The sequence below is a fragment of the Suncus etruscus genome, chromosome 17, assembly GCF_024139225.1.
Source record: "Suncus etruscus isolate mSunEtr1 chromosome 17, mSunEtr1.pri.cur, whole genome shotgun sequence".
Lineage (NCBI taxonomy): Eukaryota > Metazoa > Chordata > Mammalia > Eulipotyphla > Soricidae > Suncus > Suncus etruscus.
This window is the reverse complement of record NC_064864.1, coordinates 67,774,869-67,835,816: the sequence shown is the minus strand read 5'-3', so window position 1 is coordinate 67,835,816 and position 60,948 is coordinate 67,774,869. Positions and strand designations below refer to the sequence as shown.

The 60,948-nt window shown below is 51.9% G+C and overlaps 1 protein-coding gene and 2 long non-coding RNA genes across 3 annotated transcripts; all 3 read right to left on the bottom strand.

Annotated features, from left to right (window-relative positions):
* Positions 1 to 640: 640 nt before the first annotated feature.
* LOC126033475 (deleted in malignant brain tumors 1 protein-like) lies at positions 641 to 43,161 on the bottom strand. The gene is given in 37 exon segments (XM_049790448.1): positions 641 to 953; positions 1,846 to 2,237; positions 2,552 to 2,736; positions 3,170 to 3,381; positions 4,477 to 4,627; positions 4,841 to 4,873; positions 5,844 to 5,867; positions 6,174 to 6,206; positions 6,575 to 6,898; positions 9,540 to 9,863; positions 11,010 to 11,026; positions 12,066 to 12,490; positions 12,956 to 12,969; positions 14,494 to 14,532; positions 14,864 to 15,187; positions 15,693 to 15,725; positions 16,492 to 16,524; positions 16,842 to 17,165; positions 17,480 to 17,512; positions 17,668 to 17,700; positions 19,622 to 19,654; positions 19,973 to 20,296; positions 20,618 to 20,650; positions 20,806 to 20,838; positions 22,499 to 22,822; positions 23,144 to 23,176; positions 23,332 to 23,364; positions 25,023 to 25,346; positions 25,660 to 25,692; positions 25,848 to 25,880; positions 27,993 to 28,025; positions 28,359 to 28,617; positions 31,121 to 31,185; positions 35,500 to 35,880; positions 39,337 to 39,661; positions 42,008 to 42,054; positions 42,828 to 43,161. Coding segments are annotated over 37 exon segments (5,874 nt in total). The 5' UTR covers positions 43,123 to 43,161.
* On the bottom strand, positions 23,339 to 25,153 carry LOC125994973 (uncharacterized). The gene is made up of 3 exons (XR_007490698.1): positions 25,023 to 25,153; positions 24,676 to 24,708; positions 23,339 to 23,364 (listed from the first exon to the last, which is right to left on the bottom strand). It is a non-coding gene; the product is annotated as an uncharacterized LOC125994973 (long non-coding RNA).
* Positions 43,162 to 57,605: 14,444 nt separating the features above from the next.
* Positions 57,606 to 59,074, bottom strand: LOC125994975 (uncharacterized). Its single transcript, XR_007490699.1, has 3 exons — positions 59,041 to 59,074; positions 58,637 to 58,684; positions 57,606 to 57,638 (listed from the first exon to the last, which is right to left on the bottom strand). It is a non-coding gene; the product is annotated as an uncharacterized LOC125994975 (long non-coding RNA).
* Between the last annotated feature and the right edge of the window lie 1,874 nt (positions 59,075 to 60,948).

The window sequence follows — 60,948 nt, the reverse complement described above, 5'->3', positions numbered from 1 at the left end:
CCTTCTCATTGTTCCTGCCATCACCCCGCTTGTCTGGGCTTTTTGAGGGAAGCTGGGATTGGTGAGCCTCAGAAATAGAACAAAGCATTGTGCTGTGGAAAAAGTTCTTTATTCAGTGACCTAATAATGAGACAAGGTGAGGGTGGAGATTCAGGGTTCAGCAGGGACGTGCACCCACAGAAGCTTCGTGAACCCCAAAGAGCTGCTGCCTCTCCGTTCATATGCCCTAATCTCCAAACTAACTCTGGGGGTCTTGGTTCACCTTGGCCCTCCTGCCCTGTGCTGGGAACAAGAACAACAAGTGGGGGTTCAACAAGGGGGCTAGGGGGCTCCTTCCCTCCTCTATCACTGAGGCACCCTCAGTACTGAAAATTTCCCCCAAGTCACAACTGGTGATCTGTGCATGGCTCAGTTTTTCGGCAGGGGAGGCAGAAACTCTGTGGAAAGTTCTAGGTGGGGGGGCAGGGGGGCATTCTTGCATGACCGGGAGGAGAGAGGCCAGGTAGAGGATCAGAATGAGGAACCTGGAAAGATAAGTGGGGGGAGACACACGTTAAGGTGGTAGCATCCGGAAGGGAGAGGCAGAGGAGAGGTACAGCCAGGTGTAGAGCAGAAAAACTGAGTCACCGTTGAGTAAAGCTCAGCCTGGCCTACGCTTGAGATCCGGCAGCTGCCACCTACCCAGAGGTCTCCTGTGGGAGAAGGGTGGCTGCAGCTGGATGGGTCCCAGGACCACGTCCACCTTGTGCAGGTGGGGGCTCAGGTCACGTTTGATGCGCTTCAGGCAGCCCTTGTAGCAACGGGAATTGTAGTCGCGGGCCTGGCACACAACCACCTTGCACTTCAGGAACACGGACCGGAAGCGCTTGAGGAAGTGGAAGGAGCTGAACTGGAAGCGGGCGATGTAGGGTGCAGGCTGGGCCAGGGTATGGTAGGTCTCGTCCCTCCCGCACCTATGGGGAGGGCAGGGAAAGTTCTAGAATTGCCAGGCCAGGGGCAGGGTATGGGGCCTGTGTCTCCTCTCAGGTCAGGGAGATTCCTGAGTCTTGGCCCCAATGCAGGCTCAGGGACCCTAAAGCCCATTCACAGAGCTCCCCTCAGCAATGGGAGGCCACAGCTGCTGAGATCCCAAGTCAGGCTCTGGCAGGAGGCAGTGGGCACCCTAGAGAGCTGACAGAAAGTGTGGCTGAACCGAGTGCTTGTAATGCAGCCTGGGCAGACTGAGCTTGGCCAGAAACACAGACTCTCAAATGGCTCAGAACTTCCAGGACCTGTCCTGGTCCCTGCGGCCTTTGGGGTGGCTTTCTTTGAGGATTTCTCAGGCTCCTCTCATCTTCTTCTTTAGGACTGATGAAGTGGACATTGGGGGGACTGTGTGGAGAGCAGGGGCTATACCCCAATGTGAGTTATGTCCACATTCTGGAACCACTTTTCTCCACCAGCTTTTAGGCCATACCCAGCAGTGTTCAGGGCTACTCCTAGCTCTGTACTCAGGAATCATTCCTGGTGATGTTTGAGAGAGATCTAATGGATGCTGGAGATCGAGCATGGGTCGGCCATGTTCAAATCAAGTACCCTCCTCACTGAACTATCTCCCATATCTCCTGTACTGACCCCAGCATCTCAGCTTTGACTGGTTCCTACAGAGACACTTGCTATCTCCCGCATCCTGGCCACCCCTGAGCTAGCTTGGAAGTCAGTGATCAGGGCTCCAGACCCCCCCACCCCATATTCATTCCAGCAGACCCATAAAGGTGCCCCCACAGGGAAGCCCAGGACTTCTACTGACCAAGTGGGCTCTGAGGCTAAGATTTCTGGATGCCTGTTGTCAGTGTGTGCCCTTACCCATTTCGAATCAGGTCGTATGTCACAGAGGTGAAGTCGTGGGCAGTGGGTGATGCCACACAGGTGTCCACAAACAGGGCCAGGTTGGAATCATTGTGCAGGAGATGGGCCTGCACGAACATAGTCTGGCCCAGTTCCACGTAGTAGGGACTGCTGGTGATGGGGTACAGGAAAGAGGAGGAGTTGAAGAAAGAGATATGTACGGCAAAGGTGTGATATTGAATGTCCTGGACCTCCACTGTGTCATTGGTGATGAACATGATGTCATCCAGCCACTTGTCTTGCAGCATCTTGCATGTGACATGGATGTTCAGGTCCTTCTTGCGTGTGATGACACCATGGGACCCAGATGCTTTGAGGGTGTTGGAGTATGTGATGGTGTCATTGTCCACCTGGAGGGTGTCAGGCATGATCTATGGTCATCCCCAGTACCAGGACTGCAGGAAAGGCTGCATTGAGGTGCCCAACAGGAAGAGGAGGAGAATGGGGAGGAGGACGAAAATGGAAGAGGAGGAGGAGGGAGATCTGAATCTGACCCACCAGCACCTCCCAAGCAAGCACAACTGAGTAGGTGAGATCCAGAAATGATTCCCCCCTGCCCAAACAAGGCAGCCACAGTGAAAGAGAGCAGAGTAGGGGAATCACAGGCAGTAGAAGGGCCAGGGGCACAGGTGAGTTTTGGGGAAGGGGGGTGGAGGGCGCTTACCTTCTTGATGGTGCCACAGCCCGTGTAGGGGATGGTGAAGACCACATGGCTGGATGTGACACGGGCCCGACACTGTGCCTGGGAGTTCCAGCCGGGAATGACCAGGTCCCAGGGGGAGTAACTGAGGGACTCCAGGAACTTCCTGCTCACGTTGGCCTGCATGTGGCTGGGCAGGCAGAACAGGTCTGCGGGGAATGGGTTCCATCACTTGGGCTAGGGGACTTCAGGTGGGGAGGGTCGGGTGGAGCCTCTCTGTCCCCAGAGGAGAGGAGTGAGGATAGTGGGACTGTGAATATAAGGGGCAAGGGGAGCCCATTTCTCTGGAAAGAGGACCAGTAAATGGGGAGGAGGCGGTGCTTCAAACTGGGGTGCATGGGAGCAGGGTGCTGCCTAGCCCTGCCGCCAGCCTTTGCTGGAGAAGCCAGTGTGACCACCATCTACCTTTGGGGGTGCAGCCAGACCTCCCTCCGGCCATGATTCTGGTGCTCACCGGAGCCCTAGCCCTCCCTCACCCCTCAAGTCTGCTCAGTGTCTCCCTCTTGAGGGTCCCCTGTCAGCCATCCATGCCTGAGTGTGCCTTGGGGAGGTCCCGGGGAAAGTCCCCCTGCCCACACATACTGGTGCTCTGGTTGGTGGGGCTGGAGTAGTAGTCAGCTAGGAAGCCCCTGCGGGTGACGCTGCTGTCGCTGACGAAGCGGATAGACATGAAGTTGGCCGAGGACACATAGGAGACACCTTTGTTCCCCTCGCAGACACGGCCAAGCATCGGGGAGCTATGGTAGGGACCATCATAGACTTCCAAATAGTCAAGGTTGCAGCTACCTTCCAGCCTGCAAGGGTTGGGGAGGGCAGTGAGAGAGAGGGACAGAGAGACAGAGAAAGTATGAGAGAGAGGGAGAGAGAGTGGGAGAAGCAGAGAGGGAGATAGATAGAGGGAGAAAGAGACAGAGAGGGAGAGAGTGAGAGTGAGTGAGAATGAGAGAGGAAGAGAGAGGGAGAGGGAGACAGAGTGAGAGAATGAGAGGGGGTCAGAGAGAGGAGGTACTCTGAGCTCCCCAATAGAGGGGGTGCTCTGGGCCCCAAAACCGGGTGCCATGAGCCCCCAGCAATGTGCTCCATCCCCACAAGCCTAGGGGGCAGAAACATAGGCCATACACTTAAGGGAACCCGACAGCTTTGCCTAAACTGGGGCACCCTGCTTCCTGGAAGGGATCTCTATCCTGCTTTCCGGAGTCTTGCCTATGAAGGCTGTGTCCCTCGCACCCCCTCGGGTTTTTCTTTCCCTCTTGAAAAGGAGGACCATGCCTGCCTTGGGCACTTTCTTCCCTTCAGGCAGCAAGACCCAGTTTCTTGCAGAGCAAAATGCCCACTGAATCAAGGGACCGAGAGAAATAAATGGACAGCCAACCCTGGGAGTCTGACATGTGGGTTCACTGCTGACAAGAGGGAACAGTTCAGCCAACCCTGGTGGGGAGAGGAGTCTGAGCACACAGGCACACAGGCCAGCAGTAGCAGTTGGGTGAGGATGTGGGGTCAAGGAAAGCTCACAACTGCAGAGAGGATGTGGGGGGGCATATGTGGAAGCAACCTCAATGAACCAGGATGGAGAGGTTCATGCCTACACACAGAGCTCGTGCTTTCCATGCACAAGGCCAAGTTTAATCCCTGCCTGACACAGCAGCCAAACCTGGCAGAAGCATCAATACAGTGAGGAGGTGTTGACCTTTTTGTGACTTACTCGGGTTCAATTCCCAGCATCCCATAGGGTCCCCTGAGCCTGCCAGGAGAGATCCCTGAACACGAGCCAGGAGTAATCCCTGAGCACCACCAGCTTGGCCCCCAAACCAAAAACCCAACCAACAGAACAAATCCCAGGGCCCAAGATGTCCTGGTTCTGCTCCCTGCCAGGGTCTCCCCAAGCTCACTGGACATCTCTGAAGACAATGGTGATGCGGTCGTTGTTGGCCACCTCAATGTCCCACACACAGTTGGCATTGTTTGGGTAGTTGCTGGGGTAGGATGGACTGGAGAACTGCCCTGAGGACTGGGTCAAGAAGCCTCCACAGGGGTGACTGCCTGCGGGGGAACAAAGGGTGTCACTGAAGACCCCTGAAGAGACCAGCAGAATCCCCTGGGAGACACTCCCACAGCACAGCAGCAGCAAGTGGTTCCAATCTGGGATGGTGTACACCAATGGGGAGGGTCACCCTCTTCCTTCCCCCCCCCCCCCCCGTCCTGAAGATGCAGGTGGCCCATGGGTGGGGGGGACTCAGCTCGCTCAGGACTCACCATTGGAGATGGTGGTGGTACCACTGACAGGAGCTGTGGTGAGAGAAAAGGCAGTAATGGAGCCTCAATCCTTAGCACCCTGGGCTCAGAGAATGGGTGCCACCTCTGGATCCCAGGGGCAACCAGCAGGACCCAGCCCTGACTCTTGGGGTGCTACTGGGAAGAAATCACAGAGAAGATTCTCACAAGGGTTGAGGAAGTCATTGAGGTCAGGGAAGAAGCAGGAATGAATGTTCTACAACGGGAGCACACAGCCAGGAGCTCCAGGCTGGAGAACACTAGCATATTTGGGGAGGCTCTGTGGAGGCTGAGCAGGAAGGAAGGTAGAGCTTAGGGGTCTCAGAGATGTTCCTGAGACATGGGGACCCTGAGCAGTGGGATGGGCTTTGTCTAGGACCAGCTCCAAGAACATTGGGCAAAAAAGTGAGCGGTTCTGATCTTCAGGGGCCCCAGAGAGAAGGTTCTGGAAGAGAATGCAAAACAGGACTTAAAAGCCTAGGAAAGGTCATTCTTGCAGCAAGGACTGGCCAGGCTACTAAAGAGCAAAGAGGGACCATGAATCTAGGGCTCAAAGTAAGCCCCCATCTTTCTCCTGGGGCAACTCAGCACAGAAACAAATTTTAGGACACAGGTTGGTTAGCGCAGAGGGTGGCGACTATCAAGAGGAACTCGTGGGCACTTAGCGGATGTGGTCATTGTGTCATTGCCTGGAAGGGGACCAGAAAAGGCTGAGTCATAAGAGAAGCTGGAGGGGCCCAGAGAGCAGTCATGGGGCACAGTGCTACCCCCAATACATGGCCCATCTCTGAAGAGTCACTGCTGTATGAATGAGGCCCCAACTGAGCTCAAAACTCCAACTCATAACTCCATCAGGGCCCAAATTCCCTGCTCCTGGTTATACTTGAGGCTGTGTTAGTGTAGCTTCACATGTGTTCCCTACTCTCAGGGTAGCCAGGACTGACAGACAAATCTGGGTTTGAGGCCAAGCAAGAAGCAAACTTACCTGTGGTTGTCGTGTGCCATTGATCTGGAGAGAAAGGGACTGTGTTAGGATGTCTGGGTGTCTTTACCCACATCATAGTTGACCTGCCCTTCCATGCTCCCATGATTTTAGAGACAGACTCAGAGGCTGGAGGCCCTTCACCCACTGAGCCATGGGGAGTCACCTGAGACACAGGGCAGTTAGGGCCCCATGGTGTGGGGCCTTATTTTTAGTTAATGTGCAGGGGTAGACTGGCTGAGCTGACACCCCTGGGACTAGTAGCCCTTCACTTGGGCTCAAGGACTCTGAGGCTCAGAAGGTCCCAGGACAGTGGGTGTATATGAGACTCACCAGTGGTGTTGAAGGGAGGTATGGTTTGTGCTTCTGTGGAGACAGGAAAGTGGGATTCAGTTAGTGCCATAGGGGGCAGTGGTACATGGAAGACCAAGTACAGTGATCTAGAGTCCTGCCCCATCCAGGATAAAAGGGGCCAGCAGTGAACCAGGAGAGCCAAGAGAGGGCAAAGCTCAGAAGAGGGTCTCCTTTGTAAAGGGGCCTAGGGCACCTGGGAAGCTACCTCAAACGCAAAAGTCCCTTAGACGCTTTTTGCTCTTGAAACCCAGAGTCCACACAAGCCCCAGTGGCTTATGTGGTTTATGTGGGGGCCCCCAGGAACCAGCCCAGGGTTGGAGCAAGGTTATGGGAACCAGGACAGAGAAGGCAGAGTCCTTGGGGAGTCCCTTTCACTGCACCTGAGCAGATGACGCTGGCGTCCTCTCCATGGTTGCAGTTGTGGTTGTTCCAGCCATTGTGTGGGCAGTACCACAGGGCAGACTCATGCCCAGAGCAGCGCACATCATCCAGCAAGATGGGACCCGAGCCCCGGCCAAAGCGTGCATTTCCGGGGGCTGCTATGGCCCAGCCACAGCCCAGCTGCCTGCACACCACGTTGGCATCATTGGTGTCCCAACCGTCATCACACACGGTGCCCCAGGTGCCACGGTACAGCACCTCCACACGGCCCTGGCATCGCTGCCCTCCATTTGCCAATTTCAGCTCCAACCACCACTCGGTACCTATGGGAACAAAACATTCTTCTCCCACATCTGTCTGATTTTTACCCAGTTGGCCCATTCACCTGGAATTTGGGAACTGTATTTGGGACCTAAGCTCTGAAGGTCTGACCTGCCCCCTTCAAGGACTGGTAAGACCCAGCAAGAAACAAAAGTGCAAACAATGCCAGCCACACAGGGGTGTTCTCATGTGATCCTGTGCTCAGGAAACATAGCAGAAGCTATGGGGGGGGGGAGATTCGATGTAGGAATTGGTACCACATGCTGGAATGAACCATTTTGGCCTCAGTGGAAAGGAAACCTTGGATGAGGGCATCAAAAAGTACCGTGTAGGAGCTTTCCTGGCCCTCCAAAATGGCAGTGAGTCATGCATACCCCAATGGTCCAAATAGGACCCAAATAGGTCTCCAAATAGGGAGACCACTAGACTCAGGATCCAACTCCAATCCACACTTGCGCATAGCTTCTAGTCCATGAACACAACACATAGAAAATATCATACTGCAAAGGATATAATGAAGAAATAACACTGAACACCACAATGCTTAGAAATTGAACATGGTAGCTCTGCGGAACCAACAAGTATCAGTCATCTATAGAGCCTCTCAATAAAGATTTTAGAGAAGTTATCTGGAGGATGTTCAAAAACTCAAAGAAACTATATAATGAGCAAACAAACTACAGAGTGATTATGTAGGTTTGTGCTAAACAGAGGAACACACACATACACACACACACACACACACACACACAGACAATGACAAATGGCCTATCCTATCGAAGGACTATTTGAAGTGTCTCCATGAAGAGTTGGAATTACCAAGGGAATTGATGGATTGTGACTATAAGATGACACTCAGCCATTAACCCATAATAAATGAGTTCTCCCAATTTCCTCTTTCCTTTTTACCTAGCCCATTAATATGTAAAAATTCACCTGGACCTTACTCCACCCTCCCCCATCGGGTTGAATTTTGTACTGAAACCAAAGAAAAGGCAGTTTTGGTTTGGTGCACTCAGAGACACCACAAGGGAGAACTCACTGATTCCATGGTTCTTTCCTGACTGGTTTGTTTTATTAATTCTTTGCCTCTCCTTCTTCAGACTCATCTGCCTAGAGCCGGAAGTACGGTGCATGTGGTGATTTTACAATGTGGGGATATATTTAATTATTAGAGGGTCCAGGCTTCGGGTTTCTGTTTGGGCACCAGTTGTAAAATAAATCCCCACAGTTTGTAAGATCACCCAAAAAGCTATGTTTCCACCTCCAGGTGGACGGGTCTGAAGAAGCAGGGTAGCAGCAAAGAATTAATAAACCAAGCCATAGAAAGTGTCATGGAGTCAGTCTGTGTCTCATTTGCCAAACCAAATTTCCTTTCCTTTATTCTCAGTACAAAATGCAACTGTGTGGGAGAGGGTGGAGTAAGATTCAGGTGGACTTTTACAAATCACAAGGCTAGGTGAAAAGGAAAGAGGAAATTGGGGAACTACCTTTCTTTTGGGTTAATAGCTAAGTGTCATCTTACATGTGATGAGTACATTAGGGGTGGGTAGGTGGGGGCATGGAAAGTTCAGAAATAGATATTATGGATATTTGGAACATTCTTGGACATACAAAAAAGTCACAGGACTGGACAATGGCAAATGCCCCAGGTGGAAGAGGTGAAGGATAGAGGAATCATAAAGGGCTATTCCTAATTCATCATCAGGATCCTGGTAACCCCAGGAGCTGCAGAGAAGATGAGATGACGTCCCAGTATCCTGGAATGAAGGACTAGGGAAATAGGAAACTGGGCATCCCTGATTTCAGTGTGGCAAGTACTCTGAGAGGCACAGATGCAGAGTGAGGACCTGGCTCCAGACATAGAGAGGTCTGGCTCTGTGTAAAGGGCAGAGATGGGGGACAGTAGGGGAGCAAGTGTAAAGAGAAGTGAGTATGGGACCACAGAGGAGACAACACTGACCTGGAGCTATTGCTGAGGTCGTGAAAATCCAATCTGGAAAGAAAGGGCAGGTTAGGTTCAGAATGTTCCCTCTTAGTGTCCAAGGGAACCCAGAATCCCTGTCAGTGTTCAGAGGAACAAGCACAGCCTGAAGCCTCAGAGCCCAGAGCCTCAGAGCCAAGGACAAGGTGCCCAGAGGCAGGTTGCAGAGGTCAACACCTGGTAGATGCAACCTGGACCCAACCCCTAGGTTCAGTCCCAGGGTCGTGAGGAAAGGGGCCAACAGAAGGAGCTGGTCTCCCTGGAGTTCAGAGAGGAGGCACAACTGACACTCACCTGGTGTGGGGGAGGGAGAAGTCGACTGTGCAGCTGCAATGACAAAAAAAAGTGGGTTTCCTCTCAGGGTGTGGTTGGGGACAGACAATAGAATCCAGGAGTGCCTGAGTCCTGCCCCCTCCAGGGAAGAAACACTACATGGGTGCTGACAACAATACTCAGAGGCATGGGAATGGAAAAGTCCCACAAGTTGAAAGGGGCTTAAGAATTTGCCATCCTAAATGTCCCTGAAGGTTTCAGCTCTTGGGGCCACAGGGCAACATGCTGAGCCTGAACCTCAACACTAGAAAAAGCCCAGGACTGGTGCAGGGTGGAGAATACCATGATAGAGAGGAACCAAGACCTGGGAGTCCCAGGGTCCACACCTGAGCAGATGACGCCAGCATCCTCCCCGTGGTTGCAGTTGTGGCTGTTCCAGCCTCTGTGTGGGCAGGACCATAGGACAGACTCATGCCCGGAGCACTGCACGTCGTCCAGCAGGATGGGGCCTGAGCCCTGGCCAAAGCGTGCACTCCCAGGGGCTGCTATTGCCCAACCACAGCCCAGCTGCCTGCACACCACGTTGGCATCATTGGTGTCCCAACTGTCATCACACACGGTGCCCCAGGTGCCATGGTACAGCACCTCCACGCGACCCTGGCATCGCTGACCTCCATTCTCGAGCCTCAGTGCCAGCCCTGAGTCTGAGTCTGCACATAAAGAGACACACATTTAGGTTCCTGGGCCAGCTTATTTCCTGCCTAGGGCTGAGTCCAATGCTGTTCCCAGAGACAAGGCGCCACAGAGCCTGCCCAATGGTCAGAGGAATGACCCTGAGCCTGGCCCTCCAAATCACGTGGCAGTAATTGGAGTCTTGGACACAGGAGCACTGGTCCCATGTCTTGGGGTCATGGTGAGGCCATGTCCAGGGACACAGTTGACACCTGTCCTGTCCAGGGGCCTTGAGGAGCTTCAAGAGAAGGACCTTCTGCACCTCCAGCCTGGGCCACAAGAGCACGTTGCTGAAACTCACCTGTGGGGCTGGGAGGTAAAAATGTGGAGCCCTCTGCAGAGACAGAAGAGTTAGAGACATTAGAGAGTTAGGGGCTAAGGACTTGGCTTAGGGTCTCAGGGGAATTGTCAGGCCTGTCCCCACCATGAAGGAAGGGCATGTTGATTGGTTGGAAGGAGAAGAATCAGGGAGACCCTCTAGGTGGCCCAGACTCACCATTGTATGCAGGTGTTGAAGTTTCCCACCAACCTAGGACACAGAGAGAAAAGAGTTTGAGTGAGGAGCCTGGACAGGCTGGAGAAAGTACAGGAGGGATCTCATAATACTGGTTGTTGGGGTCAGTCAAAGAGGGACAGGGCAGAGGTTGGGGAGGGCCACTTAGCTAACTAGCACTATAAATCTTCATGGACACTTAGGTGAGTATGTAGGGACCTCAGGGAAAAATTAGGTTGCAAGTTGACTCAGGTGTGCAAGAGTAAGACAGGTATGCAGGTGTGAGTCTGGAGCTTAGGGGTGAGTTTAGTGTGCATCTGAAAGTTGAATGTGTAGGGGTGAGGAAGCTGCGCAGGGTGAGTTTTCTGGGCAGTGGAGAGAGTCTGTGCATATATGAGGGAGATGAAACCAGTGGCCAGTCAGGCAAGTGTGCAGAGTGAAACATGTGTCCAGTGGTCAGACAGGTGTGAAGGGTCTGAGTGGTATGGAGGGGTGAGGAGTTTGCAGAATGGACTTGTGGGTGCAATGGTGAGGTGGTATATGGGCCTTTCGTGCAGGCGTGAGATTGATATGCAGGTGTGATTCGGGCAGAGAAAGTTGACTCATATGCAGGGTCCAGGTTTTGGAGTACTGAGGCTGGTTGTAGGGCTGCGAGTTGTGTACAGGGGTGAGGCAGGTTTGCAGGATGGAGTCATGGGTATAATGATGAAGTGGTATACAGGGAAGAAACTTGCATGGAGGCTGGTGTCAGGGGTGAGTTGGACAGAGAGGGTTCAGAACATTGCAGGATCAAGTTGACTGACATGTAGGTGTGAGGTGGGTATACATAGGATGCCCAGGAGTGCAGGGCTGAGGTGGGCATTCAGGGGTTAGGGTTAGTTGTCTATGCAGCAGATATAAGGGTGGGGCAAATAGGCATGGCTGGGTGGTTGCATTGCAGTTTGGAGTGTATGTGCAGGGGGGAGTGTAGGGGCGTGTTGGGGAGTGTAGTCTGTGTGGGCCACAGGGAACAACACTGACCCGAAGTAATTGTCAAGGTCATGGATGCCCAAAATGAAAAGGGGCAGTCAGAGTCAGTAGACTCCTTGTCTGTACTCACAGACACCCAGACCCCTGTTAGTGTGAAAGGGAACCTGGACTCCCTAGCGGTGCCCAAATAAACCATCAAGTCAAAGCATCAGAGCCCTGGGGATGGTATTCAGAAGTGGCAGCAGAGAACGGCACCCCAAATCTCCTCTTCCTGCCACACAGGGTCATAAAAAAATGTGAACATGCATCCTGTCTTGGGCTGATTCTCCTGATTCTGGCTGCTATTTTCAAATCCAGGGTCAAGAAAAAAGGGGTCCTAGGAGGAGCCATTTCCTTTGCAGCTCAGGGTGGGGGTGCTCTTGACCCTTACCTGTGGTTGGGTAGGGAGAAACCGACTGTGCAGCTGGAATGACAAAAAAAAGTGGGTTTCCTGTTAGGGTGTGGTTGGGGAGAGACCATGGAACCCAGAAGAGCCTCAGTCCTGTCCTCTCCAGAAAAGAGACACTTCATGGTTGCTGATAATGAGACTCAGAGAAACAATAATGGAGGGTGTCCCCACATATTAAGAAATAGCTTCAGACTTTGAACCCTAATGTTCCTGAGGTGTCTGCTCTTGGGCACCACAGGGTAGGGTAACATGCTGTCTGAACCTCAACACTAGAACCAACCCAGGATTAAAGCAGGGTTGAGGGGATCAGGGCAGAGAGGGGCCAAGACCAGGGGATCCCCAGAGTCCGCACCTGAGCAGATGACACCAGCATCCTCCCCATGGTTGCAGTTGTGGCTGTTCCAGCCTCTGTGTGGGCAGAACCATAAGGCAGACTCATGCCCAGAGCACTGCACGTCGTCCAGCAGGATGGGGCCTGAGCCCTGGCCGAAACGTGCACTTCCAGGGGCCGCTATTGCCCAGCCACAGCCCAGCTGCCTGCACACCACGTTGGCATCATTGGTGTCCCAACTGTCATCACACACGGTGCCCCAGGAGCCACGGTACAGCACCTCCACACGGCCCTGGCATCGCTGCCCTCCATTCGCGAGCCTCAGCGCCAGCCCCGAGTCTGAGCCTGCACATAAGGACACACACTCAGGTTCCTGGGCCAGCTTATTTCCTGCCTAGGGCTGAATCCAGTGCTGTTCCCAGAGACCAGATGCCCCAGAGTCTGCCTAAGCGCTCAGAGGAATGACCCTGAGCCTGGGCCTCCTGATCACGTGGCAGCAGGTGGAGTCATGGACACAGAAGCACTGGTCCTGTGTCCTGGGACCATGGTGAGGCCATGCCCAGGGACACTATTGCCACTGTCCTGTCCTGGGGCCTGGTGGAGACTCCAGAGGAAGGACGGGCTGCACATCCCACTAGGGCCATTTGAGGGTGCTACTGAGACTCAGCTGTGGGGCTGATAGGTAAAGGGGTGGAGCCTTCTGCAGAGAGACAGAGGGGAGCCCATCAGTGAGGGACCGTGGACATTGCTCAGGGCCTCAGAAGGATTGTCAGTCCTGCCCCCACCACGAAGGGCTTGTGGGTTATTTGGAGGAGAAGATTCAGTGGACCCTCGAGGTGGCCCCTACTCACTGTTGTATGTGGGTGTTGAAGTTTCCTCCCAACCTGAGGACAAAGAGAGAAGAGGGTTTGAGTGAGGGCCCTGTGCAGGCAGGGTCAGGTACAAGGCAGATGTGACAGAGTGGGTCCTGGAGGAGAGGCAGGGCTGAGGGAGGAGAGAGCCACTGAGCTGAGGAAACTGAACCCTCATGGGCATAGGGTGCGGAGAAAATACCTGGTGTGGTTTCAGGTCTGGCTGTCTCTGTAATGCCTAGGAAAAGGGGCAGGATGAGAGACAAGAAGGGGTCGGGGACTCTTTCGACCCTCACACCTCTCATCTCTGGCTGATGTTGTGCACAAACCCTTGTGCAAGTCACTTGTGTACACGACCCATGCATGTCAGAACCTTTGAAAATTGTCCTTGAGTGTCAGCTGTTCTGTGACCAGTTCTGATATCTCATTTGGGATATTTCTTTCTGGGCTATCACATGATGCCTCCCTGCTATGTGTGTGCCTCTCCCGGAGAAGTGCCTTTGATCCCTATGAACCAGGAAACAAAGACAGGGTCGAGTCTGCTGTGCAGTAGGAAGGTTGGTACTCAGGGGAACGTTTATGTGCAGGGTGGGAAGGGTGTTTAAGGGCAAGTCTTGTTTTCAGGGTAAATGGTATACAGGGGTGAGATTGGTATGCGGAGTAAGATTGGAATTCAGTTGGGCACAGACGGTTGTGGCATGTGCAGTGTCAAGATTATTGTAGTACTGGGATTGGTGTTAAGGGCTGCGAGTGGTGTGCAGGGTGACGTAGGTTTGCAGGGTGGAGTCGTGGATGCAATGGTGAGGTGGTATACATGAAGAACACTAGCATGCAGAGGTGAGGCTGGTGTTCAGGGGTGAGTTGAGCAGAGAAGGTTCAGGAGTGTGCAGTGGTCATGGTGACTGTGAAAGGCTGATATGGGCCAGCATGTGTGAGGTGAGTATACATGGGATGGTCAGGTGCGCAGGGCTGAGGTGGGCATTCAGGGGTGAGTTGTCTGTGCAGCAGGCATAATGGTGAGGCAAGTAGGCATGGCTGGAGGGTTGCATTGCAGAGTTCGGTGTGTAGGCCCATGGAGGCATGTATGGGTGTGTGGGGAGTGTAGTCGGTGTGGGGCCACAGGGAGCAACACTGACCAGGAGTAATTGTCAAGGTGGTGGATGCCCCAAATGAAAAGCTGACTCCTTGTCAATGCTCACAGGCACCCAGAACCCCTGGTAGTGAAAAAGGCAACCTGGAATCCTTGGCGGTGCCTAGGTGAAGCTGCAAGCCAAAGCATCAGATCCCTGGCATGGTAACTCAGAGGGGGTTCAGCACCCCAAATCTCCTGTACCTGCCCCATTGGGTCATGGAAAAAACATAATGATATGTCTCCTGTCCTGGGCTGATTCTCACACATGCTGTGGCCGTGGAGAAACAGCCTAGTCTTGGCTGTTGTTTTCAAATCCCGGGTCAAGGAAAAAGGCTCCCAAAAGGAGCTGCTCTCCCTGCAGCTCAGGGAGGGAGGGTGCTTGACACTCACCTGGGGCTGGGGAGGGAGAAGCCATCTGTACAGCTGGAATGACAAAAAATGTGAGTTTCCTGTTAGGGTGTGGTTGGGGAGAGACAATGGGACCCACAGTGTCCGAGTCCTGCCTCCTCTAGGGAAGTGACACTTCCTGGGTGCTGACAATGAGACTCAGTGGGACAAGAATGGGGAGAGTCCCCACATACTAAGAAAGGGCTCCAGAATTTGAAAGCCTAAGTGTCCCTGAGGCGTCAGATCTTGAGGCCCACAGGGCAAAAAGCTGAGTCTGAAGCTCAACACTAGAATCAACCCAGGACTGGAACAGGGTTGAGTGTCCAGGATAGAGAGGGTCTAAGAGAGGGGAGCCCCAGGGCCTCACCTGAGCAGATGACACCAGCGTCCTCCCCATGATTGCAGTTGTGGCTGTTCCAGCCACTGTGTGGGCAGAACCATAGGGCAGACTCATGCCCGGAGCACCGCACATCGTCCAGCACGATGGGGCCTGAGCCCTGACCGAAGCGTGCATTCCCAGGGGCTGCCGTTGCCCAACCACAGCCCAGCTGCCTGCACACCACGTTGGCATCATTGATGTCCCAACTGTCATCACACACAGTGCCCCAGGAGCCACGGTACAGCACCTCCACACGGCCCTGGCATCGCTGCCCTCCATTCTCGAGCCTCAGTGCCAGCCCCGAGTCTGAGCCTGCACAGAAGGGGACACACACTCAGGCTCCTGGGCCAGCTTGTTTCCTACTAGAGCTGAGTCCATTTATGTTCCCGGAGACCAAGGTGCTCCAGAGACTGCTCAGATGCTCATAGGAAGAACCCTGAGCTGGACTCTTTTGCTCAAGTGGAAGCAGGCAGAGTCTTGGGACACAGAGCACTGGGCCCATGTCCTGGGGCCATGGTGATGCCATGCCCTGGGACATTGTTGCTATCTGCCCTGTCCAGAGGCTGGAGGAGCTTCCAGAGGAAGGAGCTGCTGCACATCTGCATGGGGCATGTTAAGGCTATGCTGAAACTCACCTGTGGGCCTGGTAGGTGAAAGGGTAAAGCCGTCTGCAAAGACAGAGTGGGACCCATTAGAAAATTAGGGGTTAGGGACTTGGCTTAGGGTCTCAGGGGAATTGTAACTTCAGCCCCACCATAACCATGGATTATTCAGAGTGAGAAGAATCAGGGAGACCCTCAAGGTGGCCCAGACTCACCACCGTATGTGGGTGTTGAAGTTTTCCACCAACCTGGGACACAGAGAGAAGAAGGGGGTTTGAGTGAGGAGCTTGGGCAGGCTGGGGAAAGTACAGGAGGGTCGTTGGGGGTCAGTCAAAGAGGGGCATGGCAGAGGCTGGGGAGGGCCACTTAGCTAACTGGCACTATAAATCCTCACGGACACCTGGCAGCAAGAAATACCTGATGTAGTTGTATTAGTCTGTGTATTGCTTAGAAATAGGGGCAGGCTGAGAGAGAGAAAGAGGCCAGGGAGGGTTGTGAGGGAGCTGCGAGACCCTCACATCTCTCATCTTAGGCTGATGCTGTGTGCACTTGGTCCATGAGTGTCAGTTATCTTATCCATAAAGCCCAGGTGTGTCATCAGCCTCTTTGCACACAGTCCTTGAATGTTAGCTATTCTGTGACCAGTCCTAAAGTCTCCCATGTGTCTGGAATGTTCTCTCTCTGGGAATCCCTTTGAATCCACTTTTCTGTTTGTCCCTCCCAAGAAAAACATACAATTAATCCCCTGACACCTGGGTACACAGAGAGGGATGAGGCTGGTGTGCAGGGATAATGCTTGCATGCAAGGTGAGGAGGGTATTTAAGGGTGTGCATTGCTTGCAGTTAGATTGAGTGTGCAAGGGTGAGGCATGTTTGCTAGACTGATTCTCAATAGCTGTGCCCGTGGATGAACAACCTGGTCCCTGCTGCTCTTTTTAAAGCTGGGGTAAAAGAGAAAAGGTCCCAGGAGAGCTGCATCCCCTGAAGCTAGGAGAAGGTGCGCTTGACACTCACCTGGGGTTGGTGTGGGAGAAGCCGACTGTACAGCTAGAATGACAAAAAAGTAGGTTTCCTGTTAGGGTGTGGTTGGGGAGAGACAAAGGACCCAGAGTGCCAGAGTCCTGCCTCTTCCTCTTCCTTGTGCTGTCAATGAGACTCAGGGGACAAAACTGGGGAGAGTCCCTACATATTAGAAAGGGCTCCAGAAGTTGAAAGCCTAAATGTCCCAGAAGCTTCAGTTCTTGGGGCCCATAGGAAAAATTTCTGAAACAGAACTTTGAAAGTAGAACCAACCCAGAACTTTAGCTTGGTTTAAGGGACCAGAAGAAAGAGGGGCAGAGTCCCAGGGAGTCCCAAGGGCACACCTGAGCAGATGACACCAGCATCCTCCCCGTGATTGCAGTTGTGGCTGTTCCAGCCACTGTGTGGGCAGGACCACAGGGCAGACTCATGCCCGGAGCACTTCACGTCGTCCAGCAGGATGGGGCCTGAGCCCTGGCCGAAGCGTGCACTCCCAGGGGCCGCTATTGCCCAGCCACAGCCCAGCTGCCTGCACACCACGTTGGCATCATCGGTGTCCCAACTGTCATCACACACGGTGCCCCAGGAGCCACGGTACAGCACCTCCACACGGCCCTGGCATCGCTGCCCTCCATTCGCGAGCCTCAGTGCCAGTCCCGAGTCTGAGCCTGCACATAAGGGGACACACACTCAGGTTTCCTGGCCAGCTTCTTTTCTACTAGGGCTGAGTCCAATGCTGTTCCCAGAGACCAGGTGCTCAGAGCCTGCCCAGGTGCTCACGGGAACAACGCTGAGCTGAACCTTCTGCTCAAGTAGAAGAAGGAGGAGTCATGGGACACAGAGCACTGGGCCCATGTCCTGGGGTCATCATGAGGTCATGCCGGGGACACTGTTGCCCTGTCCAGGGGCCTTGAGAAGCATTAAGAGGAAGGACCCGAAGCACCTCCTGCCTGGGCCAAATGAAGGCTTTGCTGAAACTCACCTGTGGGGCTGTTAGGTAAAGATGTGAAGTCTCCTGCAAAGACAGAGGGGGCCTCATTAGAAAATTATGGGTTAGGGTCTTGGCTTAGGGTCTCAGGGGAGTTGTCACTCCAGCCCCCATTATGAAGGGCTAGTGGGTTATTTGGAGGGAGAAGAATCAGGGAGACCCTCGAGGTGGCCCAGACTCACCATTGTATGCAGGTGTTGAAGTTTCCCACCAACCTGGGACACAGAGAGAAGAAGAGGGTTTGAGTGAGGAGCCTGGGCAGGCTGGGAAAGTATAGGAGGGGTCTCGTAATGCTGGTCATTGGAGTCAGTCAAAGAGGGACAGGACAGAGGTTGGAGAGGGCCACTTAGCTAATTGGCACTATCAATCCTCATGGACACTTGGGCAGCAAGAAATGCCTGATGTAGTTGTAGTGTCAATTGCTGGAATGCTTAAAAATAGGAGCAGGGGAGAGACAGAAAGTGGTCGGGAGGTCAGTGAGGGGGCTGCGAGACCGTCACACCTCTCATCTTTGACTGATACAGTGCGCACTTGGTCCATGAGTGTCAGTTATCCTATCTATAAAGCCCATGTGTGTCATCAGCCTCTTTGCACAGGGTCCTTGAATGTCAGCTATTCTGTGACCAGTTGAGGTCTCCCATGTGTCGGGATATTCCCTCCCTAGGAAACCCTTTGATAGCCCACTTTTCTCTGTTTGTCCCTCTTAAGAAAAACATATAATTGATCCCCTGACACCTGGGCACACAGAGAGGGAGGAGGCTTGTGTGCAGGGGTAATAAATGCATGCAAGGTGATTGGGGTGTTAATAGATATGCATAGTTTGCAGGGTGATTGAGTGTGCAGAGGTGAGGCAGGTGTGCTAGTGTGAGACTGGTTGTGTAAAGTGGGTCATGTGTGCAGGGGCGAGGCAGGTTTGCAAAGCTTAGGTGAGTATGTAGGGACCTCAGGGAAAAATTTTGTTGCAAGTTGATTCAGGTGTGCAAGAGTGAGACAGGTATGCAGGTGTGAGTCTGGAGTTTAGGGGTGAGTTTAGTGTGAATCTGAATGTTGAATGTGTAGGGGTGAGGAAGCTGCGCAGGGTGAGTTTTCTGGGCAGTGGAGAGAGTCTGTGCATATATGAGGGAGATGAAACCGGTGGCCAGTCAGGCAAGTGTGCAGAGTGAGACATGTGTCTAGTGGTCAGACAGGTGTGAAGGGTCTGAGTGGTATGGAGGGGTGAGGAGTTTGCAGAATGGACTTGTGGGTGCAATGGTGAGTTGGTATATGGGGAAGAGCCTTGCGTGCAGGCGTGAGATTGATATGCAGGGGTGATTTGGGCAGAGAAAGTTGAGGCATGTGCAGGGTCAAGGTTATTGAAGTATTGAGGCTGATGTGTAGGGCTGTGAGTTGTGTGCACGGTGATACTGATTTGCATGATGGAGTCATGGATGTAATGGTGAAGTGACATACCTGGATAAATCTTGCTGCAGAGGTGAGACTGGTGTGCAGGAGTGAGTTGGGTAGAGTGGGTGGAGGCTTGTGAAGGAAGAGATGACTGTGGCGTGCAGGTGTGAGGTGGGTATACATAAAGTTTAGGTGTGCAGGGCTGAGGTAGGCATTCAGGGGTGAGTTGTCTGTGCAGCAGGCATGAGAGTGAGGCACATATGTATAGCTGGGTTGGGTTGCATTGCAGAGTATGACTTGTAGGCACAAGTGGGCATTTGGGGAACTCGGGGAGCCTGGGGAGCAACACTTCCCTAGCATAATTGTCTAGGTGGCAGATACCCAAAATAAAAAGAAGGGGGCAGGTCAGAGTCAGCCTAATCCTCATAGTGCTCACAGGCACCCAGACTCTCTGTTAGCACAAATGGCAACTAGACTCCCTGTTAGTACCCAAGTGAACCAGTAAGCTCAGTACCCAGGGAGTGCTACTCAGAGAGGGGGCAGAGGTCAGCACCCTAAATTTCATCTTCCTGCCCCACCGGGTCATGAGAAAACCATGAAGACTCATCTCTTGTTGGAGACTGATTCTCAATAGCTGTGCCTGTGGATGAACAACCTGGTCCCTGCTGCTCTTTTTAAAGCTGGGGTAAAAGAAAAAAGGTCCCAGGAGAGTTGCAGCCCCTGAAGCTAGGAGAAGGTGCTCTTGACACTCACCTGGGGTTGGTGTGGGAGAAGCCGACTGTACAGCTAGAATGACAAAAAAGTACGTTTCCTGTTAGGGTGTGGTTGGGGAGAGACAAGGGACCCAGAGTGCCAGAGTCCTGCCTCTTCCTCTTCCTGGTGCTGTCAGTGAGACTCAGGGGACAAAACTGGGGAGAGTCCCTACTTATTAAGAAAGGGCTCCAGAAGTTGAAAGCCTAAATGACCCAGAAGCTTCAGTTCTTGGGGCCCATAGAAAAAATTTCTGAAACAGAACTTTGAAAGTAGAACCAACCCAGAACTTTAGCTTGGTTTAAGGGACCAGAAGAAAGAGGGGCAGAGTCCCAGGGAGTCCCAAGGGCACACCTGAGCAGATGACACCAGCATCCTCCCCGTGATTGCAGTTGTGGCTGTTCCAGCCACTGTGTGGGCAGGACCATAGGGCAGACTCATGCCCTGAGCACTTCACGTCATCTAGCAGGATGGGGCCTGAGCCCTGGCCGAAGCGTGCACTCCCAGGGGCTGCCGTTGCCCAACCACAGCCCAGCTGCCTGCACACCACGTTGGCATCATTGATGTCCCAACTGTCATCACACACGGTGCCCCAGGAGCCACGGTACAGCACCTCCACACGGCCCTGGCATCGCTGCCCTCCATTCGCGAGCCTCAGCGCCAGCCTCGAGTCTGAGCCTGCACAGAAGGGGACACACACTCAGGTTTCTGGGCCAGCTTCTTACCTACTAGGGCTGAGTCCAAAGCTGTTCCCAGAGACCAGGTGCTCAGAGCCTGCCCAGGTGCTCACGGGAACAACGCTGAGCTGAACCTTCTGCTCAAGTAGAAGAAGGCGGAGTCATGGGACACAGAGCACTGGGCCCATGTCCTGGGGTCATGATGAGGTCGCGCCGGGGACATTGTTGCTACCTGCCCTGTCCAGGGGCCTTGAGAAGCATCAAAAGGAAGGACCCGATGCACCTCCTACCTGGGTCAAATGAAGGCTTTGCTGAAACTCACCTGTGGGGATGTTAGGTAAAGATGTGAAGTCTCCTGCAAAGACAGAGGGGGACTCATTAGAAAATTATGGGTTAGGGACTTGGCTTAGGGTCTCAGGGGATTTGTCACTCCTGCCCCCATTATGAAGGGCCAGTGGGTTATTTGGAGGGAGAAGAATCAGGGAGACCCTGGTGGTGGCCCAGACTCACCATTGTATGCAGGTGTTGAAGTTTTCCACCAACCTGGGACACAGAGAGAAGAGGGTTTGAGTGAGGAGCCTGGGCAGGCTGGGAAAGTATAGGAGGGGTCTCATAATGCTGGTCATTGGAGTCAGTCAAAGAGGGACAGGACAGAGGTTGGAGAGGGCCAAGCTTAGGTGAGTATGTAGGGACCTCAGGGAAAAATTAGGTTGCAAGTTGACTCAGGTGTGCAAAAGTGAGACAGGTATGCAGGTGTGAGTCTGGAGTTTAGGAGTGAGTTTAGTGTGCATCTGAATGTTGAATGTGTAGGGGTGAGTTTTCTGGGCAGTGGAGAGAGCCTGTGCATATATGAGGGAGATGAGACCGGTGGCCAGTCAGGCAAGTGTGCAGGTTGAAGTGGTGAGGCAGGTGTGTAGGGATATAAGTAGAGTAGGGGGTGAGTGGGTTTGCAGAAGGGATTTGCAAGTGCAATGGTCAGGTGGAATGCAGGGAAGAACCTTGCCTGCAGGGCTGAGATGGGTGTGCAGGGGTGAATTGGGCAGAGAAAGTTGAGGCATGTTCAGGGTTGAGCTTATTGTAGTATTGAGGTTTAGGGCTGCGAGTTGTGTGCTCAGGGATACTGATTTGCATGATGGAGTCATGGATGTAATGGTGAAGTGACATACCTGGATAAAACTTGCTGCAGAGGTGAGACTGGTGTGCAGGGGTGAGTTGGGTAGAGAGGGTGGAGGCTTGTGAAGGAAGAGATGACTGTGGCGTGCAGGTGTGAGGTGGGTATACATAAAAAGTTTAGGTGTGCAGGGCTGAGGTGGGCATTCAGGGGTGAGTTGTCTGTGCAGCAGGCATGAGGGTGAGGCACATATATATAGCTGCTTGGGTTGCATTACTGAATATGGCTTGTAGGCACAGGTAGAGTATGTAAGGGGTGTTTGTGGGGGGAGGGGAAGACACAACTGTGCCCTGCAGTAATTGTGGGAGATACTCAAAATGAAAAGAAAGGGGCAAGTCAGAGTCAGCCTAATCCTTGTAGTGCTCACAGGCACCCAGACTGTTAGCACAAATGGCAACCTAGACTCCCTGTTAGTACCCAAGTGAACCAGTAAGCTCAGTACCCAGGGATTGCTACTCAGAGAGGGGGCAGAGGTCAGCACCCTAAATTTCATCTTCCTGCCCCACCGGGTCATGGGAAAACCATGAAGACTCATCTCTTGTTGGAGACTGATTCTCAATAGCTGTGCCTGTGGATGAACAACCTGGTCCCTGCTGCTCTTTTTAAAGCTGGGGTAAAAGAAAAAAGGTCCCAGGAGAGCTGCAGCCCCTGAAGCTAGGAGAAGGTGCGCTTGACACTCACCTGGGGTTGGTGTGGGAAAAGCCGACTGTGCAGCTAGAATGACAAAAAAGTACGTTTCCTGTTAGGGTGTGGTTGGGGAGAGACAAGGGACCCAGAGTGCCAGAGTCCTGCCTCTTCCTCTTCCTGGTGCTGTCAGTGAGACTCAGGGGACAAACCTGGGGAGAGTCCCTACATATTAAGAAAGGGCTCCAGAAGTTGAAAGCCTAAATGTCCCAGAAGCTTCAGTTCTTGGGGCCCATAGGAAAAATTTCTGAAACACAACTTTGAAACTAGAACCAACCCAGAACTTTAGCTTGGTTTCAGGGACCAGGAGAAAGAGGGGCAGAGTCCCAGGGAGTCCCAAGGGCACACCTGAGCAGATGACACCAGCATCCTCCCAGTGGTTGCACTTGAGGCTGTTCCAGCCACTGTGTGGGCAGGACCATAGGGCAGACTCATGCCCGGAGCACTGCACATCGTCCAGCACGATGGGGCCTGAGCCCTCGCCAAACCGTGCACTCCCAGGGGCTGCCGTAGCCCAGCCACAGCCCAGCTGCCTGCACACCACGTTGGCATCATTGATGTCCCAACTGTCATCACACACGGTGCCCCAGGAGCCACGGTACAGCACCTCCACACGGCCCTGGCATCGCTGCCCTCCATTCGCGAGCCTCAGCGCCAGCCTCGAGTCTGAGCCTGCACAGAAGGGGACACACACTCAGGTTTCTGGGCCAGCTTCTTTCCTACTAGGGCTGAGTCCAAAGCTGTTCCCAGAGACCAGTTGCTCAGAGCCTGCCCAGGTGCTCACGGGAACAACGCTGAGCTGAACCTTCTGCTCAAGTAGAAGAAGGCAGAGTCATGGGACACAGAGCACTGGGCCCATGTCCTGGGGCCATGATGAGGTCGTGCCCAGGAACACTGTTGCTACCTGCCTTGTCAGGGGCCTTGAGAAGCATCAAGAGGAAGGACCCGATGCACCTCCTACCTGGGCCAAATGAAGGCTTTGCTGAAACTCACCTGTGGGGATGTTAGGTACAGATGTGAAGTCTCCTGCAAAGACAGAATGGGGCTCATTAGAAAATTATGGGTTAGGGTCTTGGCTTAGGGTCTCAGGGGAGTTGTCACTCCTGCCCCCATTATGAAGGGCTAGTGGGTTATTTGGAAGGAGAAGAAACAGGGAGACCCTCGTGGTGGCCCAGACTCACCATTGTATGCAGGTGTTGAAGTTTCCCACCAACCTGGGACACAGAGAGAAAAAGAGGGTTTGAGTGAGGAGCCTGGGCAGGCTGGGAAAGTATTGGAGGGGTCTCGTAATGCTGGTCATTGGAGTCGGTCAAAGAGGGACAGGACAGAGGTTGGAGAGGGCCAAGCTTAGGTGAGTATGTAGGGACCTCAGGGAAAACTTAGGTTGCAAGTTGACTCAGGTGTGCAAAATTGAGACAGGTATGCAGGTGTGAGTCTGGAGTTTAGGAGTGAGTTTAGTGTGCATCTGAATGTTGAATGTGTAGGGGTGAGTTTTCTGGGCAGTGGAGAGAGCCTGTGCATATATGAGGGAGATGAGACCGGTGGCCAGTCAGGCAAGTGTGCAGGTTGAAGTGGTGAGGCAGGTGTGTAGGGATATAAGTAGAGTAGGGGTTGACTGGGTTTGCAGAAGGGATTTGCAAGTGCAATGGTCAGGGAAAAACCTTGCCTGCAGGGCTGAGATGGGTGTGCAGGGGTGAATTGGGCAGAGATAGTTGAGGCATGTTCAGGGTTGAGCTTATTGTAGTATTGAGGTTTAGGGCTGCAAGTTGTGTTCACGGGGATACTGATTTGCATGATGGAGTCATGGATGTAATGGTGAAGTGACATATCTGGGTAAACCTTGCTGCAGAGGTGAGACTGGTGTGCAGGGGTGAGTTGGGTAGAGAGGGTGGAGGCTTGTGAAGGAAGAGATGACTGTGGCATGCAGGTGTGAGGTGGGTATACATAAAAAGTTTAGGTGTGCAGGGCTGAGGTGGGCATTCAGGGGTGAGTTGTCTGTGCAGCAGGCAGAAGGGTGAGACACATATGTATACCTGAGGAGGTTGCATTGCAGAGTATGACTTGTAGGCACAAGTGGGCATTTGGGGGATTCGGGGAGCATGGAGAGCAACCCTTCCCTAGTGTAATTGTCTAGGTGGCAGATACCCAAAATGAAAAGAAAGGGGCAAGTCAGAGTCAGCCTAATCCTTGTAGTGCTCACAAGCACCCAGACTCCCTGTTAGTGCAAATGGCAACCTGGACTCCCTGGCCTTGCCCAAGTAAACCAGCAAGCCAAAGCTTCCGTGCCCAGGTGTGGTCTCAGTGGGAGCAGTAGAGGTTAGCACCCCACATCTCATCTTCCTACCCCACTGGGTCGTGGAAAAACCATGAAGACTCATCTCTTGTTGTAGACTGATTCTCAACATGCTGAGCCCATGGAGAAACAGCCTGGTCCCTGCTGCTCTTTTCAAAGCTGGGCTAAAAGAAAAAAGTCTCCCCAAGGAGCTGCTCCCCTACAGCTAAGAGAGGGTGCGCTTGACACTCACCTGGGGTTGGTTTGGGAGAAGTCGACTGTACAGCTGGAATGATAAAAAGGGGGTTTCCTGTTAGGGTGTGGTTTGCTACAGACATTGGGACCCAGGAGGTCTGAGTCTGCCTCCTCCTCTTCCTGGGTGCTGACAATGAGACTTGAGTGGACCAAAACTGGGGAGAGTCCCTACATATTAGGAAAGGACTCCAGAATGTAAAAACCTAAATATCCCTGTGGCGTCAGGCTCTTGGGGCCCACAGAGCAAAAGGCTAAGTCTGAACACTAGAACCAACACAGGATTGGAACAGGGTTGAGTGTCCAGGACAGAGAAGGACCAAGACTAAGGAAGCCCCGGGGCCTCACCTGAGCAGATGACACCAGCGTCTTCCCCGTGGTTGCAGTTATGAATGTTCCAGCCTCTGTGTGGGCAGGACCACAGGGCATACTCATGCCCGGAGCACTGCACGTCATCCAGCACGATGGGGCCCGAGCCCTGGCCAAAGCGCGCATTCCCAGGGGCTGCCATTGCCCAACCACAGCCCAGCTGCCTGCACACCACGTTGGCATCATTAGTGTCCCAACTGTCATCACACACGGTGCCCCAGGAGCCGTGATAGAGCACCTCCACGCGACCCTGGCATCGCTGCCCTCCATTCACGAGCCTCAGTGCCAGTCCCGAGTCTGAGCCTGCACATAAAGGGGACACACATTCAGCTTTCTGGGCCAGCTTGGTTCCTACTAGGGCTGAGTCGAATACTGTTCCCAGAGATCAGGTGCCCAGAGCCTGCCCAAGTGCTCAAAGGAATGACCCTGAGCCTGGCCCTCCAAATCATGTGGCAGTAAGTGGAGTCATGGACACAAAGCACTGGTACCATGACATGGGGTATTGGTGAGGCCAAGCCCGGGGACACAGTTGCCACCTGCCCTGTCCAGGGACCTGAGGAGCTTCAGGAGGAAGGACCTCTCACCTGGTCCACATGAAGACATTGCTGAAACTCACCTGTAAGGCTCGTAGGTAAAGGGGTGGAGCCTTCTGTAGAGACAGAATGGGGCCCATTAGAGAGTTAGAGGCTATTGACTTGGCTTAGGGTCTCAGGGGAATTGTCATTCCTTTCGCCACCATGAAGTACTAGGGGGTTATTTGGAGGGAGAAGAAATAAAAAGCCCCTCGAGGTTGCCCAGACTCACCACTGTATGCGGGTGTTGAAGTTTCCCACCAACCTGGGACACAGAGAGAAGAGGGTTTGAGTGAGGAGCCTGGGCAGGCCGGGGAAAGTACAGGAGGGATCTTGTAATTTTGGTCATTTGAGTCAGTCAAAGAGGGGCAGGACAGAAGTTGGGAAGGGCCTTTTAGCTACCTGGCACTATGAATCCTCATGGACACTTGGGCAGCAAAAAATACCTGATGTAGTTGTAGTGTTAGTCATTGGAATGCTTAGAAAAGGGGCAGGATGAGAGACAGAAAGTGGTTGAATGGGCCCGGAGAGATAGCACAGCGGCGTTTGCCTTGCAAGCAGCCGATCCAGGACCAAAGTGGTTGGTTCTAATCCCAGTATCCCATATGGTCCCCCGTGCCTGCCAGGAGCTATTTCTGAGCAGACAGCCAGGAGTAACCCCTGAGCACCGCCGGGTGTGGCCCAAAAACAAAACAAAAAAAGTGGTCAGAAGATCAGTGAGGGGGCTGCGAGACCCTCACACCTCTCATCTTTGGCTGATACTGTGCGCACTTGGTCCATGAGTGTCAGTTATCTTATCCATAAAGCCCATGTGTGTCATCAGCCTCTTTGCACAGGGTCCTTGAATGTCAGCTATTCTGTGACCAGTCCTGAGGTCTCCCATGTGTCTGGGATATTCCCTCCTTGGGAAATCCTTTGATGGCCCACTTTTCTCTGTCCCTCCCAAGAGAAACATAATTGTTCCCCTGACACCTGGGCACACAGAGAGGGATGAGGCTGGTGTGCAAGGGTAATAATTGCATGTAAGGTGAGAGGGGTGTTAAAGGGCGTGCATTGTTCGCAGGGTAATTGAGTATGCAGGGGTGAGGCAGGTGTGCTAGTGTGAGACTGGTAGTGCAAGGTGGGTCATGTGTGCAGGGGTGAGGCAGGTTTGCAAAGCTTAGGTGAGTGGGAAGGGGTCTCAGGGAAGAATTAGGCTGCAAAGGTGAGGTAGTTCTGCAAGAGTGAGACAGGTATGCAGGTGAGTCTGGAATTTAGGAGTGAGTTCTGTGTGCGTCTGAAAGTTGAATGTGTAGGGGTGAGGAAGGTGTGCAGTGTGAGTTTCTAGGCAGTGGAGAGAGTCTGTGCATATATGAGGGAGATGAGACTGATGGCCAGTCAGGCAAGTGTGCAGGTTGAGGTGGTGTAGGGATGTAAGTGGAGTAGAGGGGGGAATGGGTTTCCAGGATGGATATGCGGGTGCAATGGTCAGGTGGTATGCAGAGAAGAACCTTGCTTGCAGGGTGGTACAGGTATGCAGGGGTGAGTGAGCAGAGAAACTTGAGGTATGCGAATCAAGCTTATTGTAGTATTGAGGCTTATGTGTAGGGCTGCGAGTTGTGTGCACGGTGATGCTAGTTTGCATGATGGACTCGTAATGGTGAAGTGGTATACAGGGAAGAAACTTGCATGCAGAGGTGAGGTGTCAGGGGTGATTTGGACAGAGAGGGTTGAGGCTTGTGAAGGGCAAGGTGACTGTGGCGTGCAGATGTGAGGTGAGTATACATGGGATGGTCAGATGTGCAGATCTGAGGTGGGCACTCAGGGATGAGTTGTCTGTGCAAAAGGCATCAGGATTAGCATGTAGAAATGGTGAAGGCTTGCATTGCAGATTTTGATGTGGAGGCACAGGGGAGCCTGTAGGGGTTTGTGGGGAGTGTAGGTGCTGTGGGGACAAGGGAGCAACATTGCCCTGGCATAATTGTCGAGGTAATGGGTGCCCAAAATGAAAAGAAAGGGGTAGGTCAGAGTCAGCAGACTCCTTGTCAGTGCTCACAGGCACCAGATTGTTCATGAGACAGTTCATGAGAATGGGAACTTGGACTTCCTGGCAGTGCCCATGTGAAACAGCAAGCAAAAGCATCAGAGCCTTGGGCATGATACTCAGAGTGAGGTGGCAGTGGTCATCAACACAAATCTCCTCTTCCTGCACCACAGGTCATGGAATAAAACATGAAATGCATCTTCTATCCTGGACTGATTCTCACACAGGCTGTGGCCGTGGAGAAACAGCCTAGTCCTGGTTGTTGTTTTCAAATCCAGGGTCAAGGAAAAAGGCTCCCAAAAGGAGCTGCTCTCCCTGCAGCTCAAGGGAGGGGAGGGGGTGCTTGACACTCACCTGGGGCTGGGGAGGGAGAAGCCATCTGTACAGCTGGAATGACAAAAAATGTGAGTTTCCTGTTAGGGTGTGGTTGGGGAGAGACAATGGGACCCACAGTGTCCGAGTCCTGCCTCCTCCAGGGAAGTGACACTTCCTGGGTGCTGACAATGAGACTCAGTGGGGCAAGAATGGGGAGAGTCCCCACATACTAAGAAAGGGCTCCAGAATTTGAAAGCCTAAATGTCCCTGAGGCGTCAGCTCTTGGGGCCCACAGGGCAAAAAGCTGAGTCTGAAGCTCAACACTAGAATCAACCCAGGACTGGAGCAGGGTTGAGGGGATCAGGACAAAGAGGGGCCAAGATCAGGGGAGCCCCAGGGCCTCACCTGAGCAAATGACGCCAGCATCCTCCCCGTGGTTGCAGTTGTGGCTGTTCCAGCCACTGTGTTTGCAGGACCACAAGGTGTTCTCATGCCCGGAACATTGCACGTCGTCCAGCACGATGGGGCCTGAGCCCTGGCCAAAGCGTGCACTCCCAGGGGCTGCTATTGCCCAGCCACAGCCCAGCTGCCTGCACACCACGTTGGCATCATCGGTGTCCCAACTGTCATCACACACGGTGCCCCAGGAGCCACGGTACAGCACCTCCACACGGCCCTGGCATCGCTGCCCTCCATTCTCGAGCCTCAGCGCCAGTCCCGAGTCTGAGCCTGCACATAAGGGGACACACACTCAGGTTTCTGGGCCAGCTTCTTTCCTACTGGGGCTGAGTCCAATGCTGTTCCCAGAGACCAGGTGTTCAGAGCCTGTCCAAGTGCTCAGAGGAATGACCCTGAGCCTGGCCCTCCTGATCACGTGGCAGCAGGTGGAGTCATGGACACAGGAGCACTGGGCCCATGTCCTGGGGTCATGGTGAGGCCATGTCCAGGGACTGCCATCTTCCCAGTCCTGGGACCTGAAGGATACTCCAGAGAAGAAGGACCTGCTGCATCTCCCACTACACCCACTTGGGGTCGCTGCTGAGACTCACCTGTGAAGCTTGTAGGAAAAAGCGTGGGGCCTCCTGCAGAGACAGAGGTGTACCATTAGAAAGTAAATTGCTGAAACAAGGCTCAGGGTCTCACGGGCTTTCTCAGTCCTTCCTCCAGGTCAATAGCGTTTGTTTTGTAGGAGGGAAAATAGTCAGGAATATCCTCATTATGACTCCAACTTACCAGGTAAGGCTGGTGTGGGGTGAGTTTTTAGCCATGAGTTGGGCATGCATGGGTGAGGCTGGGTACACAGTTGAGTCAGGAGTGAAGGGCTTTTGCTGGTATTCGAGTTTAGGATGGGTTCTCGGGTAAGATTCACATGTGTAAGATTAAGCGTGTATGCAGGAGTGAGATGGATGTGGAGGGGTGAGTCCACAGTTTATGGCAGAGTTGGCCATTTTAGGGAAAGTTTGGTGTGCAGAGTTGAAGCAGGTGTGCAAATACCAGGCCAGTGTGTAGGAGTGAGACTTGTATGAAGAAGGAGGCAAGTGTGCAGGGGTGAGGAGGAGGTGCTGAGGTAGACGATTAGGGAGGTAGACAGTAGGTAGACAGTAGGTCAGTTGGGTGTGCAAGACGAGTTGCATGTGCAGGTTTGAGACATGGTGCTCAGGGGTGTTTTTTGTGTGCAAGGGTGATGACACGGTTGTGCAGTCTTGAGTCACCTGTGCAAAAGAGTGTTGTGTGTGCAGATGTCATGCAGGTGTGCAAATGTGAGGTGTTAGGAGTGTAAGGTTAGGCCTGTTTGTGGATCAGGGACATATATATACAGGGTGAGACGAGTGTGGGGTAGTGAGCTGGTGTGCAGGGGTGTGGTTGATATCCAGGTGTGAGGTGGGATAGCATGGGTGAAGCAGCTGTGCAAGTTTGAGGAGTGTTTACAGGGGTGAACCTGGCATGTTGTGTGGTTCGTGTGGTGGATTACAGGGTGAAGTTGTGTGCAGGGGTGAGTTTGGCATGCAGGGGTGAGATGAGTGTGCAGGAATAAAGCTGGTATGCTGTGATTATGCAGAGGTGAAGAAGCTGTATAGGGTGAGGTATGTATGTACTGGTGAGGTGGGTAGGCAGTGGGCATGCAGGGGTGAGGCAGGCTAAAGGGGCAGTGCTGTGTCCCCTCTGCAGGGACATGTTTGTGTAGCCCTATATGCGTTCCTTCACTCCAGGGCAGCCAGATTAGGCTGACATACATGGGTTCGAAGAAATAGCACTTATCTTTGGTAGTCAATTGCCACCAAAGTGGAAAGAAATGGACTATGTTAGAGTGTCTAGGGCACTGTGCCCATGGTCATGGATGACCCGCCCATCCATGCCCCCACAGGGAGTCATACAGGTTGTGATACAAAGGTCACTGAAGGTCCCCGCAATGTGGGATTGCAATGAGAAAGGTGCGGGACTGGCTGAGCTGGTGCGTCTGGACAGCTCTGCTCCTATGCAGGCCCATGATACTGAGACTCAGGAAGGTGAGATTTACCTGTGGTGGTGATGGTGGTTGAGGTTTGTGCATCTGTGGAGAGAGAAAAAGGGGGTCCTGTCAGTGCCACAAAGAGCAGGGAAGACAGGGGAGCCCCAGATCCTGTGAGTTAGCCTTGTCCAGGTTTAGAGGGGTCTGGGGTGAGGGAGAGCAAAGAGGAGACAGAGCTCAGAGAGGCACATTTTCTTCATAAAAGGACCTGGGGTGGGGGCTGGAAAATTCCTAACAAATCAAAAAATCCTTCAGACACTTCCTACTCCACAAACCCCCAGAGTGCACACACAGGAAGGTGGCTCCTGAGGGTGCCCCAGGAACCAGCCCAGGGTCGGAGCAGGAGTGAGGGTAACAAGCAGAGAGGAGCTGAGTCCTGGGGAAGTCCAGAGACAACACCTGAGCAGATGACGCTGGCGTCCTCTCCATGGTTGCAGTTGTGGATGTTCCAGCCGTTGTGTGGGCAGGACCACAGGGCGGATTCATGCCCAGTGCAGCGCACATCGTCCAGCACGATGGGGCCTGAGCCCTGGCCAAAGTGTGCATTCCTTGGGGCTGCTATGGCCCAACCACAGCCCAGCTGCCTGCACACCACGTTGGCATCATTGGTGTCCCAACTGTCATCACACACAGTGCCCCAGGAACCGTAATACAGCACCTCCACGCGGCCCTGGCATCGGTCATTTCCATTTGCCAACCTCAGCTCCAGCCACCACTTGGTACCTATGGGGACAGGTCATCCTTCTCCCACATCTGTTTGATCCTCACCCAGATGACCAATTCACCCAGCAGTCAGGCAGTCCTGTCTCCATGTCCGCCATTCTAAAGGGCTTGACTTCACACATATGAGTGACTTAGAAAACTATTTGGGAGCTGAGCTCTGAAGATCTGAACTGCCCCTCCAAGACCCAGATGATGAAACACAAGTGCAAATAGTTCCAGCCATGCAGCTGTGTTCTAATAGTGTTCTGTGAGCTGATGTATGAATAGGCATCACGTGCTGGAATGAATGGTTGTGGCCTTAGTGGGAAGGAAATCTTATATAAGGGTGTCATAAAGGACTGTGTAAGAGCTTTCTTACCCCCAAAGGTTGCAATGAGGTGCACACACACTGCTCGCCAAAATGAGACCCATTGAGGTCTGTGCAATAGCTTGTAGTCAATGAACCCCAGCTCAACACAGAAAACACTACATTTCCAAGGTCACAATGTGGAGACAATGCAGAACACCACCATGCTTAGAAATTGAACATGGTAGCTCTGAGGAACCAACAAGTACCAGCCACCTATATAGCCTCTCAATAAAGACTTTAGAGAGGTTATTTGGAGGATGTTCAAAGAATTCAAAGAAATCATGGGATGAACTGAGCAGACCACAAAGTGACCATATAGGTTTGTGCTAAACAGAGGACACACACACACACACACACACACACGCACGCACGCACGCACACACGCACACACACACACACACACACACACACACACACACACACACCAATGACGACTGGTCTATTCCAGGCATCCTCAAACTACAACCGAGTGGTTGCATGAGCATGCCGAGGACATTTATCCAGCCCACTATGTGGTTTTGCCAAAGAGATGTGTCCAGAGAAGGCTAATTTATTTAGTATAGCAAGTCTTTCAGGATTTAAAATTACACAAAGGATTAAAGAAATGGGAGACAAAAAAATTAAATTAAATTTAAAAAGGGGCCGGGAAGGTGGCGCTAGAGGTAAGGTGTCTACCTTGCAAGCGCTAGCATAGGATGGACCACGGTTCGATCCCCCGGTGTCCCAGATGGTCCCCCAAGCCAGGGGTGATTTCTGAGCGCATAGCCAGGAGTAACCCCTAAGCATCAAACGGGTGTGGCCCAAAAACCAAAAAAAAAAAGAAAGAAAGAAAGAAAAAGAAATGGGAGACAATTTGCATCAGCTTTTGCAAAACTCAGCAAAAGAACTTTCCTATTTTTTTTTTTTTTTTTTTTTTTTGGTTTTTTTGGGTCACACCTGGCAGTGCTCAGGGGTTATTCCTGGCTCCAGGCTCAGAAATTGCTCCTGGCAGGCACAGGGGACCATATGGGGCGCCGGGATTCGAACCGATGACCTCCTGCATGAAAGGCAAACGCCTTACCTCCATGCTATCTCTCCGGCCCCAGAACTTTCCTATTTTACATTGGCACTAGAATGAAAGCAATGATGTTTGTGATTCTACACAACTTCTAATTTTTATTCATGGGACGAAAGACTTTCAACATCACAGAAGAGCTTGCTGCAATGTAAAGCATCAAAGGAACAACTACAGGAGAGAATAGCTCTGAAAAGTTTTGCCAAACTGAATGGTTTGGAGCTAGACTGAACTAAATTAGCCAATGTAACAGATGGTGCTCTAATATCGTGGGGTCTAAGAAAGGAGTAATTGCTTGCATAAACCAAGAGATAGAAGAACATAACCATTCCCACCCAATATCCATTCACTGCCTCATCCACCAACAATCGCTGTGTAGAAAATTACCGAGTGGGGCTCTGTTATGAAAATGGTGGTATCTTATGTTAACGTCTATAGAGCTAATGCACTAAACCATAGACAATTTCAGGAATTTCTCTCTGAGCTAAATGTCGCCTATGAAGATGTTCTGTGCCACACAAAAGTCCATTGGCTGAGTCAAGGGAGAGTTTTGAAATATTTCTATGACTTATTTCCACAGAAATTTCCACAGCTTTTCTGCTTTCAAAAAATAAAGTGCCAGAGCTCAGTGTTGCAGAATGGAAATTGTACTTCCCCTTTCTGACAGATGTAACAGAGCTACTCAACAGTTTCAATGAGAAACTTCAAGGAAAAGGAAAGCTCTTCTGTGATATGCAATTACATGCGAGAGCATTTGAAGCAAAATTAGGCCTCCTCATTAAACAAGTGAAGGAGGAAAATTTCTGTCAACTCCCCACAACTCAAAATCTGTTGGCACAGAAACCAATGATCGCATTGCTAAACAAAACATGTGCAGATTCATTGAAAAAAACTGCAAAAGGAGTTCCAACTTAGACTTAAAGAGCCTCATCTCCATTAACAGGACATACAGCTTTTTCTAATCCATTTTCTATGGACATTGAAAATGTGGATACAATTTACCAAATGGAACTGGCTGAATAGCAGAATTGTAACTCTGAATGACACAATCAAATCAAGCATCTTGCTAATTTCTATGCATCTCTATGTTCTGAGACATCCTAATCTCAGGAACCATGCAATCAAAATGGCAGCCATCTTTGGCAACATTTATGTCTGTGAACACACATTTTAAAGAATGGGACATCTGAAATCTCCAACAGATCTATACTGACTCATGCACATTAGCATCATTTGTTATACTAGCAGTGACAAATATGGAACTGGACATTGACTATCTCATTAGCCAAGAGCAGGCTCATAGTTTCCATTGAAAGACTGGTAAATTTGTTAATTTAACTTTACTTGTTCTTCATTTTTATACTGTATGTGTTCCATTTTTTACTGCAAAATAAGATATGTGCAGTGAGCATAGTAATTTTTTTGCATAGTTTTTTATGAACTATAGTTCGGCCCTCCAAAGGACTGAGAAACAGTGAACTGGCCCCGTTTAATAAGTTTGCGGACTGATGTTCTATCACATCAGAGGAATATCTGGAGTCACCATGCAGATCTAGAACTACCAAGGGAATTTATGGGGTGTGGAATTGATGGTATGAAGATTCCAGAAATAGATATTATGGATTTTGGACTATTCTTAGATGTACAAAAATAAGTCATAGGATTGGACAATGGCAAACGTCCCATGTGGAACAGATGAGGTTCAGAGGAAGCATAAAAGACTGTTTCTGATTCATCATCTGGGATCCTGGTAACACAAGAGGCCATAGCAAAGATGAGATGATGCCCTAGAGTCCCCAAGATGAGGGACCAGGTTAATAGGAAACTGGATATCCCTGATTCCAGAGTGGAAAATTCCTTGAGGAGCACAGACAGAGTGAGGATCTGGGATCCAGACAAAGGCCTGGCTCTAAGAGTAGGGCCAGAGATGGGGAACAGCAGGGGAAGAGGGAAGAGAGGAGCAGCTGTAGGTAGAGAAACGGGTGTGAGACTGAGGAGAAAACACTCACCTGAAGCCATTGTAGAGCTTGGGAAGGACCAATCTGGAAATAAAAGGAAGGCCAGGGTCAGCAGATTCCCAGCTAGTTCTCATGGGAACCCAGAATCCCTGTCATGGCGCAGTGATGGCTAACCTTTTTGAGCTCGAGCGCCTAAACTGCCACACAATACCCAGGCCTCCTAATGGCCAGTCCGGCCCTGTTGCCAGGTGAGCTGAAAAGCAGACACCGACATACTCGCCTCCCACCACGCTGCATATCTTAATTGTGGACCCCTTCCCACATGCCAGCTGCAAGTGCCATAAGTTCGCCACCCAGGGCTTACAGACACCAGCACAGCCTGAAGCCTCAGAGCCAGTCATGGTACTCAGAGGGGGTCAGCAAAGGCCAGCACCCCTCAGTCTGTCTCCCACCTACCCACAGGGTAATGGAAACAACATAAAGATGAGTCTCATATCCTGGGCTGATTGTCACACATGCTGTGGCTGTGGAGACACAGCCTACTCCAGGTCAATATGCTCAGGACCAGGGTTGGATAAGGGCAAGGAGAAGAGGCCCCAAGGAGAATCTGCTTCCTTGCAGCTCAGAAGGGGGAGTGGCTGACACCCACCTGGAGTAGGAGAGGGAGAAGTCATCTGTACGGCTGGAATGACAAAAATGGGTTTCCTGTTAGGATGTGGTTGGGGACAGGTCCTGGAACCCAAGAGTACTCAAGTCCTGCAAACTTCAGGTAAGATATACTTTCTGGGTGATAACAATGATACTTAGAGGGACGGAATGGGGAAGTCCCCCCAAGTAGAGAAGGGTTCAGGAATTTGCAACCCTAAATGTCCCTGATGGCCTAAGCTCTTGGGGACTACAGGGCAAAAGGCTAAAACTGAACCTTAACACTAGAACCAACCCAGGACTGGAACAGGGTTGAGTGTCCAGGACAGAGAGGGGCCAAGACCAGGGGAGCCCCAATGCCGCACCTGAGCAGATAACACTGGCATCCTCCCCGTGGTGGCAGTTGTGGATGTTCCAGCCACTGTGTGGGCAGGACCACAGGGCAGACTCGTGCCCAGAGCAGCGCACATTACTCAGCATGATTTGGCCCGAGCCTTGGCCGAAGCGCGCATTCCCAGGGGCTGCCATTGCCCAACCACAGCCCAGCTGCCTGCACACCACGTTGGCATCATCGGTGTCCCAACTGTCATCACACACGGTGCCCCAGGAGCCACGGTACAGCACCTCCACGCGGCCCTGGCATCGCTGCCCTCCATTCACGAGCCTCAGCGCAAGCCCCGACTCAGAGCCTGCACACAAGGGGACACGTGCTCACATGCTCAAGTTCCTGGGCCAGCTCATTTCCTGCTGTTCCCGGAGACCAGGATGCCCTAGCAATTGCTGAGGGGCTCATAAAAATGACCAGAGCTGGACCCTTCTGCTCAAGTGACAGCAGACAGAGTCATGGGACAGAGGGCACAGGGGTCCACGTCCTGGGGTCATGGTGAGGCCATGCCCAGGGACACTACTGCCACCTGTCTGCCCTGTCTTGAGGCCTGGAGAAGACTCCAGAGGAAGGACCTGCTGCACCTCCCACTAGGCCCATGTTGGGGAGCTACTGAGACTCACCTGTGGGGCTGGTAGGTAAAATGGTGGAGTCTTCTGCAGAGAGACGGAGAGGAGCCCATCAGTGAGGGCCTGGGGACAGGGCTCAGTGCCTCAGGAAGATAGTCAGTCCTGACCCACCATGAAGGACATATAGGTTGTTCAGAGGGAGAAGATTCAGGAAACCCTCAAGGTGGCCCAGACTCACCGTTGTATGTGGGTGTTGAAGTTTCCTTCCAACCTGAGGACAAAGAGAGAAGAGGGTTTGAGTGAGGGCTCTGTGCAGGCAGGGTCAGGCATAAGGCAGATGTGACAGTGTGGGTCCTGGAGGAGAGGCAGGGCTGAGGGAGGAGAGAGCCACTGATCTGAGGAAACTAAACTCTCATGGGCATAGGGTGGGGAGGAAATACCTGGTGTGGTTTCAGGTTCCAAGGTCTCTGGAATGCCTAGGAAAAGGGGCAGGATGAGAGACAGGAAGGAAGGGTTAGGGCACTCTTTCGATCCTCACACCGCTCATTTCTGACTGATGTTGTGCACAAACCCTTGTGCCGTGCCAGTCATTTGTGTGCATGGCCCATGCATGTCAGCAACCCCTGCACATTGTCCTTGAGTGTTAGCTGTTCTATGACCAGTCCTGATGTCTCTCATGTGTCTGGGATAATTCTTGAGATGTCGCATGATGCCTCCCTGCTATGTGTGTGCCTCTCCCGAGGAAAAGTGCCTATGATTCGTCTGAACCTGAATGCACAGACAGGGTTGAGGCTGCTGTGCAGTAGAGAGGCAGGTGCATAGGGTAAGCCTTGTGTGCAGGGTGGGACAGATATTCCTGCTTATTTCTGAGTGGGGTCTTTGAGGGATTACAAAAGGTTTGGCCAGAAGGCCAGGAGGGGATTGAAGAGAGATTTGGAAGAGGAGTTTGGAGAGATGGCTGAAAGAAGCTAAGACACAGGACAAGCTGAAGAGAAGATGCTTAAATAGGTTTAAGAATATAGGCCACACTTGATGGCCAGGGCTGAATAAAGATGATATCTCTAAAAGCCTGGTTGCCTGTGAGTTTTCTACCCTCTGCTATCCTGAACTTGTAGACCCACTGGCTGGAGGGGGTTGCAGACACACGTGGTCCTGGGCTGGAGGAGAAAGGCCCCTCCATCACCATCCATCACCATCCACCACCATCCAAGCCCATCCTAAGGGCTTTAATGCTACAGGGGCGCTGCTGAGACTCACCTGTGGGGCTTGTAGGTAAAGTGGTGGAGTCTTCTGCAGAGAGACAGAGGGGAGCCCATCAGTGAGGGCTTGGGGACAAGGCTCAGTGCCTCAGGAAGATTGTCAGTCCTGACCCACCATGAAGGACATATGGGTTGTTCAGAGGGAGAAGATTCAGGAAACCCTCAAGGTGGCCCGGACTCACCATTGTATGTGGGTGTTGAAGTTTCCTTCCAACCTGAGGACAAAGAGAGAAGAGGGTTTGAGTGAGGGCCCTGTGCAGGCAGGGTCAGGTACAAGGCAGATGTGACAGTGTGTGTCCAGAAGGAGAGGCAGGGCTGAGGGAGGAGAGAGCCACTGAGCTGAGGAAACTAAACCCTCATGGGCATAGTGCAGGGAGGAAATACCTGACATAGTTTCGGAGGTCTCTGGAATGCCTAGAAAAAGGGTTAGGGCACTCTTTCGATCCTCACACCGCTCATCTCTGGCTGATGTTGTGCACGAGCCCTTGTGCCGTGCCAGTCATTTGTGTGCATGGCCCATGCATGTCAGCAACCCCTGCACATTGTCCTTGAGTGTTAGCTGTTCTATGACCAGTCCTGATGTCTCTCATGTGTCTGGGATAATTCTTGAGATGTCGCATGATGCCTCCCTGCTATGTGTGTGCCTCTCCCGAGGAAAAGTGCCTATGATTCGTCTGAACCTGAATGCACAGACAAGGTTGAGGCTGCTGTGCAGTAGAGAGGCAGGTGCACAGGGTGAGCCTTGTGTGCAGGGTGGGGCAGGTGTTCAAGGGTAGTCCTTGTTTTCATGGTGAATGGGTGGTATGCAAGGGTGATACTGGTATGCAGGGGTGAGATTAGTATGCAGTGGTGAGTTGGACAGTGAGGGTTGAGGCGTGTGCATTTTTGAGGTCTTTGTGGTACTGAGGCTGGTGTGTAGGATGAGGCAGGTTTGCAGAATAAAGTTATGGTTGTAAAGGTGAAGAGCTATATTGGGATGAACCTTGCATGCAGAGGTGGAGTGCAGGGGTGAGTTGGGCAGAGAGGGTTGAGTGGGGGACAAGGGAGTGTAAAATTGCAGAGTTTGACATGTTGGTTCAGGGGGGTTTTTGGGGTGTGTGGGGAGTGTAGTTGATGTGGGAACGTGGGAGCAACACGGCTTTGGAGTAATTGTCGAGGTGGTGGGTGCCCAAAATGAAAAGAAAGGGGCAGATCAAAGTCAGCAGACTCCTTTCAGTGCTCACAGGCATCCAAGATTCCTGGTAGTGCAAATAGGAACCTGGACTCCCTGGCAATGACTATGTGAAACAGCAAGCAAAATCATCAGTGCCCTGGGCATGGTACTCAAGAGTCAGGTGGTAGAGGTCATCACCACAAATCTCCTCTTCCTGTACCACAGGTCATGGAAAAAAGCATGAAGATGCATCTCCTGTCCTGGGCAGTTTCTCACAAATGCTATGGCCATGGAGAAACAGCCTGATCCTGGCTGCTATTTTCAAATCCAGGGTCAAGGAAAAACGACCCCAAGAAGAGCTGCTCCCCCTACTGCTCAGGGGGGTGGTGATGGTTGATACTAACTTGGGATTGGGGAGGGAGAAGCCATCTGTACAGCTGGAATGACAAAAAAAAAAGTGGGCTTCCTGTTAGGTGTGGTTGGGGACAGACCATGGGACCCAAGCGTGCCTGAGTCCTGCCTCCTCCAGGGAATAGACACTTCCTGGGTGCTGACAATGAAACTCAGAGAGACAAGAATGGGGAGAGTCCCCACATATTAAGAAAGGGCTCCAGAATTTGAAAGTCTAAATGTCCTGAGGTGTCAGCTCTTGGTGCCCACAGGGCAAAAGCCTGGGTCTGAACCTCAATACTAGAGCCTGCCCAGGAACCAGCTCTGTAGCAGGGTTGAGAGGATCAGGACAGAGAGGGGCCAAGACCAGGGGAACCCAAGAGCCACACCTGAGCAGATGACACTGGCATCCTCCCCGTGGTGGCAGTTGTGGTTGTTCCAGCCACTGTGTGGGCAGGACCACAGGGCAGACTCGTGCCCAGAGCAGTGCACATTATTCAGCACGATTTGCCCTGAGCCCTGGCCGAAGCGCGCATTCCCAGGGGCTGCCATTGCCCAACCACAGCCCAGCTGCCTGCATACCACGTTGGCATCATTGGTGTCCCAACTGTCATCACACACGGTACCCCAAGAGCCATTATATAGCACCTCCACACGGCCCTGTCATCGCTGCCCTCCATTCATGAGCCTCAACACCAGCCCTGACTCGGAGCCTGCACATAAGGGGACACACAGGTTTCTGGGCCAGCTTGTTTCCTGCCTACGGCTGAGTCCATGCTGTTCCCAGAGACCAGAGACCAGGGTGCCCCAAGCGCTCAGAGGAATGACCCTGAGCCTGGCCCTCCTGATCCTGTGGCAGCAGGTGGAGTCATGGACACAGGAGCACTGGGCCCGTGTCCTGGGGTCATAGGTAAGCCATGCCTAGGAACACTACTGCCACCTGCCCTGTCCTGGGGCTTGAAGGAGACTCCAGAGGAAGAACCTGCTGCACCTCCTGCTGGGCCCACTTGGGGGCGATGCTGAGACTCACCTGTGGGGCTGGTAGATAAAATGGTGGAGTCTTCTGCAGAGAGACAGAGAGGAGCCCATCAGTGAGGGCCTGGGGACAGGGCTCAGGGCCTCAGGAAGATTGTCCGTCCTGACCCACCATGAAGGACATATGGGTTGTTCGGAGGGAGAAAATTCAGGAAACCCTCAAGGTGGCCCAGACTCACCATTGTATGTGGATGTTGAAGTTTCCCCCCAACCTGAAGACAAAGAGAGAAGAGGGTTTGAGTGAGGGCCCTGTGCAGGCAGGGTCAGGCATAAGGCAGATGTGACAGTGTGGGTCCTGGAGGAGAGGCAGGGCTGAGGGAGAGAGAGCCACTGAGCTGAGGAAACTGAAACCTCATGGGCATAGGGTGGGGAGGAAATACCTGGTGTGGTTTCAGGTCCAGAGGTCTCTGGAATGCCTAGGAAAAGGGGCAGGATGAGAGACAGGAAGGGGTAGGGGACTCTTTCAACCCTCACACTTCTCATCTCTAGCTGTTGTTGTGCACAAGCCAGTCGTTTGTGCCCATGACCCATGTCAGCAACCTCTGCACACGGTCCTTGAATGTCAGTTATTCTGGGTCTAGCCCAGCCCTGATGTCTCCCAGGTGTCTGGGCTATTTCTTCCTGGGAAATCACATGATGCCCCCCCCCCCACTATGTGTGTGTCTCTCCCGAGAGGAAAGTGCCTTTGATCTCTCTGAACCTGTGTGGGTATCTGCTCCCACAACTTCATATTTATCTCACCTGAATGATCAGAACCACCCATTCCTGGAATAGCCTGGAAGAGGAGTCTGCTTGGCAGGAGAGAGGGAATAAGAGAGTTAGAGAGAGAAGGGAAAATCAGCAGAGAGAATCAATAAGGAGAACCAGCAGAGAGAATCAGCAAGGAGATTCAGCAGAGAGAATAACAAGGAGATCAACAAAGGGGAGTCAGTCAACAGGGAAGCCTTGAGAGCCGCTGAAAAAGAGACAGAGCCAGAGAGGGAGCAGAGAAGTAGCTGCTTTGAAAGAGCTTAGCATAGAAGCCATGTGAGTAAATGAACATGACAGTTAGGACCCTGAAATACAGCTGGCTGGCTCCTGGAACTTCATCTGACTGCTTTGTGAATTTCTCTGCAGTCACACTACAAACTTCAGACCCGCCAGGCCATAGGGTCTGCAGAAGCTGGGCCTAGATGAGGAAGGCCTCACCATTGCCCTCCCAACACGCGTGAACTGTCTCATATTAAAACAACAAACCTGGACATACAGACACAATGTGCACTCCAGAGAAAGGACCTACTGCACCTCCCACTGAGCCCACTTGGGGGCGCTGCTGAGACTCACCTGTGGGGCTGGCATTCAAAGGGATGGAGACTCCTGCAGAGAGACAGAGGGATTCCATAAGAGAGTGAGGGGTTGGGACGGGGACTCAGGGTCTCAGGGGCATTTTTAGTCTTACCTCTATATAGATGGTGTGTAGTTTGTAGGAGGGAAAAGAGTCAGTGGGGGCCCTCATTGTGACTCATTGTGCTGTGCAGTAGGGAGGCAGGTGGACAACGGGAGCTTGAGACTGGTGTTCAAGGCAAGCCTTATTTTCAGGGTGTAAGGGTATGCATGGGGTGAGTTGGGCAGAGAGGGTTGAGGCATGTACAGGGTCAATGTTATTGTAGTACTGAGGCTGGTGTGTATGGCTGCGAGTGGTGAACGGGATTGAGGCGGGATTGTAGGATGGAGTCTTGGGTGTAATGGTGAAGTGGTATACAGGGATAAACCTTGCATGCAGAGGTGAGGGTGGAGTGCAGGGGTGAGTTGGGCAGAGAGGGTTGAGGTTTGTGCAGGATCGAGGTGACTGTGAAAGGGTGATATGGCCATTTAGGTGTGAGGTGAGTATCCATAGGATGGTCAGGTGTGCAAGGCTGAGGTGGAGATTTAGGGGTGAATTGTCTGTGCAGCAAGCATAATGGTGAGGGAAGTAGGCATGTTTGGGGGGTTGCTTTGCAGTTTGGTGTGTAGGCACATGGGGACATGTATGAGTGTGTGGGGAGTGTAGTCAGTGTGGGGCCACCAAAGCAACACTGACCTGGAGTAATTGTCTAGGACCTAGGTGGTAGGTGCCCAAAATGAAAGGAAAGGGACAGGTCTCTCTGGTCAGCAGACTCTGTCAATGCTCACAGGCACTCAGGCTTCCCGTTAGTGCAAATGGGAACCTGGACTCCCTGGCCTTGCCCAAGTGAACTAGCAAGCCAAAATATCAGAGAACTAGGGGTGGTACTCCGAAGGGGCAGCAGAGGACAGCACCCCAAATCTCCTCTTCCTGCCCCACAGGTCATGGAAAAAAGCATGAAGATGTGTCTCCTGTCCTGGGCTGATTCTCACACATGCTATGGCCTTGGAGAGAAAGCCTGGTCCCTGTTGCCGCTTTCAAATCCAGGTCAAGGAAAAAAGGCCCCCAGGAGGAGCTGCTTCCTTTGCAGCTCAGGGAGGGGGTGCAGCTGACGCTCACCTGGTTTTGAGGAGGAAGAAGCCATAAGTGCAGCTGGAATGACAAAAAAGTGGGTTTCCTGTTAGGGTGTGGTTGGAGACAGCCATGGGACCCAGGAGTGCCTGAGTCCTGCCCCCTCCAGGGAAGAGACACTTTTTGAGTGCTGAAATTGAGACTAAGTGGGTGAACAATGGGGAGAGTCCCCACATATTAAGAAAGGTCTCCAGAATTTGAAAGCCTAAATGTCCCTGAGGCTTCAGCTCTTGGGGCCCACAAGGCAAAATTCTGAATCTGAAAGTTCAAACTAGAACCATCTCAGGACTGGAGCAGGGTTGAGGATCAGGACAGAGAGGGGCCAAGACCAGGGGAACCCGAGAGCCGCACCTGAGCAGATGACACTGGCATCCTCCCTATGGTTGCAGCTGTGGTTCTTCCAGCCACTGTGTGAGCAGGACCACAGGGCAGACTCTTGCCCAGAGCAGCGCACGTTGTCCAGCACAATGGGGCCTGAGCCCTGGCCGAAGCGCGCATTCCCAGGGGCCGATATTGCCCAGCCGCAGCCCAGTTGTCTGCACACCACTTTGCCGTCATTGGTGTCCCATCTGTTATCACACACGGTGCCCCAGGAGCCGCGGTACAGCACCTCCACGCGGCCCTGGCATCGATGCCCTCCGTTCATGAGCCTCAGCACCAGCCCTGACTCAGAGCCTGCATGGAAGGGGACACACGCTCAGATCCTGGGCCAGCTTGTTTCCTGACTAGGACTGAGTCCCAAGACCAGTTGCTCTAGAACCTGCCCAAGTGCTCAGAGGAATGATCCTGAGCCTGGCCCTCTTGATCCCGTGGCAGCATGTGGAGTTATGGACACAGGAGCACTGGGCCCGCATCTTGGGGTCAGAGTTATGCCATGCCCAGGGACACTACTGCCACCTGCCCTGTCCTGGGACCTGGAGGAGACTCCAGAGGAAGGACCTGCTGCACCTCCCGCTGGGCCCAATTGGGGGCGCTGCTGAGACTCACCTGTGGGGCTGGTATTCAAAGGTGTGGAGGGATCCCATAAGAGAGTGAGGGGTTGGGACGGGACTCAGGGTCTCAGGGGCATTTTCAGTCCTACCTCCATATAGATGGTGTGTGGTTTGTAAGAGGGAAAAGAGTCAGCAGGGCTCTCATTGTGACTCATCAAGGTGAGGCTGGTGTGCAGTTAGTTTTTAGTTTGGCATGCACTGGTGAGGCTGGGTGCATGATTGAGGCAGGAATGAAGGCCTGGGGCCCGTGTGCAAGTTTGAGGCTAGGATCTCAGTAAGAGTCACGTGTGTAAGATGAGGCAGGTAAGCAGGAGTGAGATGGATGTGCAGTGGTGATCCTGGAGTTTATGGCTGAGTCGGCTGTTGGAGGGAAAGTTTTGTGTGCAGATTTGAAGCAGGTGTGCAAAACCAGGCCAGTGTGCAGGGGTGAGGTCTTGTACAGGAACAGCAGATATGCAGATATGCAGCATGAGACAAAAATTTAATTGTGAGTCTGGTGTACTGGCGTGGAAGTGGTGTTTAGAAGTGAGGATGATTTGCAGGATGTAGTCCTGAGTGCAATCTGAGGTGGTTTACAGGGGTGACCCTTCTGTGCAGGGTTGAGGCTGGTCTGCAGGCTGGTTGGGTATATAGGGCTGAGGCATGTGCAGTGTAGAGATTACTGTTAAAAGGTAATGCGGGGCCCGGAGAGATAGCACAGCGGCGTTTGCCTTGCAAGCAGCCAATCCAGGACCAAAGGTGGTTGGTTCGAATCCCGGTGTCCCATATGGTCCCCCGTGCCTGCCAGGAGCTATTTCTGAGCAGACAGCCAGGAGGAACCCCTGAGCACCGCTGGGTGTGGCCCAAAAACCAAAAAAAAAAAATAAATAAATAAATAAATAAAGGTAATGTGGGAGTGCAGGTGTGAGGTTGGCATGCATGGAATACTCAGGTGTAAGGGTAAGTATGGTGTTCAGCAGAGATGAGGGATGTGGCAGAAATGGAGGTGTGAGGCAAATAGGCAGGGATGAGGCAGGTTTGCAAAGCTAGGTTTGGAGTGTAGGAGTTAGGGGGGTGTAAAAGTGTGGGGGAAAATTTTAAGCCAGGGGGGCTCTCAGGGAGCAACACTACCTGGAATAATTGTCGAGCTTTTGGACCCTCAACTTGAAAAAAGAGGCAAGTCAGAGTCTGCAACTCCTGGTCAGTGCTCATGGGAAGCTAGAGTCATTGCCAGTTCTCATGGGGACCTGGACTCCTGTCAGTGCTCAAGGGAACCAGCAAGCCTAGGTGTAGTGCTCAGAGGGGGCAGAATAGTTCAGTGCCCCTCATCCTCTTTCATCCCTCAACACTACGGAAATAACATGAAGATGAGTCTAGTGTCCTGGCTGGTTTTCACACACACTGTGCACGTGGAGAAGCAGTGTGGGCCCAGCTGCTATGTTCAGTTTTGGAATCCATGGGAAAAGTCCTCGGGAGAAGCTCAGGGAGGGGTGCTCCTGTCACTCACCTAGGGTGGAGTTGGAAGAATCTGTCTGTGTAGCTGGAATGACAAAAACATGGGCTCTTGTCAGAAGTGGTTTGGTACAGACCCTGGAAATGGGATTGCCTGAGTCCTGAGTCCTGCCCGCTCCAGGGAAGAGACGCTTCTTGGGTTCTGACAATAAGGCTCAGAGGACAAGAATGGGGCAAATCCCCTCTTATCATGAAGGGAATCCAGAATTTAAACCCTAAATGCTAAGGTGATGTGGTTGTACAATGAAGAACCTGGGTACAGATGTGTGGAGGAGGTGGGTTGCAGGGGTAAGGGTGTGTGTAGGGGCGAATTGGGCATGCATGTGTGAGGTGGGCATGCATGGGTTAGGTGGGCATGTATGAAGAAGCAAATGTGCAGGGGTGAGGCTTCTTTGCATGCCACCTTAAGGTGGCCCAGACTCACCGTTGTATGTGGGTGTTGAAGTTTCCTCCCAACCTGAGGACAAAGAGAGAAGAGGGTTTGAGTGAGGGCCCTGTGCAGGCAGGGTCAGGTACAAGGCAAATGTGACAGTGTGGGTCCTGGAGGAGAGGCAGGGCTGAGGGAGAGAGAGCCACTGAGCTGAGGAAACTGAACCCTCATTGGCATAGGGTGGGGAGGAAATACCTGGTGTGATTTCAGGTCCGGAGGTCTCTGGAATGCCTAGGAAAAGAGGCAGGATGAGAGACAGGAAGGGTCGGGGACTCTTTCGACCCTCACACCTTTCATCTCTGGCTGATGTTGTGCACAAGCCCTTGTGCGAGTCATCTGTGTACACAACTCATGCATGTCTGCACACTGTCCTTGAGTGTCAGCTGTTCTGTGATCAGTCCTGATGTCTCACAGGTGTCTGAGATATTTCTCCCTGGGAAATCACTTGATGCCTCCCTGCTATATGTATGCCTCTCCTGAGAGAAAAATGCCTTTGATCCCTCTGAACTTGAATGCCCAGACAGGGTCGAGTCTGCTGTGCAGTAGGGAGGCACGTGCCCAGAGGTATATTTGTGTGCTGGGTGGGATGGGTGTTCAAGGGCAAACCTTGTTTTCAGGGTGAATGGGTCTGCAGGGGTGAGATTGGTATGCAGGGATGAGTTAGGCAGATAAGATTAAAGCATGTGCAGGGTCAAGGTTATTGTAGTGCTGAGTCAGTGGTGTAGGACTGCAAGAGGGGTGCAGGGTTGAGACGGGTTTACAGGATGGAGTCATGGGTATAATAGTGAAGTGGTATACAGGAAATAACCTTGCATGGATAGGTGAGGTTGGTTAAGCAGAGAGGGTGAGGCTTGTGCAGGATCAAGATGACTGTGGCATGCAGGTGTGATGTGAGTGTGCATGGCATGGTTAGGTGTGCAGGGCTGAAGTGGGCATTCAGTGGTGAGTTGTCTTGCAGCAGGCATAGGGTGAGGTAAGTAGTCATGGCTGGGGGGGGGGTGTTTACATAGCACAGTTTGGTGTGTAGCCGCAGAGAGGCATGTATGGGTGTGTGGGGAGTGTAATCCATTTTGGACACAGAAGCAACATTGACCCAGAGTAACTGTCTAGGTCAGTGATTCTCAAATAGTGGGGTGCACCCCCCAGGGGGACACAAGGCTCTGTAAAGGGGGGTGCGTTGGACCTCGGCAAACACTGTCATATCAAGCTAAGCCCCATGTTTATGTCTCTGTATGTCTCTGGAGCTGAGAGTTGCTGTGTCCTGCTTCAGACCTCGCTTCGAAAAGCTATGCATTGCAAAACGTGTTTGCTGTAGCCTTTAATCCAGACATCACCTCTGATTAAAAAAATCATAGCTTAAATTATTTTATATATTTTTGTTTTGCAGGTTATATTTTTTAAAATAAAGATACTATTTACAGTCGCGCGGGGGGTGGCACGAAAAATGTTTTCTTCTTCCTAGGGGGGCATGACAGAATATAATTGAGAAGCACTAGTCTAGGTGGTATATGCCCAAAATGAAAAAAAAAGGGGGGGAGCAGGTCAGAGGCAGCAGACTCCTTGTCAGTGTTCACAGGCACCGAGATTCCCTGGTAGTGTGAATGGGAATTTGGACTCCCTGGTAGTGCCCAGTCAACCAGCAAGCCAAAGCATCAGAGCCCTGGGGTGGTACTAAAAAAGGGAGCAGCAGAGGACAGCACCCCAAACCTCCTCTTCCTGTCCCACAGGTCATCAAATATATATGAAGATGCGTCTCCTGTTCCAGGCTGATTCTCACACATGTTGTGGACTTGGAGAAACAGCCTGGTCCTGGTTGTTGTTTTCAAATCTGGGGTCAAGGAAATAGGCCCCCTGAAGGAGCTGCTCCCTGTTCGGCTCAGGGTGGGGATGTTGACACTCACTTTGGGCTGTGGAGGGAGAAGTGCAGCTGGAATGACAAAAAAGTGTGACTGGGGACATGCCCTGGAACCAGGACTGCCTGAGTCCTGCCGCTTCCTTGGTGCTGACAATGAGACTCAGATGAACAAGAAGGGGGCAAGTCCTGAATTTCAAATCCTAGATGCCAAGATGTGGAGTACTGGGACATAAAGGTCACTGAGGGATACCACAATCATCATCAGACAAGGTACTAGTGTCTGGATGAATGGTTGCTCAGGCCTAGCAGCCCCCATCTGGGCACAAGGTCTTCAAGAGCTGGGGTCCTGGGAGAGGTGGGGGGAGTGAAACTTACCAGTAGTGTCGGAGGGAGCCGTGCTCTGTGATTCTGTGTAAACAGAGAATAGGGGTCCTGTCAGTGCCATAGGGATAGGGAAAACATGAGAGCCACAATTTCTCCGAGTTAAAGTCCTGCCCCTCCCAGGCTAAGGAGCTGGGGTGGCCCAAGACATTTGAGAGGAAACAGCTCAAAGACTCTTCTCCTCTGTAAAGAACTTGGTATGGGTGACAGGAAACCTCCTAATAAACAGCAGCTCTTCCCTGCTCTGGAAAACCTGAGTCCACCCAAGTCCTACTGGAACATGGCTCCAGAGGGGTCCTGCGAACCAGCCCAGGATCAGAGCAGGAGTGAGGAATCAGGACAAAGAAGGGCCAAGTCTCGGAGAGTCCCAGGGCCACATCTGAGCCGATGACACCAGCGTCCTCCCCGAGGTTGCAATTGTGGATGTTCCAGCCACTGTGTGGACAGGACCACAGGACAGACTCATGCCCAGTACAGCACATGTCATCCAGCACGATGGGGCCTGAACCCAGGGGCCAATGTGGCCCAACCACATCTCAGCTGTCTTCACACCACGTTTGTGTCATTGGTGTCCCAACTGTCATCACACACGGTGCCCCAGGAGCCTCAGTACAGCACCTCCACGTGGCCCTGGCTTCAATGCCCTCCTTTCACAAGCCTCAGTGCCAGCCCCAACTTGGAGCCTACATATAAGGGGACATGTACTCAGGCTCCTGGGCCAGCTTGTTTCCTGCCTAGGGCTGAGTCCATGCAGTTCCCAGAGACCAGGTGCCCCAGAGCCTGCCAAAGTGCTCACAGAACAACCCTGAGCTGGACCCTTCTGCTCAAGTGGCAGCAGGCAGAGTCATGGACACAGGAGCACTGGGCCCATGTCCTGGAGTCATGGTGAGGCCATATCCAGGGACACAACTGCCACCTGACCTGTCTTGAGAACTGGAGGAGTCTCTGGAAGAAGGACTTGCTGACCTTCTGCTGGGCCCACTTTGCCTCCTGCAAAGAGACAGAAGGGTCCCATAAGAGAGTGAGGGTCTGGGACAGGACTCGGGGTCTCAGGAGCATTTTCAGTCCTACTTCCTTATAGATGGCATGTGGTTTGTAAGAGGAAAGAGTCAGGGAGGGCCCTCATTGTGACTCAGACTAACCAAGGTGAGGCTGGTGTGTGGTGGAGTTTTAGAGTTGAGTTGTGAATGCATGGATGAGGCTGGGTGCATGGTTGAATCAGGAATGCAAAGCTGAGGCCGGTGTGCAAGTTTGAGGATGGGTTCTCACATAACATTCACATGTACAAGGTTAAGCAGGTATGCAGAAATGAGATGGATGTGTAGGGATGAGCCCACCATTGAGCCTGAGTTGGCCATTCGAGGGAAAGTTTTGTGTGCAGATTTGAAGCAGGTGTGCAAATACCAGGCCGGTATGCAGGGGTGAGGCCTTTTGTGTCGGGACAAGCAGATATGCAGCATGAAACAAGTGTGTACTTGTAAGTCTGGTGTGGTGTGCAGGGGTGGAAGTGATTCTTAGGGGTGAGGTTGATTTGCAGGATAGAGTCATGAGTGCAAAGTGGTTTACAGAGATGACCCTTGTGTGTAGGGGTGAGACTGGTCTGCAGGCTGATTGGGCATACAGGGCTGAGGTATGTGCAGGGTTGAGGTTACTGTTAAAGGGTGGTGTGAGAGTGCCGGTGTGGGGCTTTCTGATTTCCTGCTTGAGGCTGCAGAGGAAGACCCCAGCAAACTTAATCCCATCAAGGTAGGCTGTCCCCGCCTACAAAAGGTGGTGCCTTGAAGCAAAGCGGAGTGTCTGCATTCATGTTCTAGCCAATGAACTCCATGATTACACTTAGAAAAAAGACACACTACAAGTGAGGCAATGGTGAAACAATGCAGGCCAACTCCATGCATAGAGAATTAAGATGGCAGCTCTGATGACCCAAGAAGAGCCAATCATCTTATCTTAGATAAGGAGTTTAGAGAAGAAATATGGAGGATCCTCATAGAAATCAAAGAAAGTATAGGGTCTGGAGAGATAGCATGGAAGTAGGGCTTTTGCCTTGCATGCAGAAGAATGGTAGTTTAAGTCCCGGCATCCTATGTGGTCCCCCGAGCCTGCCAGAAGCGATTTTCTGAGCAAAAAGTGAGGAGTAACCCCTAAGTGCTGCTGGGTATGTCAAAAAACAAACAAAAAAAAACAAACAAAAAAGAAATCAAAGAAAGTATAAATAGATCTGAAGAGACCACAAAGATAGAAATCAGAAAACTCCAAACTGAAATGACAGGTCTGAAAAACTCAGTAGAGGAAATGAAAACCTCAATGAAAAGTCTCTCCAACAGAGAAACAGCAGCTGAGAAACAGTGAGCTGGAAAATGAGGTGCAGAATAACTCCATACAACAGAAGAGATGGGAAAAGAGCCTGAAAGCAAATGATTGACAATGGAAAAAATGCTCAAAGAATGTAAACAGATGAAAATAGAAATCTTTGATAAACTCAACAAAAACAACATAAGAATCATTGAAGTCCCAGAGACACAGAAAGAAAATCCCCAAGAAGAATAAATAGTCAAGTACATCATTGCAGAGAAATTCTGCTTTCCTGTGGCCTGAGAATTTTATCTCTTCAGCATTCTTTCCTGAGGGCTTGCCTTCTTCGAGGGTAACAGCAGCCGAGGACAGAGTCAGTGAACTAGAAGATGAAATGCAGAACAACTCCATACAGCAGAAGTGATTGGTAAAAAAACCCTAAAGCAAATGATCAGACAATGAAAAAGTACTCAAAGAATGTGAACAGATGAAAATAGAATTCTTTGGTAAAGTCAACACATACAATATAAGAATCATTGGAGTTCCAGAGGCCCAGAAAGAAGATCCCCAGGAAGAATCAACAGTCAAAGACATCATCACAAAGAAACTCCCAGAGCTAAAGACTGTGTGCAACCAAATTCTGCATGCCCGAAGAGTACCAGCTAAAGGAGACCCAAGGAAAGCACCCCAAGACACATCCTAGTCACAATGACGAATCCCAAAGATAGAGATAGACTACTGAAAGCAGCAAGATCAAAAATGGAAATTACATTCTAAGAAGACAGTGGTGGGATATTGTGACAAGATCGAATAAAATGGATGCTTCACCTAGAATACTGCACCCAGCCTGACTCATGTTCAGGTTTGAAGGAAGGATGCATAGCTTCACAGATAAGCAACAAACAGCTCAGAAACTTTACAGATGCAAAACCAGCCTTAAAAGAAAAGCTGAAAGGTCTACTTTAAGACAAGACAGACCAACAGACACACCAAACTTATACACAAAGATGGCATTAAATCCCATGACAGTTATCTCCCTCAATGTCAATGGACTAAATGCACCAATTAAGAGACAGTGAAGAGTGACAAAATGAATCAAAAAGATGAATCCAACTGCTGTTGCCTACAAGAAATTCCTACAAGAAATACCTGAATAGTTAGAACAAACATAGACTCAAAATCAAAGGCTGAAGAAAAATCATCCAAGCAAATAACACCCTTAAAAAAGGCCATATTAATATCAGATGACACAAACTTTAGACTCAGTGTCCTTTTGTAAGGGACAAAAAAGGATACTTTGTACTAATCAAGGTATATGTGTAACAGGGAGAAATCGCACTACTAAACATATACGCACCCAATGAGAGACCAGAAAAATATCTAATACAATTATTGACAAATTTGAAAGAGGACATCAATAACACAATAATTGTGGGAGACCTCAACATGGCCCTGTCACCACTTGGTATGTCAACCAGACTGAAGCCCAACAAAAATATACTAGCCCTGAAAAGACTAATGGAAGAAAGAGGACTAGTAGATATATATAAGACACTCCATCCCCAGAAACCCGGATACACATTCTTCTCCAACGTACATGGGTCATTCTCCAGGATAGACCACATGCTGGCACATAAAACATACCTGCATAAAATCAAGAGGATAGATATTTTGCAGGCTACCTTCGCTGACCACAAGGATTTGAAATTAGATGTGAACTAAGAGACACAAAAAGAAAACTTTAACACCTGGAAATTAAACAGCCTGATACTGAACAACCAGTGGGTCTGAGATGAAATCAAAGGGGAAATCAAAACTTTCCTGGAAAATGACAATAAAGACACAAACTATCAGAATCAATGGGACACAGCAAAAGCAGTACTAAAAGGAAAATTTATAGCTTTGCAAGCACACAGGGGTGAATTGAACATGCATGTGTGAGGTGGACATGTAGAGATTAGGTGGGCATGCATGGAGAAGCAAGTCTGCTTTGCATGGTGGGGCAGTTGTGCACAGGTGAGGTTTGCATGTAGGGAGACTAGGGTATTCAGTAGACATAAAGATTGAAGCAGGCATGCAAGTGTGATGCAGGATTGCAGAGGGGAGACACATGGCAGGGGTGGTGCAGGCTCATCAGTGAGATAGGCTACCAAGCAGGCAGGGAGCAGGGCTACTGCTGTCTGCATCTCTCTAGGGATATGTCTGTGTGTTTCATATATATTCTGTCGACTCTAGGCAGTCAAATCTGGCTGAAAAATCCCACTATTGAGGCCTGACTGGAAGCAGGACTGACCTGTAGTCATCAATAGTCACTAATCAGGAGAGAAATGTACCATGTTAGGGTGTCTGGGGCATTACATCCATGGTCACAGGTGTTCTTTCCATAGATGTTCCTTTGAGCCATATAGGGTCCCAGGAAACAAAGGTCACTGAGAGACCCCTCAGTGTGGGACCTCATTCTCAGCAGACAAGAAACTTTGGTCTGCATGAACATATAGTTCTACCTAGCTTCCCCTACCAGGGCACAGGGTCCCCAAGAGCTGGGGGCCATGGGAAAGAGGGCAAAGTGAGACTTACCCATGATGGTGGAGGTGGTCATGTTTTGTGATTCTGTGAAGACAGAAAAGAGTGATCCTGTCAGTGCCATAGGGGAAGTGCCAATTCCTTTGAGTTAGGGTCCTACATCTTCTAGGATGAGAAGGACCTGGGGTGACCTAGGACATTCAAGAGGAAACAGAGCTCAGATGCTCTTCTCTGTAAAGGGCCTGGTGTGGGGTACAGGAAAATTCATAACAAATGGCAGAGTCCTTTCAGCTTTGGAAACCCTGAGTTTATAGAGGTGAGTTTGGCATGCAGGGGTGAGGCAGGAGTGCACGGCTGGAGCAGTTGTGCAAGTTTGTGTTAGGGTTTCTAGGTTCTGTGCCCATGGTCATGCTGCCTGAGGCATATGGAGTCCAGGACACAAAGGTTCCCCTCAGTGTGTGGCCTGGTTCTCAGACCAGGGACTGGGGTCTGTATAAACAGACCACTTGGACCTAGCTGCCCTTACCTGGGTACAGTGTCCCCAAGAGCTGGGGGTCCCCGGAAAGAGGGGGAAAATGAGACTCACCCATGGTGGTGGAGGGTGCCATGTTCTGTGATTCTGTGTAGATAGAGAATAGGGGTCTTGTCAGTGCCATAGGGGTAGAGAAAACATCAGAGCCCCAATTCCTCTGAGTTAGAGTCCTGCTCCTTCTAGGATGAGAAGGACCTGGGGTGGCCCAGGACATTTGAGAGAAAACAGAGCTCAGAGACTCTTTTCTCTTCCGTAAAGGGCCTTGTGTGGGTGACAGGAAAACTAGCAAACAGCAACTCCTCCATGCTCTGGAAACCCTAAGTCCACACAAATCCTATGGAGCGTGGCTTCTGAGGGGCTCAGGGAAGTAACCCAGGGCCAGAGCAGGAGTGGGACCAGGACAGAGAGGGGCCGGGTCCCAGGAGTTCCAGGGCCACACCTGAGCAGATGACACCGGCGTCCTCTGCGTGGCTGCAGTCCTGGATATTCCAGCCACTGTGTTGGCAGAACCACAGGGCAGACTCGTGTCCGGTGCAGTGAACATTATCCAGTTTGATGGGGCCTGAGCCCTTGCCAAAGCGTGCATTCCCAGGGGCCGCTGCAGCCCAGCCACAGCCCAGTTGTCTGCACACCACGTTGGCATCATTGGTGTCCCAACCGTCATCACACACGGTACCCCAGGAGCCTTGATACAGCACCTCCACACGGCCCCGGCATCGATGCCCTCCATTCACCAGCTTCAACGCCAGACCTGAATTGATACCTTAACCAGTGAAAAATGGGTTCAGGGCTCTAAGGCTAGTTGTGTTGAGCTTATTCTGAGCTCTACTGTTCCCTGACCCTGAACTCCCTTAGATCTTGTCCGAGAACTCACAGAGATGACCCTAAGCCAGACTCTCCTGATAAAATGGCAGCAGGCAGATTAATGGAAATAGGAACACTCAGGCCCTTGCCCTGAGGTCATGGTGAGGTCATGCCTAGGGACACTGCAACCAACTGCCCTGTTCTGGGGCCTCCAGGAGACTCCAGGCAGGTGTCGGCAACCTGCGGCTCCGGAGCCGCATGCGGCTCTTTTGAAGGCTTGCCGCGGCTCCGGAGCCGATGTCAGAAAAAAAAAATACTGCTTTAATCTCAGCTCCGCTTCTCTCCGCTATATCTATAGCAGTGAGGCGGAGCTGAGGAGCGGAGCCAATGGAGGCAGCCGTACCTGGTGACGTATATAGCATTAAGGTAAGAAACAATATATGCAGTGTTATATTTGTTTTAAATGTTGCAATGGTTTTGCGGCTCCCAGTTTCCTTCGGAAACGGGTCCAAGTGGCTCTTTATGTCTGAAAGGTTGCAGACCCCTGGCAGTCCAGGGGAAAGACTTGCTGCACCTCCAGCTGGAGCCACTTGGGGACGCTGCTGAGACTCACCTCTGGGGTGGGTAGGTAAAGCGATGGAGTCTCCTGCAGAGAGACAGAGGGGCCTTATAAGAAAGTGAGGGGCTGGGGACAGTGCTCAGGGTCTAGGGGCATTATCAGTCCTATCCCCACTGAGAGGGCGTGTGGGTTTGTAGGAGGGAAAAGAGACAGGGGGACCCTCATTGTGACTTAGACTCACGTAGTGAGGCTGGTGTGTGGTGAGTTTTTAGAGGTGAGTTGGGCATGCATGGGTGAGGCTGTGTGCATGGGCGAGGCTGGACTGCAGGGCTGAGTCTGGGGTGCAAATTTGAGGCTGGGTTCTCAGGGAAGATTTAGGTGAAAACAAGGTGAGGCAGGTATGCAGGAGTAAGGTGGATGAGCAGGGGTGAGCCTGGAGTTTATGGCTGTGTCAGCCATTCAAGGGAAAATTTGTGTGTAGATTTGAAGCCGGTGTGCAAATATCAGACCAGTGTGCAGGGGTGAGGCCTTGTACAGGACAGGCAGATATGCAGCATGAGACAAGAGTTTACTTGTGAGTCTCATTTGCAGCGGTGGAAGTGGTACTGAAGGGTGAGGCTGATTTGCAGAATGGAGTCATGGGTGCAATGGGAGAGGGTTTACAGGGGTGACTCTTGTGTGCAGGGGTGAGGCTGGTCTGCAGGCTGGTTGGACATACAGGGCTGAGGCGTGTGCAGGGTGGAGGTTACTGTTAAAGAGTGATGTGGGGGTGCAGGTGTGAGGTAGCGTGCATGAGATGCTCAGGTGTTGGGGAAAGTAGGGTTTCAGCAGACATGAGGGTGTGGCAGGAATGCAGGTGTGAAGCAAGTCAGCAGGGATGAGGCAGGTTTGCAAAGCTAAATTTGGAGTGTGGGAGTAGGGAGTATAGGAGTGTGTGGGGTATAGGCCAATGGGGCCATGGGGAGCAACACTGACCTGGAGTAATTTTCGAGGTTGTGGTCTTCCTAACTGAAAGGAGAGAGGCAAATCAGAGCCAGCAACTCCTGGTCAGTGCTCAATGAAAGCCAGAGTCATTGCCATTTCTCATGGGAACCTGGACTCCCGTAGGTACTCAAGGGAACCATCAAGCTTGGGTGTGGTGCTCAGTGAAAGCAGCAGAGTTCAGTGCCTCTCATTCCCTTCTAACCCCTCAGCACCCCAGAAACAACATGAAGACGAGTCTTGTGTCCCAGCTGATTTTCACACATGCTGTGGCTATGGAGAAGCAGCCTAGGCCCAGCTGCTATGTTCAGTCCCAGGGTCCATGGGAAAGGTCCTCAGGATGAGAGGCTCCCCCTGCACTCAGAGAGGGGTGCTGCTGATACTCACCTGGAGTGGTGGAGGCAGTGGTCCTCTTTGTAGCTGGAATGTAAAAAACATGGGCTTCCTGTCAGAAGCAGTTGGGGACAGACACTGGGACCCAGAACTGCCCGAGACCTGCCCCCTCCATGGAAGAGATGCTTCCTGGGTACTGCCAATGAGACTCAGAGGGACAAGAATGGGGCAAGCCCCCTCATATCATGAAGGGGATCCAGAATTTGAAACTAGAGATGCAAAGGTGAGGTTTGTACAATGAAAAACCTAGGTGCAGATGGGACAAGAATCCGTGCTGGATATGCATGGGGGTGTGTGTGCAGGGCTAAGGGGTCTGCAGGGTGAATTGTGCATGCATGTGTGAAGTGGGCTTGCAGGGTTTAGGTGAGCATGTATGGTAAAGCATGTGTGTAAGGGTGAGGCTGCTTTGCATAGTGAGTCATTTGTGCACAGATGAGGTGGACATGAGGGAAGTTTGGGTGTACCGTGGACATTAAGGACATGAGGGTACTGATGAGACGCACCTGTGGAGCTTGTAGGTAACTGGGTGGAGCCTTCTGCAAAGAGACAGAGGGGGACCCATCAGAGAGTGAGGGACTGGGGACAGGGCTCAGGGGATTTGTCAGTCCTGTCTTCCCTGAGAAGTGTGTGTGGGTTGGTGGGATTGATATTAACGAGATCGTCATGGCTGCCAGACTCAGGTGTACAATGGTTTTATAGGGGTGAGTTTGGCATGCAGGGGTGAGGCAGGAGTGCACGGCTGGGGCAGTTGTGCAAGTTTGAGGCTGGATTCTCAGAGGAGGATCAGGTGTATAGGGGTGAGGTTAGTATACAGGAGTGAAATGGAAATGGAAATGGGTGAATTGGAGTTCATCGTTGAGTCTGCTGTGTGTGGGAGAGTTGGGTGTGCAGATGTGAAGCAGGTGTGCAAATACCAGGCCAGTGTGCAGGGGTGTGGCCTTATGTGCCAGGTTCGGATAATATGCAGGATGAGACAAGTGTGTTTTTGTGTGAGGCTAGAGGCAGGGTGTGAGTAAGTGCATAAGAGTAAGATGGTTTGTGGGGTGTTACGTTTGCAAGTTTGAGGCGGTTGTGCAAAGGTGAGATGGGTATAAAATGGAGAATTGGAGTACAGTGGTACTGTGGGTGTGCAGGGGTGAGATGGAGTGCTGGGGTGAGCTGGAGTGTTGGGGTGAGCTGGAGAGTTGGGGTGAGAAGGTGTATAGGGATGAAGTGGGCATGCAGATGTGAGGTGGGCTTATGGGGGTTAGGCAGGCTTCTATGGTGAAACATGTATGTAGGGGTGAACTGCACGGTGAGGCAGGTGTGTGGAGTGAGTTGGGCATACAAGTGTGAATTGGTTGTTTAGTGGACTTGAAAGTATGAGGCAGGCATGCATGTGTGATGCAGAATTGCAGAGGTCAGGCATGTTAGCAGGGCTGCAGGGTCAGAGCAGAAAGCATGGGGCAATGTTGTCTTTCCATTTCCAGGGACATGCCATGTGGCCCCATGTTTGATTCGTCCACTCCAGGGCAGCCAAGTCTGCCCAGGTTCGAGGCCTGGCTGGAAGTAGGACTTATGTGTGGTTGTTGGGCACTACTGATCTGGAGGGAAAGGAACTGTGTTAGGGTGTCTGGGGCACTATGCCCATGGTCATTGTGACCTGTCCATCCATGCCTCCCTGAGTCATATGGAATCTGGGACACAAAGGAGTCCTAGATCCTGTGAATTAGAGTCCTGCCATGTCTGATTGAAGGGACCTGGGCATGGACCAGGGTGGGGATTAGGTCTGTTACCACCAAACTGCTCAGGTGGGGTCAGACCAAGTCGAGGGACATTGTTGAGACTGGGATGGCCACTGAGCTGACTGGCACCATGAACCTTCATGGGCACAGAGCAGGGAGGAATTACCTGGTGTAGTTTTCGGTTTTGAAGTCTTTGTAATGCCTAGAAAGGGGGGACAACGAAAGCCAAAAAATATGGGGGAAAGTGTTGTGGGGGCTTTGAAACCCTCATACTTCTCTGGTTAACTTTGTGTGCACATAGCCCATGTATGTTAGTCATCTGTGAACTCTCTGACCATGAGTGTTAGCCATTTCTGTGCACATGCACATGTTTATCAGTGTGTGGGCCATGTCTGTCAGTCATTTCTGTGCACACAGCCCATATATGTCAACAACCTCTGTACACACAGTCCTTGAGTGTCAGCTGTTCTGTGACTAGCTCTGAGGTCGCCCATGTGTCCTGATGTTTCCTCCCTGGGAAACCCTTTGATGCCTCTTTGCTCTGGTTGTACCTCTCCTGAGGGAAATATGTCATTGCTCCCCCTGAGAACTGGGCACAGACACAGGGGTGAGGTTGGGGGTACAGAGATGAGGCTTATGTGCAGAATGAGGCAGGAATGCTGAGGAGAGTTGGGTGTGGAAGTGTGAGGCAATGTACAGGGGCAAGTATGGTATGCCAGGTCAAGGAGGCATTCCTTGTGTTACAATTGTGTAGTAGTAAGGCTGGTGTGCATGGGATGAGGTGCATATGCAGGGGTAAGAAAGTATGTATTGGTGAAGTGGTCCTGCAGGCATGTTTGGTGTGCAAGGGTGAGACAAGTGTGCAGAGATGAGGCTGGTTTGCTGGAGTTGGGCAGGTGTACAGAGGTAAAGTGGGTATGCAGGAGTTAGGTAGGTGTGTAGGGGTGAGGTGGGTGTACAGGTTGGAGGCATGTGTGCAAGGGTGAGGCTGATGTACAGAGGGGAACCTGGTTGCATGGTGAAGCTGCTGGGGTGAGTATACATGGGTAAAGCTGTGGATAGGGGTGAGTTTGGTGTGCATAGGTGAGCTGGTTTGAAGGGGTTAAGTAATAGTGCAATGGTAAAGTCGGCATGTTGAGGTTAGGTGAGCCTGTAGGGGTGTGTAGGTGGGTGTGGGGGCATCGGGGAGAACACACTGACCTGGAGTAATTTTAATTGTCGAGGCTGTCAAGATTGTGGACTTCGAAACTGAAATAAAAGAGGCAGGTCAGGGTCAGCAGACTTCCTGTCAGTGCTCCCAGGAACCAGGACTCTGTCAGTTCTCAGGGGAACTTGCACAGCCTGAAGCCTCAGAGAGAGTGCTGGATGTAGAGGGGGGGTGGCAGAGGTCAGCACACACACCCCATCTTTTCTCCCTGTCCCTCAGGGTCACAGAAACTACGTGAAGATTAGCCTCATGTCCTGGGCTGAGACACACACACTGTAGCTGTGGAGATGCAGACTTGGTCCAGGCCAATGTGCACAGTCCTGGGGTCCTAGAAAAGTGGCCCCCAGGAGAAGCTGCTTTCTCTGTAGCTCAGGAAGGGGATGTGGCTAACACTTACCTGGGGTAGAAGTCGTCTGTGAAGTCCTCTTTACAGCTGGAATAATAGAAACATGGATTTCCTGTCAGAAGTGGTTGGGACAGACCCTGGGACCCCGGACTGCCTGAGTCCTGCCTTCTCCGGGGAAGAGATGCTTCCTGGATGGTCCTAGAAAAGGGAACCCCAGGAGAAGCTGCTCCCTCTGCAGCTCAGGGAGGGGATGTGGCTGACATTCACCTGGGGTTGGGGAGACAGACGTCTTCTGTGGAGTCCTCTTTACAGCTGGAATGACAAAAAGCATGGGCTTCCTAGCAGAAGTGGTTGGGACAGACCTTGGGACCCTGCCTGAGTCCAGCCCCCTCCAGGGAAGAGATGCTTCCTGGGTGGTCCTAGAAAAGGGCCCCCCAGGAGAAGGTACTTCCTCTGCAGTTCAGGGAGGGCATATGGCTGACATTGACCTGGAGTTGGGGAGATAGAAGTTTTCCATAAAAGTCTCTTTACAACTGGAATGACAAAAACGTGGGCTTCCTGTCAGAAGTGGTTGGGACAGACCCTGGGACCCAGGACTGCCTGAGTCCTGCCCCCTCCAGGGAAGAGACGCTTCCTGGGTGCTGACAATGAGGCTCAGAAGGACAAGAATGGGGCAAGTCTCCCTATATCATGAAGGGGATCCAGAATTTGAAACCAGAAATGCCCTGAGGGCATCAGCTCTTGGGGCCAGCAGGGGAATATGCTGAGTTTGAACACTGGAGCCAGCCCAAGAGCAGGGGGATTGTTAGTCCTTCCCCCTCCAAGAAGGGTGTGTGGGCTGGTCAGAGGGAAAAGTCAGTGAGACCCTGTGGTGGCCAAACTCACCTTTGGAGGTGAGTATTGAAGTTTCCCACCAACTTGGGGACACAGAGAGGAGAGGGTTTGAGTGAGGGGCCTGGGAAGGCAGGGTCAGGGTGGGGCCAGATGAGGGGGTCGGGAGCTGCGATGGTCAGGGGGTTCAGACCAAGACAAGGGGCAAGACTGAGTGTGGGGAAGACCCTGAGCTCACCAGCACCTTAAATCCTCAGGGGCACAGGGCAAGGAGGAAATACCTGTTGTATTTCCAGGTCCTGAAGTCTCTGGAATGCCAGAAAGGAGGGGCAGGATGAGAACCAGAAAGGGTGAGGGAGAGTAATCTGGGGATTGTGAGACCCTCCCACCTCTCTCTCTCTCTCTGACTAATGTTGTATGCACACGGCCTGTGTCAGTCATCTATGTACATATGACCCATGTGTGTTAGCAACCTCTCTGTACACAGTCTTTGAGTGTCCGCTGTGCTGTGACCAGCCGTGAGCTCTCTCAAGTATCTGGAGTGTTTTCTCCCTGGGAAGCCCTTTGATGCCTCCCTGCTCTGTGTGTACCTCTCCAGAGAGAAACGTGCCTTTGATCCCTCTGAAAATGGGCACACAGACAGGGGTGAAGCTTGTGTGCAGAGATGAGGCAGGTATGCTGGGGTAAGACAGATGTGCAGGAGAGGCTTGTATTCAAGGGTGATACTTGGGTGCTCAAGAGTATGGTTCATATAAGCAGGGGTGAGTGGGTGTTCAGGAGAGAGGCTAGTTCCTCAGGAGAGTATCAGGTGTGCAGTGGCGAGACAGGTGTTCAGGGGTGAGTCTAGAATTCAGCCTGATATTCATATGCATGGGAAAGTGGATATGCAGGGGTGAGGAAAGGTGCAGGGTTAAGTCTGCTGTGCAGGGGAGAATTGTGTGTGCAGATGTGAGCAGATGTGCAATGTAAGGCCAGAATGCAGAGGCAATGCCGGTAATCCAGGTCATGGAAGCATGCAGGGTGAGAGAAGTGTGTAATGGGGAGGCTGGTGTGCAGTGGTGTAAGTGGTGTGCAGGTTTGAGGTGGTTGTGAAAGGGTGAGGTGAGTATACAGGGGTGAACCTGGCGT